We start from the raw sequence: 66,495 nt of genomic DNA, 5'->3' as shown, positions 1-66,495 counted from the left end.
AGTTAGAAACTTTAAAAGTATAAGCTTAAATTATAAGAGAAAATAACTAGAATTTACTATAAAGATAACTAGTATTTCTATAATTATAACTCTAGTTGCCTTAATAAAATATTTTAAATATAGATATAAATAATATAGTAGATAATTTAGATATAAATTCTATTTTTTTCCCTTAATTTTCTGCTATTTTACTATAATTTTCTGCTATTTCTTTATAATTATACTTATATTTTATGTATTTTCTATTATTAGTATAATTTTTTTTTATTATAAAGTAAGTTTTACTCTTCTTAAATTTATAGTCTATAACTTTAAAAATATATTAAAATAAATATTTATATAACTATTATAGTTTTATTAAATACTTATATAATAAATAGTAAATTTACTTTACTAAATTTATATATAGTTACAAGAGTTTAATGTATTAAACAATAAATTTATTTTACTAAATTTATATATAGTTATATATTAAACAATAAATTTATTTTAGCCTCTAGTCTACAGCACTACTGCACTAGCTTAAGACTGCCTTTAAAATACAAACTAACATAAGGACCTTCTCTTTTATACTTAATTGCCTCTATTTATAATGCTATACAGCAGCTGCACTAGGGGCAAGGCAGTAGAGAAGATACTAATAGTTGTTAATAGTAGCAATAAGGAGCTTACCTAGAGTTACTACTACCTAAATACAGAAAGAGAATAGTTTAATAAATAAGAACTAAGTAGCAATAAGCTGCTTATAACTTAAGATTAACTTAATAATACTTAAAAAGAAGTATATAATAAACTTATAGGCTATATTCTAGAGAGTAACACTCTTAAGAGAGCCTAGGTAATACTCTAGGCATACGCTAAGGTAGAGGTATACTAAGCTATAACTAAAGCTGTAATTAACTAAAATAATACCTCTATAACCTAGGGATAGCTATAGAAAGCTATAATAATAGCAGTAAAGAAAGCTATAAAGACAGCTAAAAGACTATAATTATAAGTAAGTATTACAGCTAGAGTGTATTTAGCTTAAGCTCTAGCCCCTTACTAAAGAGATAGTAAAGATAAATAAAGTAAGAGTTATATAGGCTACTCTATAGCAACCTTAAGGCAAGTCTGCTATAAAAGCGCTCTTAATACTAAGTATAGAAGGACTAGAAGATGCTAATAAATTGTACTAGAAAGGCCTAGTCTTTTAAGCTAAAATATTTAATACTAAACTATATAATAAGGCTTTCTACTTAAGGCAGTACTTTAACTGCTATAGCATTAAGTATATAGCTAAATACTATAAGGTAATGCTAAGATACAGCTAGTGCACTACTAGGCGCTATATAGATAGAGAATAATTATGCTTTATAATTACTAGTAGTATTAGGGAAAAGTATATTCTATATAATAAAGCGCACTTAGCTTAAAACTAAGCTTACTTTATTCTAAAGAAGCACTAGAATAAAGCTAAAGAGAAATACCTAGAATGCTTAATAAGGTTTATAGACTACTAATACTTAGACTACTACTACTAGCAGATTATAATTAACTTTAACTTAGAGTTAGGCAGAGAATAGCCTACCTAGAAGAGAGGCTATTTACTAAAGAGTAGAAATAGAACTAAGAATATAATACCTCTAGCCTAATAACTTGCTAGCATTCTACTATATATAAGCTGCTTTTTATTACTAAGAGATGCTATAATACTAAGAATTAATATTATCTCTCTCTTCTAGAATGCTTAAGATATTATACTAAAATATTAATAAGAAGAATAACTTTATTTATATAGCACTTTACTACTAGCTTAATATTAACTTAATAGTAATATAAGAATAGAAATAGACAAAATAAAGCTAGCTTTCTAGCCTAAAGCTTAGCAGCTATAAGCTAGCATACTACTAGAGCAGAAATATAGTATATATTTATACTTAGCATAAGCCTAGCTTATAGTTAGTTAAGAATAGTAGTAAAGACTAGGCTAATATAAGAATTAAGAGAATTAAAGTTATATTACTATACTTAGAGCTCTATAAAAGCAAGGAGTAGAGCATACCTCTATATAATATAGAGGCTAGAGAGGCCTAAGATAAGTATATATTAGTTAGAGACTTTAACCTTAAGCACCTGCTTTAGAATAAGCTAAAGAGGACTAGCTAAGGCTATAAAGAACTACTAGTAATAGCAGCTTAATAGCAGCTTAGCTTAGTAACACTAAAAGGAGAATTTATAAGGTAAAAACATAGAGATAGAGATAGCACTATTAACTTAGCCTAAGCTTTATAGAGCCTTAGAGTTATATACTAAGGAGCTATAGACCTAGCTAGATTTAACTATATTCTACAGCTAATCTAGGTTAATACTAAAGTAGATAATAAGCCTCTAGTGCTTATAAAGCATCTATAGAAGAAACTTAATAAGAAATTAGCTAAGGCAGAAGCTAAAGTATAGTTTTAAGGCAAGGTAGTAATACAGCTGCTTAGCACCTAGGCTAAGGTTAATAAATATATAGACTAAATAGTATAATAACTTTAGAAGATAGTAAATAAAGCTATACTAAAGAGAGCGCTAAAGCCTTCTTGCTAGAAATAATAGTAGAGCTAGCATATAATAAAAGTAGTATTAAATATAAAAAGAGCAAAATAAGTATAGTATTACAGACAAATAATAGCTAACTAGAAATACTGCTTAGAGGCTAACTTAGCATAAAGCTAGGTTACTGCTAAGAAATATAGAAGTACTTAGCATAAAGCTCTCTACTATATTAATATAAAAAATAATAAGATATAGCAGCTAGAAAGATAAGCCTACTTATATAGCTATATACTACCTAAACTTATGCAGCTCCTAGCTCTACTTTATAATAGAGAACTTAATACAGCTAACCTAGCTGTATGCCTAGAGGAGAAGGCAGACATTCTTGCTGTAAGATTCTTTCTAGAGCTAACTACTAATATTAGTAATATATTAAACCTAGCTTTTTGCTAGATTAATAGTATACTTATACTAGTAGACTAATAGTTTATAGATACTAATATATATAAAGCCCTTATAAAGATAGCAAGCTAGAAAGCCTCTAGAGATAATAAAATGCTAGCTAGCCTTTTAAAAGCCTATAAGGCCCCTCTTATAGATATTCTTACCTACCTACTAACCAAAGTAGCTAAATATACTTATTTTCTAGCTTAGTTCTAGACTACTAGAGTAATTATCCTCTATAAGCCTAAGAAAACGCTTGTAGACTTAAGGCAGGCTAGAGGGTAGTGCTTTATTTTGCTGCTTAATATTATAGGCAAGGTATTAAAGGCTGTAATAGCAGCCTAGATTATAGCTATTGCTAAGGTAGAGAGTATACTACTAGATATATAGATGAGCAATAAAGCTAATAAGTTAATAAAGGTTGCACTAAGAGTAGTTACTAAAGCAGTAAAGACAGCTTAAAGCTAGTATAGTATTGCCTTACTACTATAGCTAGATATTAGTAGAGTATTTAATATAGTTAGCTACCTAAAGCTGCTTGCTATACTGCTTAAAGTAGAAGTGCTAGAATAGCTTATAGCTTATATTTAAGCTGTTATTAACTTAAGAATAAGCTAGCTCTACTTTAATAAATAAACATTAAGAGTATACTAAATTCTAGCTAAAGTACTATAAGGCTTGCTTTTATTACTTATCTTCTTTCTTCTATATACTATACTACTATATACTTAGCTCTAGGCAGCTAGTATAACTATAGCAGTAGGCTTTACTAATAATATAAATATTTTAGTATTTAGGAGAAATATAGAGTAGACCTAGAGGCAGCTTAAGAGCGCTTAGAATATATATATAGTCTAGGCAAGAGAAGTAGAGGTTAAATTTAACTTAGCAAAAAGCAAGCTGCTATACTTTAGCTAGGCTAGAGAGCTATACTAAACCTAGATACAGCTAGGCGCTAATAAAATTATACTAAAGAAGAGCTATAAGTTCCTAGGCATCTAGATTAATAGAAAGCTAAAGTAGAACTATTTTAAAGCTTAAATAGAGAAGAAATTAGCTATATAGCAGCTTGCTCTTACTATACTCTTAGCCTTAGCTTAGAGCAGTATATACTCTAGCAGAAGAGCTCTTTATATAGCAGTAGTCTAGAGTGTTATTACTTATAGTATAGGCATATTCTATACACCTACCTAGGTCTAAGGTAAACCTAGAGGGGTTGCTAAATAACTTATAGTAGAGTAATTATAGTGCCTTTAGGCTGTTACTAAAGTATATAAAGCTATGCTAATTCTACACTTAGAGGTAGAGGCAGCAGTCTCTCTACTAGACCTCTATCTTAACTACTTAAAGCATAAGTTTAAAGATTAATTAGAGAAAATAAGTATAGCAAGTTAGATTTAGACTACCTATAGTATAGTAGCAAGAGTTCTAAAGAAAAAGAAGAAGCTCTAGTAGAAACTAAATAAGAAAGACTAGTAGTAGATATAGGCCTAGAGCCTAGCTAGAGCTGCTAAGGCTATAATGCAGTAAGAATAGCAATAGTAATAAAATAACTAGTACTAAAACACTAAGCTAGCCTGCTAATAGTACAGCTAGAAGGCAATAGAGAATATACCTCTATTAAGCACACTAAAATAGACAACCTAGCTATATAAAAGCTTATATAAGCATAAAACTACTATATTAATTTAGCTATAAATAGGCAAGATAGAGCTAAATAAGTTTCTCTACTATAGGTATATACTAAGTATAGAGTTGCCTCTATATAAGTATAGAACTAAGAAGAAAGATGCATACTATATTATTCTATTATGCTTACTCTATATAGATATAAGGCTACTAAATTAGCTGCAGAATAATAAAGAGGTTAAATAGGCTCTAGCCTGCTCTAGGCTAGCTGTAAGACTAACTTAGTAGTTTATTAATATAGGCTAAATAACTTATTACTAACTAGCAGTAAAACTAGCTAAAGAGTAGAAGGCATAACTACTTAACTAGATGCCTAGAGTAGAATTATAGTAATACTAGTAGAATGCTAGTCTATAAGTATAATAATAAAGAAGTTAAAAGTTATTAAGTTTATTACTATAGAAAAAATAAAAAATAAGGAACACTAAGCCTATAGCATTACAGCTAGTAATACTGCTAGAGGCAGCTTAATCTTAGGCTGCTCTCTACCTGCCTACCTACTTTTCCCCCCCTTAAAAATTTTCCCCTCTATCTTAAGAGGAGTTATAACCCCCCTAGCACCTCTTTATACTAAGTCTAGCTGTAAGGCTCTTCTGCTTTATTATAATAGCATAGGCACTTATAGTTTAAAGTGCAACCTTGATAACTAATAAATAGCTCTTATATTATTTTAGAATCTAGATAGCCTCTGCTCTAGACTTAGCTGTAGCAGCTACTAATATAGCAATCTCTTCTAGCTGCTCTAGAATCTCCTTATAATAGTCTATACTATTATTAAAACCTCTAGTTAGCATTAAGCTAGCCTAGGCTTAACTCTTTCTCTTTTAATTATTAGCTTTCTTTAAGGCTTTAAGATTCTTAAAAAATTAAGAAGTAAACTAAGACAGCTAGTTAGTAATATTAAGCTAGAGATAGAGCAGACTGCTTATTATAACGCAAGATAGTATTATTTTAGCAACTGCCTCTAGCTTCTTCTAGAGGTAGAGGAAAATAAAATAAGTCTTAGATATTATATTATATTATAGCTAGATTAAAGCTAGAGGAAGTTTAATATTAATATTAAGACTACTTATAGAAATATAATAATTATTATAGATATAATAGTTAAAGTATAATACTATCTTTAACTTAATAATTTCCTAGTATAAATAGGCCTAAAGCCTATTTAGCTTTAAGCTAGTAGCAGTAGCAGTAGCTAAGATCTAAGTAATATATAAGATATATATAACTTTATAGGTAGAACTAAGCTATATATAGAGTTAGAGCTAGAATAAAGGCAGAAATAGAGATATATATAGACTTACTAGTAACTTTCTAGGACTAGGACTTAGTTATTATTTTGCTCTTAAAGGCACTAGAGGTCTTTACTATAGTTAGCCTCTAGGCAGAGAATAAGCTAGCGCTAACTTAAACTTACTATAACTTTCTCTATATTATTAAATTAGAAAGTAGATATAATAATAGCTACTAATAATAATTAGCAATTTTCTAGAGTTAGGCTTAATATAAAGTAGATATAAAGTATATATATATAAATAGTAGGTTCTAACTATATTTAAAAGCAATAGCAGCAGCAGTAGAGGCAATAAGAATAGTTCTAGCAAGAAGTTAGCTAGAATCTATATAAAGACTAGCTTAAGCTTAGCTAGACAGTAGGTAAGGCTAGTATATTAGTAAGATTTAGCTTTAGTATATATTAAAGGCAAGAGGTTAAAAGAGAAAGAAAAAAGAGAAGGAAGTTAGAGAGAGTCTAGCTAGCTTTATATTTAATAGAAGCTTAAGTTTAGTATAGCAGCTGCGCTAGCTGTAGCTAGCTATAAGGCTAGGAGGTAATTTATATATAAAACAAAAGTAAAGTAAATCTAAATATATAAGCTATTATAGCTAAACACTAGATATTTATGCTAGCAGCTATATAATAGTATAGAACTAAGCTAGCCTACCTCTAAGAGAGCAATAAATATTATACTGCACTAAGATAGTCTATATCCCTAGAGAGTAGAGATAATTAGGGACTAATAGATAGAATAAAGAATTAAGTAGGCGTAGAACAGCTCTAGTATAAAGCTAGAGTTAGGCTATAGCTAGCTGTAAAGCTAAGAGGTAATTTATATATAAAATAGAAGTAAGGTAAATCTAACTATATAAGCTATTACAACTAAATACTAGATATTTATACTAATAGTTATATAACAGCCTAGAGCTAGACTAGCCTACCTTTAAGATAGCAATAAATAATATACTACATAAAGATAAGTTATATCTCTAGAGAGAGAGAACAATTAAAGGCTAGAGAATATAGCAGAAGAATAGACAGAAGCAGTATAGCTTTAGCGTAGAGCTAGAGGTAAACTTAGTTTTTTAGAATATTAGCTCCTTTAGAATATAGCTAGTAAAGCTAGCAATATTTATATATATACAGAAGACAGGCAGATCCTAGCCGGCATAGAGCTAGAGCTGCTCTAGAGAGCAAAAACAAAAGCAGGTAGAGTTTTTCTTTCTACTAAAGAGTTTTCTAGGCTTAATATAAGAAGAAGATATACTAGTTATATAGCTTTATAGCTATCTAGAGTATTTAATATATATGCATTAAACAATAAATTTATTTCACTAAATTTATTTATATATAGTTATATATTAAATAATAAATTTATTTTACTAAATTTAATTATAATTATAAGAGTTTAATTAAATATTTATACTTTAAATAAAAATTTTATTTTATTAACTAAAAAAAACTAGTAATATTCCTAGAGTATTTATTTATTCTATAATGCTAATTTTTTTTTAAAAAAAAAATTTGCTAAGTTATAAGATATTATTATAAGTACTGCTACTAAGCCTTCTATCTATATTACTAGAAGGAGAAGTATATAGATAAGTCTTATTAATAATATTTTTTAGGTTAATCTTACTCTAGGAAGATTTTACATCTAAAGATAGTTAGAATTTAGCAATAATTAATTCTAAATTAGTTTTAAATACTACTTATAATATACTATAGCCTTTTTGCCTGCCTCTAGGTAGTAGTACTAATTCTAAACTTAGCAGCCTTCCTGCTATTTTAGTAGCAAGCAAGAGCCTAACTATATATTATAATAGTTATACTTTATGCCTTATATAAGGCAAGCAGCAATCTATATAGCATTAATATTAAACTCTTTATAAAAAGCATAAACTTAGTAGTCTTTCTGCTATTTTAGTAGTAAGTAAGAGCTTAACTATATATTATAATAGTTATACTTTATGCTTTTTATAAAGTAAGTAGCAACTTATATAGCATTAATATTAAACTATTATAAAATTCTATTAAAATCTAGCTAGAATAAATTATAATTTAATTATAAATTACTTACTCTACTATTCTCTTTATAAAGCACTTTAGGCTTAACTAATGTCTAGCAATTTTAAGATAACTTTATAGATATATAGAGATTTATATTTTTACCAAGTACTAGTTTCTTTAAGTTTTAGTAGAACTCTATATATAAGTTAATTAGTATAGAGTTAAAATTTAATACAAATTAATTATTAATTAATATATAAACAGCTGCTTAGTTATTAGCAGAAGAGAGAGCACTAGCACTTAACTATAATACCTCTACTTTATATACTATAATAAGATGTTTCTTTAATAGATAAGTTAAAAAAAAGTATATATTCTATAAAGTATTAGTATTAAACCTAAATTAAATAACAATTAATTTTAATTAAATTCTAACTTATAATATAATATATATAGCTGTCCTCTATATCTATATAGCAAAAAATCTTACTAACTTTAATAATAAAATTACTCTATATATTAAATTTATAGTTAGAGAGACTAGGCTAACGCCTGCCTTTCTCTCTGCTTATATACTACTAAAATGCTTTCTAGTTTAGAATTTAATTAGAGTTAATTCTAAGTGTATTTAGAATAAATTCTAAAGGGAATACTTATAGATTCTCTATAATGTAATATTATTTTAATAGTACAGCCTTAGTTTAATAAGAGAGCAAGGTATAGAGGAAAAAAAAATTTTAGGAGAGAGCTATAGCTAATATATTAAAATTTCTAGACTTACTTCTTATAAATATTCTATATAATTTAATTACATTTTATAATAATTTTCTGCCTAATTAAAACTTATTTTGCTTTATTTTTTACTCTACTAAGAATAGATTCCTTAAAGAAAATTTAACTAATTAAAATCTATTATGCCCCCTTGTCCCTCTATAGCAATAGTTAGGTCAGGTCAACTATAGTGGTTAGGTCAGCTCAGGTAGGCGAGCAATGGTCGGGTCATCTACACTCTCTGCTGGGACAAAGAAACTGTGGAATAGCAACGTGGGCTTGTGGACGACCAGATGGAGATGCGAGATGGCGAGAGATAAAAATAAATGCAAAAAGAGGAGACCTTGTCACGCGACCTGATTTATTTTCCCCTGCTTATAGAGTACGTACTGCGCGGTCAGTGGTACGTACTCCGTACTTACGTAGCTCAGATTCGCCACCTGTTTGTGTGCTGCGGCTGCCGCCAGCACCAGGAACCAATGGCAAGTCGGGACACGCCCATGCTCCGATGTCATTGTGGACAAAAACTTGGCTGAGCTCGCTCCGCATTGTAAATACTCCACGCGCCGACAAGAAACAGTCAACCTTATTAATAATGTACCACATGGGTTGGAGTGCGACGTACGAAGTACTCCGCAGGATGTGACAACTAGAACTACTAGTATCAAACTTCTTATTAATGAAGTCGCTAGGGTAGTTTATAAAATGTACCCCAGACCGAAGCTGCCTCCATTGCCAATTATGCTGCAGGTCCCTGAGACACCAGTTGGCCTAAAGGGGCTAGCGTGGATGGGCCACGAGCCGCCAAAAAGGGGGAGGAAGGGGCACGACTGGAAGGAGGGAGGGACGGGGGATTGCAGGAATGAGACGAGAGCATTGATTGTCGAGGAAGGGTACCAGACACCGGACGCCGGACGTGCAGGTGCTAGGACTACTACTAGTCACTACTAGGCACTTAAGTAGGTAGGTACCTCTTACTCGACTAACAAGTACCTACTTACTTAACCTAGGTACTTCTTTACAGTTGACCGACCGGCGGGCTGAAAGGCGCCTCCCCATGTCCCGTCACCATCATGCAGGCGGCCTGAGCAACCAGAGTGCCAAAACAGCCCAGCCCAGTTCCTGGTCAGAGTCCAGTGGCTGAAGCGCCCGCCAGCAGGGCCGTTCAACGTTAGCTCCCAGCGACGCATTGGGGGCAGCTGGTGCTGGCCCTCGTATACGGACGGTATCGCCCTCGCGCGCCCCTGGGCCCTAGTCCAAACGTCCAAACGTCCAACGTCCAACGTCCGACGGCCAGCAGCAGAGCAGGGCCTCTTTGTCCCAACCAGCCGCCGCAGTGCCTCCTCCTCAGGCGCGAGCAATATTGTGCCTTTGCTCCCATGTCGCTCCGAGTCCCTTCCTCGATCTTCTCTTCTCCTCTTTCGCCATCACGCGTATTTGCAGCCAGCGAGCCTGGCCGACGGGACGCCAGTGTCCGTGAATAAGGGACATCTGGACTGGGTCCTCGAACAATAAATCAACATTTGACCCAGACGCCTGATCCCCCCCGGGCGACCTTCCTCTGCACGCTTCGACTGACTTTATACTTTTGCTGCGCCGCGACGACACACAGCCCGCGAGACGTCGCCATTCGTTGTCTTCTGGCCAACTCTCCTCTCCTTCTCCTTCTCGTTCTGGCGGCATTGACGACGACACGTACCGTTCCTGCCAGTTTCTCACGTCGCCGAGTACCATATGCAGCAACAACATCGCCGACGCTGCTTTTTTTTTTGTCGCACGCCCGGCTCATCACCAACGCTGCGCCTCCTTTACGCCCCCATACACTAACCAACGACGCAACACCGTGTATATCTCATTTCTCGAATGCATGTGCGATCGAATTAGATAACCACCAAGATCCTATCGGCACAGCCCCGTGGTTATGGAGTAGAACAAACAGAGCTAGCGACCGACATAGTCCCCGTTAAACGTTGGCCACCGCAAGCCTGCGACTTCAACAGAGTAGACCTCGCAACCATTCTATCCTCCACTCACTCTCGCTACCGCAGGCCGGGCCATCTAATCAGATCCTGGATGCGGGCAAAATGCACCGTTTGACGGTGCACGACGAATCCAAGATGCCCGAGCGCCTGAATTTGCTTGACCTGCGGACCGATTCGCACTCGTCTGCCATGTCGTCGAGCTCGAGGCCTTTACGATCCCCGCGCATGCACATGGTTGGTGAAGCGCCGCCAGAGCTGTCTCCTCTCGATGCATTTGCCCTTCAGAGTCGCCTGCTGGCCAAGCAGCTGCAAGAAAGCAACAGGGATGGGAACAGAATGAGCCGACTACCTCCCCTTACCATGCAATCGCCTTTAATCGTCCAAGGCCGATCAGAGTACTTTCGTTCAATGCCAGCAGACTCTGCATCAGATCCCGAATCTCCAGAACTCCCGGCTGGATTCGCTCTCAAAACTGAAATCGAGGACGCATTTTCAAGTGACAAGCGGCCGAGATCGATGCACCCGCGTATGAGCCGGATACGGCCTCCCTCCAATGTTGACGTACCAGCCTTACTCGGACCACTTCCAGATACTCCACGGGGACGACAAATGGGCCCTGTCCGGGGACGAGAAGATATTTTCGGCGCTCGCCATGAGCGTTCACCATCACCCATCCAGAGTGACAGCCAGTCACAATGCGAAAATCACTCCGAGCCATCGCCCGCTTGCAAGAACAATAGCCTACAATCCACTTCTCCACGGCCCGCCCCCGTCTCTGCAGCCTCCACGGAGAGGACGAAGCAAGACAGCTTTGATGAATTGGGCCTTGTGCCGCCGCCGTCTCTCTTCACGAGGCGCTCATCAAGCATTCTCTCCTCCCCCGTTCTCGAAGACGGCGAGAATTCGAGCAACATGGGCAGTTCGCTCCAGTCCTCGCCACGCAAAATGTCCTCTGGCAGTGCCGCCCTGGCAAGCTCTGCGCATTCACCTGCCATGAGTTTATCCTTCAAGAGGTCTCCGTCTGCTGCGTCTGATTCATCCGCTCTCCCACGACCATCTTTCAATTTCTCGCGACCTCTAAGTAGAGCTGACGCACCTGGATTTGACGTACCAACTCGCCAGGCTTCATCAGACAGCCAGCCATCATTCATTCTGGCTGATGATACTGCTCATACTCCTGTGAGCATGCACAGTGAAGCCTTCATGGACCAGCAGACGGACGAAGGTAAAGGTGCTCCATCATACATTTACTCCAAATTTTCTCTTCCAAGAGGCAAAGCGCTTCAGCGAGAAGAACCAAATGCGATCCATTGGGAACAGCCCCTGCTACCACTCAGCAATATTCAATTCAATTATAATGGTGCACCTCCGTCACCTCCGACGCGACCATCTAGTTCATCTGCTAGAACTGTTCCCGATGATGCGATTAGCACGGTTAGCTCAATGACTAGGCCGTCCGTGGACGTTGGTCGAGTAAGCATGGAGAACTCGAGACTGGGAGTCACTGGACTGTTGACTTATCCTCCACGGCCGTCAGTCGACGCGACGCGGAAGTCTGACGACGGTCCCAGGGGGCGAGCCCTGACATCAGCGCTGCACGAGCAACTCCGGGGCAGGACGCCGGCGTCTACGAACACCAGCGACTCGGCCAGCACAGTTCGGCCGCCACCTTCGGCTAGATCCCTGGCTCCAACCGCCTCCGATATCTCGGCAGAGGAACATTTGGCCAAGGGCATCGAGTGCCATGAGAAGGGCTCTTTGAAGGAGTCAACATACCATCTCAGACTAGCTGCGAGGCAGAATTTACCAACTGCCATGCTTCTTTATGCCCTTGCATGCCGACATGGCTGGGGCATGCGGGCTAATCAGCGCGAAGGTGTCGAATGGCTGAGAAAGGCAGCCGAGCATGCGAGCATCGAGATTGCGGATGATGAGGATCAACTAAAGGAGGGTCGTGCTGCCCCAGCTTCTGTGGTTGAGAGAAAGGCGCGCAAGGCCCAGTTTGCCTTGAGCATCTACGAGCTCGGTGTCTCTCACATGAATGGATGGGGTATCGAACAAGACAAATCTCTTGCCCTCCGATGCTTTGAGATTGCTGGAAGTAAGTTTCCACAAACAGAAGACGTGCTTTGCGACATGTCCTTGTTGACCCAAATTTCTTTAGATTGGGGCGATGTCGATGCCCTTGCCGAAGCCGGATTCTGCTACGCCCAAGGGATTGGATGCAAGAAGAACCTGAAGAAGAGCGCCAAGTTTTATCGCATGGCTGAGGCAAAGGGGATGAGCATGGTGGGAAATAGCTGGTAAGTTTGCCAATTTTTGTAGCAAGCGCCGCTCTTTCATTGCACTTGGATGCTGACACCTACCGCAGGATCCATAAAGCCAAGTATAACGACGATGACCAGCCGTCACCAAGCAAAGACAGGAGAAAGACACGCAGCAAATCCCGCACACGCACTATGTTTGGCCTCAAGTCTTGATCAGCATGTAGACGACAACAACCGACCTCGACCTCGACAAAAGCTAGTCGTGCAATCTCTAATGACCTTACCATGACGTTTTCCCCACGCCCATCACATATCCATCTACTCCGGAGTTCAATTTTCTCCCATATTTATGTATATTTTTTTTCTCTTGCGGATCAGCAGCTCTGTCTAGCATGTCTTTACGGGGTTATCTGTCATTGTTTCTAGAGTCGGCATTCAAGCGAGCGGATTCCTTTTCGTCTACCCCTTTTCTTTCACGTTGTACCTGGGCTCTCATGGTCGGTTCGGTGACGAACCTTGAAAGCACGCCAAGTAACTTGAATCTTCCACTCGTGGAATTTACTTCCGAAGCTTCGTGGAAATTTTTCACCACTTTTTGTCGGAATCCTTTCGAGAAATAAAAATAACATTCCCTTTGTCGTTTACATCATCGTTCTGGGAATGGATAGTCGGGACTACCGGCTTTTTTGCGAAGTCTGCCTTGTCCCTTCGTAGTTCGTGTAGGACGAGCACTGTTGCTGTCACTTTAGCGATATTGTTCCTGGGGAACGAATTTTCTTCTTCTTCATCATGTTTTGTCTGTCTTGACTCGTTCCTGGAACGTGGCTCCGGTCGGAGAAGCAAGGGCATTTGTTTATATACCCTGTGGCGGAATGCACAGTATTGGAAGATGAATTGAAAATATTGCACATTATTTAACCTTTGCCAAGATTCGCTTGATTGTCTTTTGATCCTCGCATTTGTCTCACCTACCAAACCAGGAGGACTACAGGCACTGTACCGCGAGGCGTCCGTCACCGAAGGGAAAAACAAGTCGTGTTCGTACTGTTACACGCGTCTACCTCAGATTGCTACTGCTTCTAATTTTCTAACGCACCATCGAACATAATCTTCAAGAGTCGACGTCCATCTTCTCTCCCTCGAGTGGCACTTCCGTAACGGTCACGTAGCGGCCAATCTCATTCTTCTTGATAATCTTCTCGTTGAGCACAGCCGTCGTACCCTTGGGGTACGCATAGCTCTGCAACTTGGCGCTCTTCTCGTTGGGCTTGATGTAGTTCCTCTTTAGCGTCGTCTTGTCCTTGGTAATGATGGCAACATCGACGTTGGAGCCGGAGCCCAAGTCGTTGAAGATGCCGGCCAAGATGGCGTCGCTCGCCAGCTTCACGGCGTCCTCTTGCGTCAGGCGCGGCTTCCACTGGGTCTCGAAGACACTCATGGCGGCCAGGCTACCGCTGCCCATTGTGACGTACGGAAGCTTGTCGGTGCTGCCGTGGGCGTGGACGGTGAAGAGGTGAGTGCCCGTGGGGTCGCAGCCCGCGACGACCAGGTACGCACCAATGTAGCCCTGGTAGCGGAAGAGGTGCTGCTTCAGAAGCGTCATGCAGGTGACGACGCGGGGCTTGCGTCCTGTGGAGAGCGAGTGCAGCTCCAGCTGTGACGAGATGAGGGCCGTGGTGAACTCGGTGTCGGCGGCGGTGCCGGCGCCCGCGCACCAGATCTGCGGCGAGATGTAGTGCAGTTTTTCGCAGTTTTTGTCGGCGACAATGGGACCTGATGTGGCTCGGGTGTCGGCCGCGATCTGGGGACAGATTGCCACTTGTTAGAATGGGGAGTTTGGTCTCTGCGTGTGAAGGAGGAGCTGGGGGCCGGCGTGAGAGGGGTGGTTGGTTTGGCTCCGGGCAGATACGTACGACAACGCCGCCGTCGAATATGCAGCCTACAATGGTTGTGCCCGTGCTGGTGGCCTTGGGGAGAGGCACGCCCCTGTCATGCAGGGCCGCGTTGCGGTTGTAGTTGGAGAAGTCGAAGCCCGGCATGGTGGATGGCCGTCTCCCTGTTCGGTCTGCAGTGTTTCGGCTGCTACACCGATTGACGGTTCGTATCGTGTCTCTGAAGCTGCTTTGGGGCCGGTCGAGCTGGGGAGACGGGGTTTGCCAGAGTGATGGAGGTTCGACGTCGCTGGATGTGGTTGGCGTAGAGGGAGATGGGCGATTGCGAAGGTAGAGAGAGACTTGGATGACGAGGCTAAGAGCTGCCTTCCCAGGTACCGCCAATCTCTACTCCGTAATGGGCGTGCGAGCAAGTGAGCGAACGAACGTGTGGCGCGGCGTAGCTGACTGATCCAAGCTCCTGCACTTGTCCTCCCACGATCACGTGGCTAGTGCCTACCACCCAACTTCTTCAACTTGGAGCTATCAAAAAGTTGGCTTCAAAGGTCGTCGCGACAGAGTTGCCGCCGGTGCGCTGTCCTTTCTTGCTTTTCATCCGTTGCTTTACTACCGACCATCTTCCCGCGTGCACCAACACCGCGATTGATTCTACTTTAGTGGCTGCAGACACTAGGTCAGACGGTTGGTAGGAAGTGGTCGCGTTACTTGCCGTGCCGCGGCCTCGCACCTGTGTCTCTGTGACACTGCCATGCTTTTTGCAGCCCACTTTGATGCTTTGGAGAGCGAATACATTCCCGCCCACGAGGGATTGTTCTAATACGAATTCGATATCGAAACAACGTTGCTCGTGCACATACTGGATTTGCTGAACTACGAGCACTCTCGAACAGGCTACTATCTGCGCCGCAAGCATGTCTTTTGGCTTTGGAAATACTGCAAATACTCTTGGTAGTGGTGCAGCTGGAGCAGGAGAGGTATCTCTGGGGCCCGAGTTGGAGACTATACAGACCGAGGTAAGAGCTTATTTTTTGTTTTTTTCTCTTATAACATAGGACATACCGGTCCTTGTGCAACGATCGCGAGGATGGCCGACTGATGCTTTGCGGCTGCAGGGTCTTGGATTCCTGCCTCTGGCTGGCGAGGCCAAGGTTCGCCTGACCTCACCATGGATTACTTTACCAGTTGCGACGTCGAGCCTGCTCAGTATCGCCTCCCGAAAGGGCCTTGTGGCTGCCGCCGGCCCTGACGAAGTGATTATTGCTACGACCGAGTCCGTTCGAAAGGCTTTCAGCTCCCCAAAGGAAGGCAACTCTGAAGTTCGCGCCTTCGAAGCGCAACTCAGAATCCCCATGTCTATGCGGATTTCGCATCTTGCTTTTACTGCAGACGAGAATTATTTAATATTGTCGGCAGAGACAGGTGGCGGCCTTGCGGTTTATGAGGTGCAGAGCCTGCTCCAGCGGTCACCTAATTCCGCTTTTGAGCTGTCCACGAATGGCGAGTCACTGAGGTACATGGTTCCCAATCCCGTGTCGGAGAAATCCGAGCTCTGTGCCGTCGTGACCAGCAATGGAAATTTGTACATGGCAAATTTCAAAGAGCGGAAGTTGAGTGGTCCCCTGAAAACTCAAGTCACTTGTCTCAGCTGGAGCGCCAAGGGCAAGCAGCTTTGCGCTGGTATGGCTGATGGGACAATCTCTCAGATGACTCCTGAGGGCGAAGGGAAGGGAAATATTCCCAAGCCTCCAGACATAAAGGACTCTCATGGTATGGACATGATGTTGAACGTCCTCTCTTCTACAACATATGCAACTGACATCGAATTTCCAGTATCTTCCCTCGTATGGTTGGAGAATAATTTGTTCCTTGTCATCCACACCACCACAAACGAGTCACTGGCTAGCGCTGTATATCATATTATCAGTCGCCAAGCGCCATCGTCATTTACCTTTCAGAAACTGACGGATCCCGTGGAGCCCTTTGGCAAGGCCGAAACCGCTCACCACTCCATCTTGCGATTAAGGGACTTCTTAGACCTGCAAGACCTTCTTATCGTATCCTCTACTGCCACAACAGAAGTCGGTATTTTGACAAGGTCGAAGACGCCGTTGGCCAACGACAAGCCTGCAGACTCCATCACAAATGTATTTACTACCACTGAATTCTTGGAGGATACAAGACGACCAACATTACCTATGACAAATGCCATGTATGACTCAGTGTCTGTTGGCGTAGCTTTGGATCTTTCCAGCAGGGATCAGGTTTACAAGCCTATCCCATCAAACGAAGAACTAGACCAGTCCCCAGGACCTCTACCCGGGTTCTGGGCTCTTACTAATGAAGGTGTTCTTTGTTCATGGTGGATAGTCTATAACGAAGCAGTTAAGAAGGGGAAAAACTATCCTGGTCTGGCAATCATGGATAGTACATCGCAACCTGAACTAAGCGCGACGCCTGCTGCATCAACAGCTTCTGCCTCTCCTTTTGCCGCTGCCTCAACTCCTTTTGGTTCGTCTGCGACACCAACCGCAACTTCTGCCTTCGGAACTTCCTCGCAGCTGGGACAGAAATCTTCGCCGTGGGGGGCCGCAGCGACGACACCAACAGCTCCCACAGGCGGCGCTACATTTGGCTCCAGCACTTTTGGCAGCTCGCCGTCTGGCACAGGCCCAGCATTTGGTAGAACCAGCTCCTTGGGCTTTGGTCAATCCTCGCAATTGGGCATGAGAACGTCGCCCTGGGCCTCTGGCGCTGGTTCGAAGCCTGCTTTTGGACAGTCAGGTTTCTCTAGCCTAGCCAGTGGTGGCAACAGTCAAAGTCCCTTCGGCGCTGCCATATCCACTTCCACCAACACCAATGCAGAATCATCTGCAGAACCATCCACAGCAATGTCAACCGGCGGCTTCTCAGCATTCTCTTCCCAGGGTGGCTTTTTATCATTGGGTGGCAACAACAGCAGCCCAGGCGGATTCGGGAAGGGCAGTATGTTTGGCACAGGCGCTTTTGGCACCCCAACCAAATCGAGTACCTCAGCAGACACCGCTTTTCCTGCTAAACAAGATGACAAGCCACTCGCAAACCCATTTGCGTCATCTACACCGTTCAAGCTAGAATCGTCTTTCAAGCCCGACCCGTTCCAAAAGGATTCGAACGAGATCGAGATGGCTTCTACTACCTTTGGCGGGTCGATGTTTGGAAGCGCATTCGGATCGGCTCTGGGGGATGCCGCCGCCAGCAAGCCCAGTGAAGCCACACCTTTGGCCAAGGATGAAGACATGGACACTGCTGAAACCACTGATGAGACTTCTCAGATCAAGCCACGGTCGATCTTCGCCTCCCAACAACCCCAAGAATCTACTACTCCAACAACAACTCCCGCACCTGCCAGATTTAGCTTCGCTACTACGTCAACTCCAGGAACCTCACTGTTTGGACCAGCGACTAAAACGGAAACACCCTCTACCGGCTTATTTGGCACGCCCAAAGATACACCCAAGCCTGGCGGGTTTTCTCTGTTTGGTTCGTCCACAGCTACTGATTCAACTGTGACGGAACCGAAGGTCAAAATCGAAGGGCAAGAGGAGCCCCCCCTGCCACCTGACACAACAAGCAAGGCTTCGTTTGCTATGGGCGGCTCCTCATCTTCCTCGGCAACATCTAATCCTAGCCAGCTATTTGGATCAACTGCTGCGCGTTCGAAGCCAGATATCAATCTTCCGTCATCCGGTTCTACAACCCCGAAACCCTCCTTAGCCCCAGTAGATGTTTCTGCCACGTCAACCTTTCCCAAAACGATCAAACAATCGCAACTCCGCTCCATGACTGACGTAAAGGCTACCGAGTCTGTCGAAAACCCTACAGTCGTTGAGGATGCTCCACTGCCACCCGACTTCACCAGGAAGTCTTCAACTCAGACCTCACTTCCTGCTGACTCAGCCAAGGACATTGATGCGCCTGCGGCATCAGGGTTCGTCCTGCCAAAGGCACCTTCGAAGGGGCCATCGAGTGTACCCTCTCTCCCGGAGACTACCGATGAGGACCAGAGTGAATTGGGTGAGGATGAGGCCTCGGAAGGAAGCGGCGTCGATGTTGCAAAGGATTTAAGTCCCGTCACCAGTGGTGTGGTTGTCACGCCTGGCTTCACCCCCCAAAGCTCGTTCGGCGGCATTGCAGGGGCGACTCCGGCCACTGCCCGACCAGAAGGCAGATCTCGTCCACTTTTCGGAGAAATCGGTCTCAGTCGCGGTGCGCCCGTCTTTCCCAAGCCAAGTCAGGCGAGCCCTCGCTCGCCTAGTCCTGTGCGTGGTACTGTTCCCCAGAGAGTGATTCGATCCGATGCCACACGGTCGGTTAGTGCACCGGGGATGGCATCACAGATTCTTGGACCGAAGCAGTCTCAGATGCACCCTGGCAGCTCCATAATCAGCGACAGGGAGAAACAGCCGCGAAGCCAGGATCCATTCATGCTCCAGCATAGACGCATGAGAGAGCGGCAAGAGGCGGAAGAGACTCAGCTTCTGGTCGACGATGAGGATGACGAAATGCAAAAGGTGCTCTCTTCAGATGTTGAAGGCACCTTGCAACTTGATGAATTCATTGCGCATTCGAATGTTGCCCCGCCTGCGAAAGAGAGTGTTCCTTCTCAAGTGGAAGCTGTGTATCGTGATATTAACTCTATGATTGATACACTAGGACTCAACGCGCGGGCGGTCAAGGCATTCACAAAAGGCCACACTGAGAATGCGGCGGAGGCTGGGCGGAGTAAACAAGATCTTGAGATTCCGGATGACTGGGTTCTTTGCGAGATTAATGAGCTGGGCGAGGTCCTCGACAACGAGTTGCATGCAGATCTCGAGAATGGTCGCGTGCTAGACCTGGACGACAAGTTGGACGCTTGTCAGGACTTGTTGCGAGATATGCAACGACTACGAGCCAAGCAAGAAGACCTCAAAAGAGTCATCATGACTCGAATGGACCCAGAACAAGTCGAACAAGCACGGACGTTGCCCCTAAGCTCCGAACAAGCTGCTCAGCAGAACGAATTACGGAGGGAGTTTACCAACTTTACGACGCTTCTGACAGAAGCAGAGGAGGCATTGACTCTTCTGAAGACCAGAATCACAGCTGTATCAAGCTCGTCAGGCAGGGGAATCACCAATGTGCCCACAGTCGAAGCGGTTATGCGCACCATTTGCAAAATGACCTCCATGGCAGAAAAGCGAAGCGGAGATATCGACGTGTTGGAAACGCAGCTGCGTAGGATGAGACTCGGATCAGCAAGTCGTGAGGCATCTCCAATGGTGACGCCACAAGCAAGGAAAAGCATCATAATGTCCCCAGACTCAACTCCGTCTCGCAACGTGCGTCAAAGCCTCACGATGTCATCTGGCGCTGTGTCACTGCACGCGGCGACGAAGGGCACGCCGCCAAGAAAGAAGCTAAGCGGGTTCAGCAAGGAAGAGAAGAAGGATTTAATGGAGACTCGGGCCAGGCGCCAGGCCGTATTGGCAAAGTTGAAAGACAGTATAGGCAAACGAGGCGTTAACGTATGGAACATGGAAGATATTGAATAAGCGGCCACTGAGACTTGTCGGCGAAGCTATTTTAAGGAGCATGAAGGACCACAAATGTATTTTAGGAGTATAACGATAATGTATGATACTAAGACTATTTCATTACCGCAAATACTTTGCAGAGAGGTTGAGTGAGAAACTGGTGGGATCCGCCGTGGGAAGTTGTGTCACTATTTTATGTGGGTATGCCTGCCGCCTTGTTTATACTACTAATGACAAGTTCAAGCTTGTGGGGCGGTGAATTCAGTCCCCGCCTGGTTTGGTCGGGAGGTGGGGCCCAGCGAGCTTTGGCTGCACTCACCTTTTTTTTCTCTTTAACCCGAACCCTGGCCCGACGACTAGGAGGGGATACGAAAATTTCCACACGCACGCTCAGGACGTACAACCAACATCCTCGGAAAACTTGCCATTGACGCATGATACCCAGTCATGGCTCCGGGAAAGATGGCCAGCTGGCGAAGCACGCCAAGTGCTGAGGAGAAAGAGCGACGCAACGTATGTTTTCCCTCTGTAACGTTCATCTTGGCGGCATCTAGCCGCTCTTTGAAGCTCAAGATGACGGGAACCACGTCGTTTCCAAACTCGAGCTAACCAGGCCGCCTGCCGAGATAGACCGTGGGTATCAACCTCGAGACTGTGACCGACGTGACCTCTGTCGATTACCCGGGCCACTTCCCCGGCGAGGACCACGCCTATTCTCTCGACCGCTTCCGAGCCGGCTTCTCCGTCAAGTTCCACCACAACGACGCCAACGACGCTTCCTTCTCCCTCGTGGGCCTCGACGCCTCCCTAGCCAATGCCTTTCGTCGCATCCTCATCGCCGAGATCCCTACCCTAGCCATCGAAAACGTATACATCGAGAACAACACGTCGGTGATACAGGACGAGGTGCTCGCCCATCGGCTGGGCCTGATCCCCTTCAACGGCGGCCGCGACGGCCTCAGGAACTTTCTCAGGTGGCACAAGAAGCCGGAGCCGGGAGAGGACCCCTACGCCGGCTGCTTCGACTGGAACACGGTGCGCCTGGAGCTCAACGTCGCCTGTACCGTGGATCCGGACGCCGCGCCCGACGAGCGCGACCCCCTCAGGGCGTTCCGCAACGCGCACGTCTACGCGAGGGACATTAAGTTTGTCCCCACGGGCAGGCAGGTCGAGTTCTTCGGCGGCGAGGACGCCATCGCCCCTGTCAACCCGGACGTTCTCATTGCCAAGCTGCGGCCGAGGCAGGCCATCAACTTGTCGATGCACATGCACAAGGGTATCGGCGCGGACCATGCCAAGTTCTCCCCCGTCGCCACCGCCTCGTACCGTCTCATGCCGACGATCAAGATCCTCAAGCCTATTTTGGGCGCCGACGCCGACAAGTTCGCCAGGTGCTTCCCGCAGGGGGTCATTGGCCTGGAAAAGGTCACGCAGGCAGAAGCCAAGAGGGCCGGGAGTGGCTACGAGGGCCACGCCGGTGAGAAGAAGGCCGTGGTCAAGGACGCCATGAAGGATACCGTGAGCAGGGAGTGTCTGCGACATGCCGAGTTCGAGGGCAAGGTGAAGCTCGGCAGGAGGCGGGACCACTTTATCTTTTCCATCGAGAGCACTGGTCAGTGGGATAGTGACGAGCTGTTCGTGGAGGCGGTAAAGCACATGAAGATGAAGTGTAAGAAGCTGGAGCAGCAGGTCGTTAACATGGCACGGTGAGATTTTGATTTTGTATGGGAGCAAAGGGTCCGAATGCAGGCATCATGACTGGAGTTTCTGTATATTATGGCTGGCTTTTTTTTTTTTCCTTTTTTGGTTTGTGAACTGCGCTGCAGTCTTTGGCCCTCGTGTCATGGGTAGAGAGAGTGGCAAGATACCATGGTGTTGAATTTCTGCACCTGCACCGCGTTTCCTAGGAATATATTAGCGGTCAGAAGATATTGCCAAAAAACATCGGTATACACAGTTTCATCATGTCCCATTGTGTGTGAAGCCCTGGCGCCGATATTTATAACAATGATATATCTGCACCAAATGTCTAGCGTTATGTGATCCGTGTCTGGAGCACGCGTAGTCCTGGCATATTCGACAAGTATAGACCCCGATATACTCGTTCCTTTTCCCCACTCTCTCTTGGTCACGACAATGCATTTTGTAATGATCCAAAACAGGTCTACGCCTCCTTGAACTTCAAGTAAAAGTTAAACTCGAGTGGGAAAGCCGGATCAGTGACAACGACCTGCTGCCCATCTATCAGCCCCAACTCGATGATTGACTTGCCCAGATTTGGTCGTGTCTGCTCCTCCAGCCCCGGCGGAAACTGCATGTACAACGTCCTGCCTTCGGCCCGAATAGATGGCTTCTTTAGCTGCGCCTCGGGCCTCGTGGAAAACGAGTCCAAGAGCTCGAGTAGAGTGACCTTGGGATCAACTTCCAGTGGACGGGCCTTTCTGCCACAAACAGGACAGTCCTCTTTCTTCTCGTGCTTGAATGTATATGTGTAGATGCCGTCGTTGCCAGAATACATCATGTAGTTGTTCTCGAAGCCCAGGCACGGGGCGGAGTTGGTAGCGATTTTGAACGCTTCATTGCAGCAGGACGCCGCAATGATGGCATTTGTCGATGCTATTGCGGGGATGATGTTTTTGATGGTGCCCTGCGTGAGGGAGTATGTCACGCCCGATATGCCATACTCCTCGGCGCGAGTGAGCGCCTTCTGGTACAGCCAGGTAACGTGCTCCGGGTCGTCCTTGTCCAGGCTGGGGAACGGCTTCTCCTCCTCCCACGCGATGACGTGCGCCCACTCGATGCAGTGCTCTGGCTGGCGCGGGATGGAGGCGATGGTGCAGAGGGGGACGGCGGGGCGGGGCGCGTGCATGTCGAGTTGGCATTCTATGCAGGATGTGATGGAGGGCAAAATCACGCGGGTCTGACCCTTGAATCCTTCTGTGCCGCCGTCGATGAGCGGCTTGATCGAGTCTGGGTCGGCTTCGTGTTCCTCTGCGATGGAGACAAGCATGGCGTTGATCCACCTGCGTGCTTCGATGGAGTCGAGGCCGCAGATGACGAGCTGGAATTGCTTGTAGAAGGTGTCGTCAAAGTCTTGGATCCTGTTGTTGTGGGCGGTGATGCTGACGCCCTTTACGCGGTTTTGTACGAACCTGGCCGCCACTTCGGCCTTGTACTTGCCTACGTCTGAGCTGCGGAAGAGGAATTGTCTATTCAGGTTGGAGATGTCGATTGTGTCTGGCGTGAAGGCTGGTCAGTGTGGGGGGAGTTGGAGAGTGATAAAGGCGGACGAGGAGGGAGTTGTGTGTAATACCCATGTCTATTACGTGAATGTCTTTGAATTTGGACATGGCGAGGTTTTTGAGGATTTCGCATCCTAAGCCTCCTGCGCCTCTGGGACGGTACTGGTGAGTGACAGACATGATGTGTGCTCGTGGCTGAGTAAAACGTACATGACGCTGGTGTGCGAGCAACGTTAGCTGTGACTCTTGGGTGTGTCGATGTATCAAGATTCAAAGCGCGACTCACAGGACTTTGATCTTTTCAAATTGCGCCAAGAACTCCTCCGATGTGGCCTCTGGATCAGTAAACGGCCCTGGGGTTCGTCGAATATGATCGAGGTACTTCCTATTCATGTTGTCAGGACTCGGGAGCTCTGGGACTTGAAGCTTGCTCGAAATTTACGCACCATCTTGCCTCCTCATTTACGGTACTAGCACCTGGCGTGGACTGAGCAGATACGCTCATCTTATCATTCACTTGCCATACGTCGCCTCGTAGGATTTTGGCCCTACAGGCAGGGGAGGAGAAGGAACAGAACAGAGAGACGAAGAGGAAGAGGGGAGGGAGAGAGAGTGAGAGAGAGAGAGCCGCGCTGGGTGGTGCACTGAGCAGTGAGCAGTCACTCAGAGGTACCTACGTTAAGCACGGAGTACGGAGTAGGTACCTCGGTCAGTTGGTCGTTGACTTGTCGGCGCAGGGTGGGGCACGCAACATGAACTTTCACCTCTGCACTTCCCATGCTCGCTCCGGACCATCAAGCACACCTTGAACTTTGAAAGCCATCGTAAAACGCAGCACATGACGATACACGCCTCGTACTCTCTAATGATCTCCGGCTTGTAACTTCGGACCGGACAAGCTGGTCAGCCAGCATGGCTGAGCTACTCACCCCGGTGAGGACGACGTACTTGCGCACGAGGAAGGATGGCGAGTCGCCACCAGTACAAGCTCGACCAGCTACGGAGGCACGCGCGGTTTTGAAATCCCCCAAAGCCCTCTCTGCGGACGATGCTTTGTCAGTCCTGAAGAGTCAGCCAGACTATGATTCGTTGATTGCCGTCCTTCGATTTCTCACCGAGAAGGACGTGTCTTCCGAGTTTAGTATTCACGTGCCCGGTCCCAAGAGTGCTGCCATCATCCATGTCCTGGTATCGGAAATCGTGCCGAACTACTGGACTTTACTACAGCAAGGTCCGTCAGCAAAGGAGGGGGAATCATTTGCTTCGACACCCGCTGACGCTGCGTTCCTGACTTCGAGTCTGCAGAGTGTCGCTGGCATCAACGCAGTAGTAGGACACATTAAAGCCCTGGTTCAGGAATTCAAACTCGCCAAGAGAGATATCAAGCGGCCTGATATTGACCTGAACCTTCAGCTGTTTTTGCATCTCTTGTCCGTGCTGTTGGACGGAGACGACTCGATTCGACGACTTTGGCAATCTTCAACGGCTGGTTTAGCGGATGCAGTTTCGAAGAAAGTTCAGTCCCAAACTCTGATCTCCTTGGTATCTAGTGGCAGAATCATCTCCATTTGCGCCGAGGCTTCGGATATCATTGCCGACCAAGGCAGCCCTATCCGTGGTCGATGGCTCGTAAGCGGTGTTGAGTATAGCAAATGGATAGGCCGAAACATTACAACATGGGTCAGTGTTCCATTGGACGGTGCTGAGCTCCAGGCTTGTCTTGAAGTGTTTCAAAGATCCTTGTCCTTGGGATATGCAGGCAAGAAGTCCTCTCTTCACCACGACAATGAATGTCCTGCCTAACGCTGTATAGAGACCTTGGTTGCTGTCATCATCGATGAGCTTCTGCTGTCTGAAGCCCCATCTGTTGGAGCATTCTCCCAAGTTTGTTTTCACAAACCACAGACATCCAAGAAAGTAATATACACACTCCTGGAACATCTGTCACAGAAGTTCTTGAATCAGTTGGTTCTGGAAGATACGAAACCGGTTGAGGAGATCTCTGCTGTTGCTGGCGTACTCGATGCTGTCATACAGAATGACGCCGGCCGCAAAACTCACCTCTTGACTTGGTGCTGCAGTCCGTCTGGGGCTGGGCTAGGCTATGGGATCGGTATTCGTCGAGCTGTGGTGGCTGTTTTGGCAAAGGACAAAGGGGGAATTACTTCACTTCTGGAGAAGAGCTTGAACCAGTTCGGAGACGAACTTTACATCAAACACACTGCAATTCTGCAGCAAGAGGGTGAGCCTCCCATGGCCCAAACCACGCTCAGTTCACGGTGCGCTGACTGTTACCGCAGCCCACGCCCAAGTATTGCTGCTCAGTGCTTCATATGTAGCAAAGTTCTGTCCCATAAAATTTACCAAGCTTCTCCGCTCGGGAAGCTATTTACGAACAATATCTAATCGGATTGCCTCCACCAATGCGAGAGCCCGCTTTTTGGGCATGTGCGTGGGAGAAGCCCTGTCCGCCCTGGTAGACAACAACACGAAGAAGCTCGATTTTCACATGGATGAAATGGAATCCGCAGAAGCACAATGGCTTAAAGGCCTTAGTCAAGTCTCAGACCCTGTTGGGCCTGTTCAGTCGCTCTTGTCTAGCCTGCCGCTCTCACAAAAGCCAACGAAACCGCCCCAACAGCCATTTCAGAAACAGCAATTCAAGAAGAAACAAAGACACAAACCCACTGTTAGCGAGCCAGTCCCAAAAGCCATAATTGAAGAAGTTGACTCGTCCGACGACGAAGTTGATAATCTCCCGACTGCAGCCAAGTCTTCAGATGACGAAGATTCGGACGACGATCCAACCTTGATCCAACGGAACAAGCCTAAACCTCCAGTCTATGTCCGTGACCTCATCGCTTTCCTTCGAGACTCGGAATCATACGACAAACAGAAACTCGCAGTGCAAACAGCGCCCGCGCTAATTCGCCGGAAAGCCGATTACGGCGCTGAAGTTAGCTCCCACGCTGAAGAGATTGCACGACTCCTGGTCGGCCTCCAGGATAAATTCGAAATTGCAAACTTTGAAGACCTGCGTCTTCAGAGCATGATCGCCCTGGTGATTGCTCAGCCCAAATCCATGGCACCGTGGTTCGCTCGCACTTTCTTCGAAGGCGACTATTCCCTCTCACAACGAAGCTCAGTTCTTGTCACACTGGGACTATCGGCACGCGAACTGGCTGGTCTCGAAACCTCGGAGTATAAGTCGTCATCGTCATTCCCCTCAAAACGACTCCCCGAAAAGCTTGAACAACTTTACCTAGAGTCCGCAACTCCCTCTGGTCAGCCGTCCTCATCCAATATCAAAGCGCTCCCCCTCAATGCCATCAACAGGATTGCCCAGTCCCTCACAGCCACTTTCCTCGCCCCCCTTGCCGCCGAAGCCGCCGACGCGAACACTGGACCCGACGCTCTGAAGCTTGAAACCTGCGCCGCGCGGTACAAGTCCAGGTCCCGGAACAGACCTCGCATTCGTGCGATACCAAATACCACCGCCGCTATTCTAGCGACGTACTTCTTCTCCCCGCTTACGGCACACTTTCAATTTGCGCTGCGCTACTCCAAACCCGTCGTTCTCAATCCCTCCATGCTTGCGCTCTATCTCCAGACTCTGGGTATTATCGTGAATGCCGCCGGTCCGTCGACACTGCCCCTGCCGCAGCTTACCTCTGAACTATGGGACTTGCTATTGCGGACAAGAGTCCATGTGTTAGGGGACCTGGGCGCCCTTAAGGGCTGGCTGCTAGCCTTGTCGGTACTGCTGGAGGTAAATGCGGACAATATGCGGCGAATATGCGAGGAGCAAGGCAGGGAGGTTGTAGAGTCGCGTGAATGGGTATCAGGCGTATTTGAGCAGACGCACGGAGATGATGGTGGCGAGGAGAATGACGTCAAGATGCTGGCGGCGGGGGTCTTGATCAAGCTGAGCGAGGCTATTGAGCAGTATCAGGCCCTACTGCTGGGGGACCTTCTTGGATACGGCTGAACCAATCTCGGTTACACACTGCGATAAAGTAGCAGACAAAAGGAGATGGGCAAGATTTTGTTCATGCCATGAAGAAGTGCTCCCAGAGCTACGCTCATCACAATGGAAAACGCCTAGCTACACCCCAAGTACAATCCTTCCGAGGAAGACATCAGACTCCGTGCGAAAGCATATAAAATAGCAAAGTGTACTCGCCCCCTCCCGGCAATCTCATGCATCGTGCTACATGGTCCATGCTGTTCCAGCCCCGTGACCCCTTTTACCGCTCAAGAAGAGTCATTCAGCCCCAGCCCCGTAACCCCTTTTACCGCTCAAGAAGAGTCATTCAGCTTCCGTCGCTGACAGACTCCATACGCGCCATGCCACCCCGCCCGACGGGCAAGCTGTCCAAATAGGCATTGGCGTAACTCAGGTGGTCCCCCAGGCTCATTGCCAGTCGACGCAGCTCATTCTTGACAATCTCTGCCGATGCCTGCCCCTGCATGACATATGGTGAAGGAGCCGCAGGTAAGGGGGGTAGGGCCGTATCTGGATGGTCTGTTTCGCGCGGTTGACCTGGGGCTGGTTCTGGGTGAGGGGGGTGAGCTTGATAGGTAGAGGGAAAAATGGAAGCGCCGGGTCCGACTGTTTGCTGAGGAGTGATGTCTTCTGGGTCCATGTCTGCAAACTCGCTGAGAGAATATGGCCTTGAAGAGGAAGAGCTTTGCTGCGGGCCTTGATCATCCTGATGGGGCTGCTCGCTGTCCGAGGGGGGGTCGGAATAGTCGGTGAGGGCGTTGGAAAACTCGGATTCGTCCGACACGTAGATGGAGGGTTCTCGAACTGTAGTTGGCAGCTCATAGAGTGATGCGTGCTTTTCAAGCTCGAAGGGGTTTGCGCCGCCAATTTCTGAGCCGCTCATGGAAGCCACATCCGAGTGAGACGTCGAGGGTCGGGCATAGTCGGTTGAGTCTGCGAGACCCATGTCCAGGTCGATCAAGCTCCCAACAGAGGCGCGGTTGTCCACTGTGCCTGCGTTGGAGGGCGCAAGCTCGCAGAAGCCCGTGGATGCCTGATACGGCTCTGTCGGGTGATGCACCAACGTTGGTCTTACCGAGTTGGGGGCCGGTCCTTCCTCGGTAAGAGGGAACCGAAACATTTCCGGGTTCGCGGACGCAGGCGGTGCCATGGTGGGAAACTTCCAGTCCTGGGTACGTCGGTTGTTGCTCAAGTCAGCAGGGTCACTCAACGGTGGTCTTGGGTAGGGCGAGTCGCCGAGGTCGTAGTCTATCGAGACCTGAGAGTCGCCAGCTTTCATGGTTCCCAGATCGACGAATTGGGATATATCGCCGCCATGCAGTGACGCATCGAGGTCGATTAGGGACTCCCGAACGTCGGCCGGTGCGGAGGACTCATCTCGGAGTGGCAGGTCTGAAGCGGGAGTGGGAGCCGGAGCCGGAGTCGGGAATGGTCTCCCGTAGTATGCTCTTGAATTGTCTTCGTAGTTGGACATGGTATTTGGGTCAAATACCTTTTCCAGAGGTGCCTTGACAGAGGGCAAATGCGGAGGTGGCCGTCGCCTGGACTTGCCCTTCTGCGGCTTTGACGTCTCCTCAAACGCTTGCTGGCTAAAATCAACCTCTGTACCGTAAACATCGTACACGTCCTGGGCATCCCCATGGTCAAAGACTTGCTGGTCAAAGGCAGCCGTGGTGCTAAAGTTCCACTCATCACTGTCCATTGCGGTGGAGGAAAGGTCCGAAAAGCCCTGTGCGCCGCCTAGTGAAAACAGAGAGCGCCGATCTCCTCCTTGTGCCTCCCAGAACTTGAACGCGCGTACGAGGTGAGCTAGTGACGAGGAAGGATAGACATCTTCCGTTTTGAATATGTACTTGTGGTGCTGGACCTGCTCAATGGTTGGACGTTTTGCGGCCTCGTGCTGCATGCAGTAGGCGGCCAGATCCTTTAAGCCGGTAGAGTACCTATCCCCTTCAAGACGCGGCGTGTGCTGCTTCAGATGGGTGCCCAGTCTGGAAAAGTCGATGCCGTCCGTTACATTGGGCGGCAGTCCCGAGGCAATCTCATAGACCAAGGAGCCAAAGGCCCAGATGTCGACCTCAGTACCGTACGAAGTTGACTGGTCAAAAAGCTCGGGGGCCATCCAGTGCGGGGTGCCGATGAATGTGCTTCGCTTGTCGAATTTGGTCTCAATGACGCCAGCAACGCCAAAATCGCAGAGCTGCACGTTGCCGACCTCGGTGATGAGGACGTTGGCGCACTTGATGTCTCGATGGATGATGCCCTGGCCGTGAACCCAGCGCAGAGCCTCTGCGACTTCGCGCAGGATGGGAATGATCCATTTCTCCTGCAGTCCACCGGGGGCGGTCGGCCTCATGAGAGTTGCGACGCTGCCGCCGGCGCAGTACTCGGTGATCATCCACATGGACTGACCGACGGGCAGTGCCTCGATGACATGGTTGATATTCCTGGCGCCGCTTTCGCTTAGCAGCTGCAGGGCATTGATCTCCTTGAGGAGGTCGCTGTAGGTGTCGGCCAGCTTGGGGTTGACAGTGTCGCTCTCCTCGATGTCGATGATCTTGACGGCAACGAGCTTGCCAGTAGTCTGAGACGTTGCCTTGTAGACGCGGCCAAAGCTTCCCTTGCCAATCAGTTCCGAGAGCTGGTACCGGGGAATGTCCCTTCCGGACTTTGTGCACGTCTCGACGACGGCTTTCTGCATCTTCTTGGCATCCTCAAAGGCCTTTTGCCTGGTGGCGGACATGTCCGTCAGACGCGGTTGGAGGGACGCCATTTTGACGACATGGACAAGGGCATGGACATGAAGATGAACATGGACGGCAGGTCAGCCGGGAGCGACGGTGGTGGGCTGGCCGGACGAAAAAGGGAAGGGCCTTGGCCTACGCCTATGCATGCTCCGACCGACCGCGTACAAAGATGAAGCTGGCGATGTGTACGCGAAGAGGATGTTGTGTAGCTGCTGAGCGATGGACGCGGTTGGACCCAAGGGACTTGGTGATACGTCGCAGCTGGTTGACATGTGTAGAACCTTTTAAGGAGAAGAAGTGGAGACCTGGAGGCGTCGTCAATTGGCGGGCGTGTCTCGGGCGGCTGAGCCAGGGTGACCAGACCAGGGGAGAGGAGGAAAGGGGAACGGGCAAATAAGAAGTCGGGCACTGGGAAACTGGCTGGTTATGCGTTTGTTTTATTTCGTTTTGCGATGCCATGCAGTTGAATGGAATTTGGCATGCCACGTGCTTCCCATCCCCCATCGCTGCTGTTCTGTTGTCCAACAGTAATTACTCTGTCTGGATGTTGGCTCGACTGCGTTTCAACCTGCTAACTACCTAGGCAGTTACAAGGTCCCAGCCCGGAGGATCCAGACGTGACACGATGCTCATCATGATTCCTTTCGGATCTCTGCCACCATCTTCTCGTGGATGGCTCGCCAGGTACCTTCGCATGTGTTCCTGATGACGCCGACCAGGAGCCGGGAGCATTTCATCACCACGTCCTCGGTCAACTCATAGCCGCCGCCCTCTTTTCCTTGAACAGTCCAGACAGTCTCCAGAACAGTATTCAGCGGACTCCGTATTCTCACAAATACACCCTTGTCAAGGTTGATGAATTCATACGTGCTCACTACATCGGAGTCCCACAGTCCCGCTGGAAGGGCGTGAACCCTGTCCGTGACTTGATAACACTTGGGTGCCGCGATGCCAGTGAGGCCACGATCGGTTGGAAGCTGTGGCTCTGGGTCCGTTGGTCTGTCGATTGCTTCGTACTTGATCATGTGCGGGTTGAACCGAATGAAGAAGACGTGCCCCTGGAGCAGTTCCACGGCTTTGGCCGCACTGGCGCCGTCGGGCAGAGACGTCGTATGCTTGAGAGACTCGGTAGCATTGAACAAGGCTGCTCGAAAAGCATCGTTATTACTCGAAGCGTCCAGATTCCACGTTGATCAAGAGTCAGCGTATGGTATGGGCGAGGGACGGGCGGCATCTTACAAGACATATTATTGCTTGCTGAAAGCTCCTGGATAGGAAACGTGAAAGCCGCCGAGAAGAATAGAAAGAAAGAAAGAAAGAAAGAAAGAAAGAAAGAGAGACCAAAAAAAAAGCAGAAAAAAAAACAGACACATACCCCAACGAAGCAGAGTTTCAATACAAACGACCGGCTACTCTGCCTGAGTCGTACATGCGCACACGCAATGGTAGAGTACGGAAGGGCTGCTAGCGTCGAAGCTAGTGCTATTTTCCAGTCGTCACCACCTGGGCCCAGCTGGGCCTGGGCCTGGGCCAGCGTCTACCCCGCCAAATAATTCCCGACAGACGTCTGCCGATGTCGACTCCACGGCCTGGTCCAGTTGCTCCTTGCCTGGCCCCATCAGTGAGCATGTGACCTCGCGATTGGCCACCGGGCCGGTAACCGCGACCGGCGTGTCTGGATTTTGCAAGCCAGTCACCGTGAATTTCTCACGCTTCTTCTTCAACTCATGCTGCCTCTGAGCCGAAGTCCTAGTCTGGTCGTTCCCAGAGGATTTGAGGACCGATTAAAAGCTACAAGCACTGCAAATAATATAATGCACATTACCCCGTGCCGGGCCACCAACTGTCACCATGGTCGCCACGGCGAGATCGAGCCGATCCTTCACCCCAAGAAAAAATGTCGCGGCCACGGCCATGGCGATCCCCCAATTCAAGAAAGTTACAAGACCGAATGCGAGCATACTTAGTTTTTTTCAGAAGACCCAACGACCAGAGGACTCTCTCCGCGTTGGAGCCACACCCGACGCTGCAACCCATGACGAGCACACATACAGCCGTGATGATGAACACCGCCTCAATGAGTCGACATTGGCCAATAAAAAGAGACGATTGAGTGACGAGGCTCTTGCATCGGGAGAAAATGGTAGTGCCATTTCTGTCGTGGTCCATACCAATGAACCCGCAGACAACGGCAAAGCGATCAAAAGCGCTAATTCTCGACATGACCTCCCTTTCATCGTGGATTCCGATGGTGAAGATGAGCACGACAGCTGCGACAAGGATGACGGCAGCGACAAAAACGGAGTTTCTTCTCGTGTTTCTTTGCAGCCGGGGAAATCTCAGCAAGACACTCATACACTCCCAAGCCCAGGTCGGCCAAAGCCCCCAGACGGCCCAGATGTACGATGCCAAAGTCCCGAGAAGAAGTTGGGCTCTAACCGACAAGGCCAAACGCACCACCTATTTACAGGGCTCGAGGGCCTTGGCGAATTAGATGACTTGGAATTTGCCGAGTTTGAAGGCGAGGAAATGCGGGAAATGAGATTTATGCATGAGCAAGCCCGACTAGAAGCTCTAGAAGACGGAACTTCTATACCCGAAGACTTCGGCCTAGATCCCCTTCAAGACGACTCCGCAGCTCAGTCGTGTCCGATTTGCAGTGCAAGACTTCATGGCGTTTCAGTGGATGAAGCGACGAAACACGTCAACTCGTGTCTAGACGGCCATCCGACACCCCTATCCGAAGATAAGCCCCCCAAAGCTGCGTCACCACCGCCCGAGGTTGAAGCTACGGTAATAAGCAAACGATTTGCACGTGCTGCAATCCCACGACCGGGACAGGCAAACCCTCTCGAGCCAGACAATGATGGAAACGGGACCAAGTCTGCTTTTTCTAAGCTCATGTCAAACAAAGCCGAAGACTCAGCCTGGGCGGCCGCAGCCGCGGCCGAGAACGCTTCAAGGGGACGCCCAGCCTACGAAAGAACATGTCCGTTTTATAAAATTATTCCCGGGTTTAATATTTGTGTGGATGCTTTCCGATATGGCGCTGTCAAGGGATGTGAGGCGTACTTCCTCAGTCACTTTCATAGTGACCACTACATTGGTCTAACAGCAAGCTGGGTGCATGGGCCGATATATTGCAGCAAGGTGACCGGGAGCCTAGTGAAGCAGCAACTTCGAACTGCTGCAAAGTGGGTCGTGGAGTTGGACTTTGAGAAACCCTACGATATTCCAGGAACAGGCGGCGCCACGGTCGTCATGATACCAGCCAACCACTGCCCTGGCAGCTCGTTATTCCTCTTTGAGAAGCCCGCCGAGAGAGGGAGCAATCGTCGAGGCAAGCGGATCCTTCATTGTGGCGACTTTCGAGCTTGCCCAGCTCACGTAACCCATCCACTCATGAAGCCAGACCTCCGAGATGCAACCACTGGGAAGTTGAGCCAGCAAATCATCGACATATGCTACTTGGATACCACGTACCTCGACCCGAGATATTCATTTCCACCACAGCGCGACGTCATCAAAGCGTGTGCCGACCTATGTGCATCGCTGTCCCCAGATCCTACTTGTAAGGAAGACTTTTGGGAAAAGGGTGGCAGAGAAGAAGATACACAAGCAGTCAGCAAGTATTTCCAAAGCAACAAGCAAAGTAACGATTTCACTGAGACCAAGGCTCCAGCAAAGTTGGGTCAACGGCTTCTCGTAGTCTGCGGCACCTATTCCATCGGAAAGGAGCGAATATGCGTCGCTATTGCCAACGCGCTTAACAGCAAGATATTTGCCGCTCCAGGTAAAATGAAGATCTGCAACCAGCTCGGCGACCCGGAATTGACCCGACTCCTCACCTCCAACCCTGTGGAGGCTCAAGTCCACATGCAACCACTTATGGAAATCCGAGCAGAAACTCTGCAAGAATATCTGGATGGTTACAGCGGTCATTTCAGTCGCATCGTGGGTTTTCGCCCCAGTGGCTGGACCTACCGGCCTCCAAGTAGCAAACAAATATCAGTCAACACTTCGCCGACGAGTATCCAAACGCAGCAGATTCTTCATGGCAAGGGTTGGAGATCAAGATTTGGCTACAAGGACTTTGTCGCGCAGCGGGGCAGCACCAAGTTGGCCATGTGTTTTGGTGTTCCTTACTCGGAACACAGCAGTTTTCGAGAACTCGCCATGTTCATAATGAGCTTGAGAATAGAAAAAGTCATCCCTACAGTGAATGTAGGCAGTGAGAAGTCGAGAAGGAGAATGAAGGCATGGCTGGACCGGTGGGCGTCTGAAAGACGGCGAGGTGGCCTCGTCTGCCCCTTGGTAGAAGGGGAAGACGACACCCAAGACAAGGACATATGCCTGTGGGAGGATAAATCTGGTAAGGGAGGAGGCGCCTGGTGGTAAAATCGCCACACGGTATGAGCCATGGCAAGATCAGGATAATGCTTGTACACATACACATGTCATAGACACATATTCAAGTGGATCAAATGAACCAATCCAGTGCATTACATATCTCACACTCAACGCCGTTGCCGTGGTTGTCACAAAGTCAGCCATAACCCTCGCCGGCGTGCCCGCCGCGAAACCCAACCGAAATGTCGACCCTCCCTTTCCTCCCCCAGTAAGCGTCGGCAGCCTCTCCAGTCACACCTGTTCACTTAGCCTTGGCCTGTTGAGCAGCGGCCTCTGGAGAGCAGTCAGCGAATACGCCGTCACAGGACCGCAACCCACCGAAGCAGACGGGCTCACCTCTCCGCGTCGCATCCTCCAGCAGCTGCGTGTCCACCGACCCAGCGGGCAAATGGACATAGCGCACCACCGAGCCTCGAATAAACACGTTCTTGACCGAGCTCTTGACCTCCGTCAGTCCAGCACCACACGGGCCCGCCTCCTCCCCCTCGACTGGGCCAGCAATGGGCAGCGGGAAAAAGGGTCGGGAGCCAAGCCGCACACAGCACACACCAGCCGCGGCGGACGGATGGGACGACGCACCAGATGAGGATACTTCAGTTCCTCCACGACAGAAATACCGTCCAGCTTGATGTTGAGGTACTGGTCCACGCTCTTGAGCGTCCCCTTGAGCTGGATGTCGTTTTTGAGCTCCACCGTGACTTCATGGTCAATCAGGGTCTTGAAAAAACTGCCCTCTCGTCAGGACTGCTCCCTCGCGCCCCGCTCGGAGACTCGTGAAATGTTGCCGGGGATGGAGATTGAGCAGCGAGGTCTGGCGGCTGCACGCCTGTACTGAAGGGGCGGTACCTGAAGAAGAGCATCGTCGGACGTCTGGTGCAGAGTCGCGTGTGCTTTGTTTGCGGGAGGGAGGACGGCTCTAGGCCCCCCGTGCTTGGTGTGGAGGTTGCCGAGATTCCGGAAACGTTTCAAAAAAATGAAAAAAAAAAAATAAAGATAAAAAATAAGACACGACGGGAGCGGAATGGTGTTTTGGCTTGAGATTTGCTGGGAATTGTTGTGGTTGATATCCTTTTACTTTCCTTGGTCGGGACCGCTTGGGAGGTTCGTGGAGATCCTATGTCTGCGTCACGTGATTGCCGTGAGAGCTTGGCTATTGGCATGGGCGCTGGACAGAATTGGCGGTGAGGAGGGCCGTTTCTTTTCCCTCTTGTCCTGGGACTAGGATGGATGTGTTCTATTTAGGGGAGTTATATACGGCTCCCCGTGGTGTTCTATTTTACGCTACGTGCACAAAGGCCCGCTTCTTCGCGCTGCTCTCTGCGCGCTCATCCTCCCATGTCTCGTCGACGTAATTCTTGATGCTCTTGTCACGGAGCCGCATGTCCACGACCTTGAGCGCGGCAAGGTTGAATCCCATCTCGTCCTTTTGCTTCTTCAGTGCTGCTCGCAGGTTTGTGCGCATCCCGTCCAGCATGGGCTTCAATGTGCGACTTGCCACAATTTGCTTGTGGTGAGACTTGAGCATGAAGAAGAGGACGCGGCACGTCAGGGGAATGTTGATGGACCGCGTGGCGAAGATGTCGAGAAAGGTGAACAGGACTGGGACGGTGGCGAATGGCAAGACGAGCAGTGCGTCGTGCAAGGCCGATGCCTTGATGCGTTGCAGGACCGACATGACGTGGTCTTCGGCGCTGATGTTGCCGAGAGCGACGAAGACGGGATTGCGCTGCGGCGGGGGGGCATGGGGGTTGGTGAGTTTTGCTTCCTCGTATTCACTCATGAGGTTCAGGTCGGCCATGCCCATTTCTAGGGCCTCTTGTATTCTTTCGCCCGCCATCAGGGTCTCTGTCGTCTGTTTGGTTGCCGCGGCCAGTTCGACATTCTCGTCCTCGGCGTCGGGGTCGTTCTCCAGGGAAGCTGTCAATGTGCTTTCGTAGAGTTCCTCCATTTCCTTCTCTCGCTCCTCTTCGAGGAAGATTTGCTCGTCGGTTTCCCGCCAAACCCGGATGCTCTTGTCGTGACCAGCACTGACGAGAAAGTTTCCAGAGTGGCCGATGGCAATCGTCCAAATTTCGCCGTGGTGACCGTCCAGTCTCTGGATCTGCTCAAACTTGTCTCCGTCCCAGTATCGGATAGTCCTGTCTTTGCTGCTGCTAAAGAAGTGGTGGCCGTTTCCGTCGGAATTGTGTGGGACAAAGGCAACCTGTAAGATGCTGTCCTGGTGACCAAACAAGGCTTTGTGACAATCGCCGAAATCCAGCCCCCATATTCGGATATTCTTATCTGCTGAACTCGTAACTATAAGCTTGCTGTCGTAAGAGATGTCCATGCTTAGGACGGGAAGCTTGTGGCCGTACAGGTTGAGGTACAGCTTTAGCGAGTCGACAAAGAACACCTTGACCGTGTTGTCCAGCAAAGCCACCGCAAGTAGTTTCGCATCAGGGGAAAACTTCAAACTAAGAATATCATCAGGCACCTTGAGAGTACGAGACTGGACAAGCTTCAGCTTGGGCGTAGTCCTCTTCGTGCCAAGAACCTCCTCTTGGACGATCTTGAACCCCCAGAACTTTGCCGTCTTATCGGCACTGCCAGAAACAGCGGATCGTCCGTCAGGGTGGACGTTGAGACTCCAAATGGCGCCTTCGTGCGCCTGCACATTGTCTATCAGTGATGCTGATGCGACATCAAATAGTTGCAGTTCACCGCTCTTGGTGCCGACAACTACCACCTTGTCTCCGGGCAGGAACGCGCAGCAAAGTGCGTAGCCACACTCGAACGAACGAATACACGCTTGAGTCTTGATGTTCCAAATCTTCAATGAACCATTGGCCGCCGAAGCAAGCATTTTGTCATCAGAGCTCAGGCACAAGGCTCTTATGTCAGCTCGATGTCCCGGAATTTCCACCGTCAAGCCGCGAGCATAGTCGGGGATGTCGTCTTTCTTCTTGCGCTCAATCTTCTCTTTGTGGGAAATACTATAATACTCCAGTTGATTGTTTGTCGTGCTCACCAGTAGATGCAGGTCTTTTTCTTTCCCGGATGCCGCCCAATCGACTGAGCGGGCTTTGCCACCAGTTCTGACAATGACGTACTGAACAAAAACATCGCCAACGTCTGCTTTGGAAGCATCCTCGTTGGCCTCGCCACCATTTTCAGCATCATGGTCTTGAACCTTGTCCTCCTTCTGCTTTTGCCTCCTACGCTGTCGCTTTCGTGCTAGGCTCCTTTTTATTTCTGCCTCGCATTTAATTCGCCACACGTCAACGCTCTTCTCGGAGCCATGTACGGCAAAGTAGTCCCGCTGCGGGTGGAAAACAATCTCAATTGCTCGATCTTTGCTTTGCCTGTGAAGTATCCCACGGTCATGTATGTAGTGGTTGGCCGGAGAAGCGTCGACACGTCGAGTGCTGGCGGCTAGACCTTCAACATTAATGGACCAGACTTTCATCTCGCCGTCATTTCCTGCAGTAATGCATCCACTTAGATCGGGAGAAACGCCCAAGGCCCAGCATTCGCCATTCGTTTGAGAAATGTGTGTTTCGACGCAGTGTCTTGAGGAGAGATCCCAAAGTTTGAGTAAAGAGTCCTTGCCGGTGGTTAGAAGGAACCCATCCGAGGGCTTCTCATCGTCCAATACCATCGGTTCTGACCCATCACCATTCTCCAAAAACAGTCTAGGCTCGATGAAATGAAGTCCGGTGACTTTGTCCTTGTGTCCGCGAAGTCTGAATTGGCCAACTTCAGCAACCAGATCCCAAATGATGACGTCGGTGTCCTTGGAACCACTGGCAAGTCGTACACCAGATTTATCAAAGGCCAGATTCGTAATTGCGGACTTATGGCCATTGAAACTCACAATGACTGTCGAGATCTTACTATCCCAGAGTCGAATACTGCCATCCTCATATCCAACCGCGTAGACGTCTTTGTCTGCCTTGCTCTGCGCGATTGCAGTCACTGGAAATGCACATCGTTCGTCCCGCCATCTACCGATGAGCTCTCCCTTTTTGATATCCCAGCAGAAAACTTCTTCATTCGCGGCGACGACGGCTTGTCCTGCGCCACTGCCGGACCTGTCTTTGGCGGCCCAGACAATGTTGGAAGTGTTGGTCGTGATCACACCAAACGATCTGGCGTGTTCGTACTTTCTGGCAAAAGAAGGTTATATTCATATGACCTCATAGATTGGAGCGTATAAGCAACCACTTACAGGTACGATTTGACCATTTTTGCAAGATTGCCGACGCACTCGATGCTACCACTGTCGCACAGCTCCGAAATGCCACCCTCAATCGCAGAGGCATTTGGGCGTTGATATTTTTTTCTTATCGATAGCGCAAGGTGGGATTGCCTCGAGACGCTGTCCCGTCACGTGTCCGCTCATCTCCAGGCTCGCGACGGCTTGGTCGCATCCAGTAACTTACTAACCACTTGCTCGGCCCCACCTTGTGTCGTCAACAGCTCCAGGCGCTGGGAGGAGCAGCAGGCAGACCTCGCGAACCGCAAACACATCGCAACGATGCTTCTCCTTGATTACCAAAACGTACTAATCCAATCGGTTCTTACCGAAAGGTTCTCTGGGTTTGTCAGGGCCTGCACCGTCCATTCGCTTTCGTACATACTACTAACAATGTTCACCAGAGCCCCTCCGGCTTCCATCGACCAGACCGTCTCCGACTTTGATGGCGTCACCTTTCACATATCGACTCCCGAAGCAAAGGCCAAAATTCTCCTTTCTATTCAAATAAGATGCTTCCAGGATTTGATTCAATACGGAGCGGAGGAGGTTCTTCAGCGAGAATACGGCCAGTATGTCGCGCCGGTGGAGCCTGGTTACGACTTCACTGTGCTCATTGACCTCGAGAACTTACCTGAGGAGAAAGGTGCGATTTGCTACTAGCCCACCCGAAAATAATATGGATATTTTAGTAAACCTCTAACAGTACGCACTCAGAGGAACGCGATGCACTCGCCGTGAAGTTTGCCCTTTTAAAGCGAAATGCGATGGCAGCTCCTTTTGAGCAGGCTTACCAGGAACACTACGAGCTGAAAGAACAGGCGTCAAAGTTTACTTCTGAAGAGGCTCCTCAGGGTGTACGAGAAGGCGGCCAGGTGAAGGCGATCCGCTACCGGGAAGAAGAAGCCATCTACGTGAAGGCCAGTCACGACAGAGTGACCGTCATCTTCAGCACGGTCTTTCGAGAAGAAACAGACAGGGTTTTTGGTAAGGTATTCATTCAGGAATTCGTCGACGCTCGAAGGAGAGCTATTCAGAATGCCCCGCAAGTCTTATTCCGAAACGATCCGCCGCTGGAACTGCAAGGAGTTCCAGGAGTACAGAGCACCGGCACCGGGGAGATCGGCTACGTCACATTCGGTACGTAGAGTCTGTCTCCTTTGCACATTATACGATGCTGACGGGCACAGTACTTTTTCCAAGACACTTGACCCCCCAACGGATGCCAATCGTCATCTCGCACATCCAGACGTTCCGAGATTATTTCCATTATCACATCAAAGCATCAAAGGCCTATATTCACTCACGTATGCGAAAGCGAACGGCTGACTTCCTCCAAGGTTTGTATTCCCGAGGCGAACTGGCTAGAATCAATGCTTACTTTTGCCCATAGTGCTGCGCCGTGCGCGCCCCGACAGCGAGGAAAAGGAGAGAAAGACTGCAAGCGGACGGTCGTTCAAGATCCAAGGAAGCTAGGGAGAATTGCGTGTGGAAGCACACGAAATATCGATGTCTGGCGTAGTAGACAGCATCTGTCAAGTGTAGAGAGCAGCAGCTGTAGGCGAAATATGAAAACAGCCACCGGAAGGTCGCCGCGTCGTGCCTGGTGACATAAGTACTCGTCGCCGCGTGACAAATTTAAGTACAGGTACCGGTCGTAGAAGGAAACAGGGGGTGAAGTGGGGTTGATTGACCCTCTGATAATAAAGCCTTAGGCATTCAAACCGTAGCTGCCCACCCACCTTCACAGACTCGCAGTGCTTGAGCAACTCAACGAGTTGATGGCCAGTCGGCCTCCGGGTCGAAATTCAGGATGGTGTGGCCATTTGGATCGCGAACCTCGACGTCACAAGACCGCAAGGGCGAAGTTGAACCCTCAAACTCTCGATGGTCATGGTCTGAATCTCTGGGACGAGCCGAGGCTGACCCCTTGGGCGCGGCCAAAGAATGGGCACCGGTGGTAGGGTTCTCGCTTGTTGGACTAGGCGCTTTGCAACTCTACGCAAATTACCTTCGTCGGATCCCGGGTGCAGCCTTTATTCGCCCATCATTCTTCCGCAGCCGTAGCCTGTTTGGGAGGGTTACGGCCGTTGGCGATGGTGACGGCTTCCACCTCTTCCATACGCCAGGCGGTAAGATTGTGGGCTGGGGATGGCTCAGAAACGTTCCTGAAACCAAGAAGGAACTCAAGGACCGGACGGTAGGCTCACTAGGAGGCAATTTGCCTAGATGTGTGGGAACTAACAGTCTTGTGTGCAGATATCGGTCCGCATTGCAGGCGTTGATGCGCCGGAGGGAGCACACTTTGGACGAGCGGCGCAGCCGTTTGCTGCCGAGGCCCAGAAGTGGCTCTCTGACTATATCCTACACCGAAATGTGCGGGCATATATCTACAAGCGCGACCAGTACAACCGCATCGTTGCGACGGTCTTTGTCCGACGGTTTCTCATACGCAGAAATGTTGGCCTAGAATTGGTTAAACGCGGCCTGGCTACAACATACGAGGCAAAATCTGGTGGCGAATACGGCGGACTGAAAGCTGTCTACGAAAGGGCCGAAGCCAAGGCGAGGAGGAAGCGGAAGGGCATGTGGTCTGGAACTGCGAGCGAATATGAAAGTCCCAGGGAATACAAGTCTCGAAATCAGGGGCAGCAAAGCCCAGATTAGTAGACCGCCAACGGAATACTATCCCTAGACACCAACCAGCTTTGGGCGCGATCGTTGAAAGCAGCGCAAGCCATACATTTGTTGCATGACATCAAGAAGTGGTCTGCCCCAGCAGCTCCCGACGGAAGGATTAGCAAGTCGCCACATTTGGGTTCGACTAGGTGGGCAGAATGCGTCAGACGACTACTTGTACCTGCCGGAGAACGGGTCACATCTGTGGATATTAAAGCTGTAAATTCTTCGATCTGAAGTTTGGCCCAGCAGCACCGTCTTTCAAACCCGGCCACTGGACGTTTGTGCGCCAACAGGTCAACCCTGCAATATGGGACACGAGTCCAAAGCCTGGGGTGGTATTGTATTGCGTGCTACAGGGCACAGATAAACAGGAAGTTATGGCTGTTAAGAAATGGTTCTGAAAATTATTGCGAAGCTTTCATGGCGCAGGACCCATTTACCCATTTACAGTATGCCGCTAGTGGCATGACATGCTGGCATGGGGACAAAGCCATGGCATTGAGTATATGGCATTATCTCCCGGCCTGGGCTGAGGTGGCTCCTGTACCTACTCCAGAGTACCCGCCGCTATGTGTCTCTACGCTTGATTTATCCTGAATATCACTTGATAATGATCCTGAGAACAAGTCAACAACAATACATATACTATGACACTGAGTACCTGGGTGCCTACGTCGATGGTTAGGTGTGTGCCTCCTCGTCGATTCGATGTCATTGGCTATTCTTCCTGTAAGAGGCTTTGCTGGCGCGTCAGCAAAGGTAATATTCAGGACTGGACTTACAGGCTGCCGCACACAAGCGTTACCAGTACTAACTATGAACTTGAAGGGGGGAAGAAGAGAAAAGAAATGCCTGCCCCTTTTACCTCTCGTATAGCTATATACCCTACCTATCGCGACGTGCATCCGATGTGGCCCTGACATAGCCCCAGAACGGGACCTGCATTTAGCAAGATATAGACCCGAGCTCATACGGAGCAGCTCAAGTCCATAACAGGTGAAAGAATATGACTTTGCGAGTACGTAGACTAGGATCAGAGACAAGTCGTCAGATGGCCATGTGCATTACAGGCCAGTCTTTGTGTGCTCATTCGGTCCTCGAGTCTATCGAAGTACGTCGACGTGGCTGGCGCAAGGGGCGCAGGATTGCTGAGACAAAAACGGTCAGGTAATAGGATCCCCTCCGGCCAGCGAAGTATGTAACTAGGTATGCCTTCCGTCGGTATACAGTACGTCGTCGCCTCGGCACTTGAATCTCACGATGCCGTTGGAGAGCCGCTCTGTCACAGGCCACTTTCGAGACGCTCGAGCGAGTGGACTGAGACTGATGGCCTGCGAAGGAGTCCGACAAAAAGGAAATACTAGTATGTACATACGGCAATGGAGCAGTGGTAGGAGCCTTTGGTGAAACCCCTCTCGATACGAGCCTGTCGGCAGTCGAGGCTCGTTGAACGTTGCCCCTTGACCCACATGGCAACTTGCTCCCCTCGTTTCCGCGCAGGAAGGCTGACGAAAAGGTGAGTGAATACTCAGTACTTTTGTCGACATTGCCGTGTGCGGGTGGGTCGCGCCTGCGACGCCGCCCCTGACAAGTTAGACTAGGGCAAGTTTGCCAATAGGCATCGACGTACGGAGCGGTGCCCCGTAGTACAAGGCACCCAAGTTCAACGAATGCTCAGGCACCGCAACTCAAATCCCAACGCATGCGACAACTGATTTACTGCATTACAGCGAGCCACGAGGAAGAAAAGAGGGGGGGAAGAAGAAGGAGGGATTGAGAATGGAAGCAACGATGGCAACTTGGAGAAACAGAAAAGTCTACTTACCGTAGGCAGTCGACACGGAAGCTCCTTCTCTCTGTCCCCGTGAAACCGTCAAAGCGCATCCTTGCCGGTCAGTCTCTTTGTCACATTGGCGGCTCAAGAGCCCTACAGTGCTCGGTCCTCTTCGGACCGCACTCGTCGTTGTGCAAGGCTCTGAAGACTTGTCGGGAAAAGTCTGTGCAAGCATCTTCGGCCACCAATTTTCGAGAATACCGAGGGTATCCTTTGGGCTGTTGGGCGACCGTGTCGTACACAGTGTACTCTGTACTACTCCGTACCGCACTCCACAACAACTCCTGTCTACTTCTTAAGTAAGTACTCTACTGCTCTTTGTTTGCATAAACAGCTCCATCGGCGAGACCGTTCAATGTTTCCTCGCGCGTAATCATTGTTGTTTGCGCGGTACGAGTAAGTAGATTGCAGGACCTCCGGCACTATCCCTCTTGTTTCTTTTTTCCTCTGCAGTATTACTGCCTTCCGGCGCCGGCTGCAATAAGTCGGTGTTTTTCGTGTGAAATCGAGGTCGCACGATAGTAAGGTCTCCAGGAGGTAAACAACTTCCTAAGTACTCATCCGTACCTAGGTACGAGTACGGAGCACGGAGTACGTACTTCGTGGGCAAGTACTTTACTGGGTCTTCTCTACTCTGTGTTGGGACGGTACGACTGGTACGACACGGCCGTCTCGAAACCTCTAGCATGGTTCACAATCTTAAGTACTGAGCAGATGCTGGTGCAGTCCTCTGTGGTGCATTTGCATTGAAGCCTTAATACGGAGTAATTATAACGTGTTGTTCTGCACCGCCCCCGGCTCCTCCCTAGTTACAATGTACGAGTACTCCGTACTCCGTAGCAGCACTAGCAGTACTGCGGACGTCCAGGCGCTAGTCCTCTTTTGGTCTACTCCCGCCAAGCCTTGGCGTCACAACCTCTGCAATTTCCCACATTCTTCGTGTCCACCTCCCAAACTCATCCACGGCGACCAGACGACCCGGCGACAGGCGACAGCGACAGCGAGCGACAGATTCCTTCTGCCGCTCCCAGGCTTGCTCGACTTGTGTCACCGACCCATTTCCTTCGCTATTCCTACCAATTCTCTCGTTAATTTTTCGTCAACACAATTCTCCTATTCGTTTCTGTTGGTATCTCGCCCTGGGTTTTCACACGTCTCGGTGTGATTGACAGGTCGCGTTCTCGCCGCCGTGTCACGACTTTCCCAGGATTTAGGGGTCACGGCGAAAAATTTGCTATGCCCGGCTCTGCGTCAAAATTATCGACTCGATCGAGCTGTCCCCTGCAACTCTGACTTTTCCTCGCACTCATTCTCGTCCTGAACCTCGACTCTGACCGACTTTTTGGCTCCGTCTTGTTGACACCGATCCCGTGCCCGACCGTGCAGGCGGGTCAACATCGCCATGCGGCTGTCCTTTCGCCAGCACCGCCCAAGGCGTCCGCCTGCCTTGACCCTCTCTTCAGCGTTTTTTACCCTGGCGGCATTTGGATCAACGTTTTCAGAGGCGATTCATTTCAATCCAGCGCCGCCCGCCAATCTCGACTTTGCCAATCTCGGACGAATAGCAATTGCCGGTGATTTCAACGGCATCTCCCTTTACGAGTACGAGGGCCAAATATCAAAACCTCTTCCCACGAATGGCAGCCAAGCCCTCCTCACCCGACTTCCCAATGGTGCCTTGGCACCCATTGTGTCGACTGACGCGTCTATTCGAGCAATGTGCTCATTAAATGACGACAGCGGCAAATTAAAAGGAGTTGTTTTTGGTGGTAACTTCACGAGTATTGACGGGATACGGACGACAGCGATCGCGCTCTTCAACCCCAACACAAGCGAGATTACGCCTCTGAAGGGCCTCGAGGGTGAAGTCAGTGCTTTGTATTGCGATGACAGTCGCAAAACCGTTTACGTCGGTGGCAATTTCAAAGCATCCAATTCCACAAATGCAATCGCTTGGACAGACACGGACGGCTGGTCAAATTTACCATTTGCAGGCTTCAACGGTCAGGTGAATGCCATTTCCAAGACCTCAAATGGCCACATTGTATTCGGAGGCAGTTTCACCGGCCTAGGAAACACGTCTGCTCCGAACCAACCAGATTCTCAAATGATCAACCTATCCGGCGGCAAGATTACCGCTACGAATGGTGCGACAACCAGTGGATTCAGTGATCCCAAAAACATCGTGTGCTCCTCAGGCAGTGACGGGCCTGGCAGCACTTGGCTCGCAGCTGACAACGTGCCCGCCACCTGGGAAGCCGACTTCGGGTTCACATTTCAGCCTACCAAGCTGCGGCTGTACAACACTCGCCAGGACGGGCGCGGCACCAAGACGTTCAGATTCCTTGCATTCCCATTAAACGGTATTCTCAACTTCACCTATGTCGACCCATCGACTGGGAATAATGCTTCCTGCACGAGTGAATGCCCGCTCAGCAATGATCCCAATGTCAAGTTCCAGGACTTTCACTTCGTGAATCGGGTCGGCATGGATAGTTTCCAGGTTGCCATATCCGACTGGTACGGACCTGGTGCCGGGCTTTCTGGCATTGAACTGTTCCAGGACGACATGTTTGCGTACGCCATTGACACTTTCAACGAACCCAACTGCAAGGGCATCGTCTTTCCATCGACTGCCACCTCTACCGGCCCCTGGAGAGAGTCACCATCGACTCAGAGCAGCTCTGATTACCTCGTGGCAACATTGAGAGGCGGCGACATCGACGGCAATTCCGCTTCGGTTGTGTTTATTCCCAACATCGTAGAATCTGGCAATTACTCCGTCAACATGTACACTCCGGGGTGCATCCCGGACGCGAGTTGTTCCACGCGAGGCCAGGTAAACGTGACGGGCGTTATGTCAACCGGCACGATCAACGCCGGTTTCAGCACAACGCTCTATCAGACAAATTACTACGACAAGTTCGATCAAGTTTACTATGGCTACATTGAGAAAAGCTCCGAAAGCTTCAGACCTACCGTCACCCTTACGCCTCTGGCTGGTCAAAACGCTCTGTACCTCACAGTTGTCGCTCAGAGACTAGGATTCACCCTCACCAAGTCAACCGGGGGTCTCAACAGTCTGTTCGATTTTGACCCAGAACAACGAACGGTGGATACATCCAGCCTGGAAAAGTCGCCAATCAACAAACTAGGCTCCGAATTTGGACAAAATTCAGCCGTCAAATCTTTGGTCGCGGCTGGTGACACACTCTTCATTGGCGGAAACTTCACTAGCAATGATTTTGTCAATGCTGTCGCCATTGGCGGCGATATGGAGCGCACGACCAGCCCACTGGACGGTGGCCTCAATGGCCAAGTCCTCAGTATGCACCTTGAAGGAACCCAGTTGTATGTTGGTGGGAGCTTTAATAGCACTCTCAACGGCGACAAGAAAGAACTGGGCTACGCCGCCGTGTATGATATAAAGTCTCATTCGTGGAGCGCTCTTGGCGGCGGCGTTGACGGTCCCGTGGAACATGTCGTCCCCATGCAAATCAATACCACATCCGATGAATTAGAAACCGTCATCAGCTTGAGCGGGAGATTTTCACAGTGCAACGCTTTCAACAATAATAGTGTTTCTCCCGCAGACGGCTTCGCCATCTGGGTTCCGTCCCTGCAGAATTGGCTACAGAACATCAACCGACCTTTACCTACGTACAATGGTGTACTTGCCGCCGGCCTTCAGAATGTTTCGGATCTCGGTGACCTCTTTGCTGGTTCATTGACATCAGCAAGGCTTCGCGCAAATGGGGTTGCCACTCTTAGTACACAAGGCTTGGGACCTTTCCCGTTGAACATCGAAGCCGCCTCCAAGTCCCAGTCGAAGCTGCACCGTCGTGAGAGTATTTCGAACGATACGCTTCGAGGTGTCATAACAGGCGCTTTTCATAACACGGAGAGCTCCAATATTACCGTGCTTGCCGGTCACTTCACGGCTAAATCAGCCAACGGGTCGACCGTCAACAACTTGATAATTCTTGATGGCAAGGACAACGGGGCCATCACCGGCTTGGGCTCAGATATCTCCTCAGACTCTACATTCATCACTGTTGCTCTTAAAGGCAACGTCTTGTATGCTGGAGGAATGGTCTCTGGCACGATCGCTGGCAACCAGATTCACGGCCTTTTGGCTTATGACCTTTCATCAAGGTCATTCCCCAGCCAGCCTGCGCCAATCTCGGGAAGGAATAGTACCGTTGCTGCCATAGCTGTGCGACCGGATACGTCTGACGTGTACGTTGGTGGTTCTTTCAACAAAGCAGGCGCCCTGGGCTGCGAGGGTCTTTGTATTTACAACTCCGACTCGGGGCAATGGTTCCAGCCTGGTAACGGCCTGTCAGGTGAAGTCTTGGGGCTCATGTGGTCAAGCAAGTCAACCCTCGTCGTAGCGGGCGACCTGGAGGCCAATAGCACAGATATGCGATACTTGGCTACTTACGACGCGAAGCAGCAGACATGGTCAGCCTTTCCGGGAGCTGAGAATATACCTGGGCCAGTTCAGGTCATGACGGCTGGATCAAGCGACGGAAAACAGGTGTGGGTTGCGGGCAAGTCAATCAAGGACGGATCGGTCTTTCTCATGAAATACGACGGTAATCAGTGGCTGTCTGCTAATGAGAGCCTCCCCGCAAGGACGATTCTTCGAAGCCTCCAGGTTTTCTCGCTCACCAAGAACCACGCCGGCACGCAACTGTTGGGGGAAAACCAGGCACTTATGATGACCGGGTCGATCGTGATCCCCAACGTCGGCATCGCATCGGCGGCAATTTTCAACGGCACCCACTACCTGCCCTACGCACTGACAACAAACTCTGGTAACGCACCTGGAACCATTGCCAGAATCTTTACTCAAAACGATGATTTTTTCTCAACGGGAGGCGGCAGCATGCCGTTAGGCTTTGTTGTCCTGATTGGGCTTGCCATTTCTCTCGGGCTCATCCTTCTTATGGTTGTGGCTGGCATTGTTTTGGACCGGCTTAGGAAGAAGCGAGAGGGATATATGCCGGCCCCGACGTCAATGTATGACAAGGGCAGCGGCATCCAAAGAATACCACCTCATCAACTGCTAGAATCACTGGGCAGAAATCGGCCCGGAGCGGCGCCTCACGTCTAGAAAGTCGACCTCGTTGGTTTCGTTGCAGATTACATTTCTACAGCCTGCTCTGTTTTTTCGCCCGGCGTTGATCTGGCGTGTGAAGTCGATCTAATTCTGGTTTTCCCTTTTCATCATGACTGAGGATGGTCAAGCGCCGAAAGGGATGCCCATCTCAATCCTCACTTGAATGAAATGGAGGAGGAAGTTAATCCTTACACAGCAAATATTTTCCATTGTGCATATCCGAGGCGGCCAACCAGCTGCTTGTCTCTTCCATACACTGTCTGCATTTGCCCGTCATTTTCACGAGGTTACGACTACTGGCTAATGTGTTACCATTTTTATCTCTCTCACCGACCACAAAGCGAATAATGTTCGTGTGGTAGGGTGTTTTTCTGTCTCCATGATATGTCTCTTTTTTTTTTTGTTTCTGCTTCTTCAAACTTCCATATTCAACCCTAGTACCTGGCCTTCTTTATTTTCCCCTTTCTCCAGCTCTTTGTTTTCTTATCTACCGTTGCAAAATGTACACTACTTTCAGCGCGGTCTCCGTCCCAAAGACTGCCAACTTATTGTATTTACCTGTCGTCCCCCTGTGCCGTGGGGGGAAAGGGATGGGTGGTGATGAGATGAGTGCAGAATGATCAAGGCACTCTAGCAGTGGAAGGAATTCTGCCATGCTGGCTCTGACGGTAGCAAAGGAGAGTGGTTGATTCCTCGTGTAGATTCATGGCAAATTAATCTGAATGCGGAACTACGAACAAAGCACTCTTCAAACATATGTGACGGCGGTGGAGTGTAAAAATAAGGCACACAAAACAGGTCGACGCATCTAATCGCCCGTCAGACCGGCAATGCAGGACATGATTTGTCGTTCCACCATCTACGTGTACGTTTAAGCAGATGGCCAGCTGGATTTTGCATCGAACCTCACAGAAGAACAGGGTGGAATCCACATTCTCGTACGTCCTCGAGCCGCGGAGATGACCACAGGGGGCTGTTAGGAGGCAGCATCAAAATACAGGCTGCCCTACATATTCACTGACTGTCATCGACAATCGAGACGTTGCATTGGCGTCGTCTCGGACGACTGGGACCGGGCCTGGCCTGCGAACAGGGATATACAACTTGACTAAGTAATTACCAGGGCACGCATCGCGGTGACTAGTTTGGCCGCCAAGAGATCAGCTTCTTTGTTTTCGGAACGGCCCCTTGATGCTATTTAAGGGGCGCGGCGCTATATATATACTCTTTCGCCAAGAATCGTGATACGGTGGTGCCCTTGACCCTGACATTTTGCCATTCCCCCCCCCCCCTTTTTTTTTTTTTTTTTTCAGGACCGATCCTCCAGGCAATCACGCCCGTCAAATCGCACACAGGACATCTGGAGCTCTTCGGCCCTCCGTAAAAGGGGTACAAAACGAGGGCGACGGCGCGCCCTTTGCGACATGAATTTGGCGTCTCCCCCAGCCTTCCATCCATTCGGCATGAACGTTGCGACGAGCGTAAAACACGACCTGAAACGGCGCCCGATGGGGAAGGTAGATGTTGTTTGTGGGTTAATACGATCCCATCGGTGGAGATGAACCGGTTCCTCTCTCTCTCTCTCTGTTTTTTTCATCCCTTCTCCCGTCACAGGGATCTAGCTTTGAATTTTGGACTGCCGGGTTTTTCTCAAATACTACGGCGCACGGGGGCCGTCTCCTCCATGGGTAGCCCTGGATATTTTCAAGGGTCCCCTCGTCCCTCCCCAAACTGTGTCGTGCTTTGCAACTATCAGAAGCTGGAAGGGAGAATGCCTACCCGGGGACTTCGTACCCAGGGGGTCAAGTTGCGAGAGAGTAGTATCTGTCGGCAGGCCCAGATAAGCAGAGTTTGGGAGTTGGCGTCTCGGGCACTTGTTCGGCGGTGCGTCAAATGCCGACGCCCACCATCATATCAAGACCCTGCCTGCCTGTATTGGAAGCTGGTTTCTGGGCGGTAGTATAGCTTTCGAGGCCTTGCGTTATTACCATCCAGGCAGGGTTCCGCGGCGTGTGGGGGGCGAGAGGCGGACTTTACCGCTTGCTTTTCCTCTTGTATGAGAGATTCTTTTTTTTCTCCCTCAGCACCTTCCTTGTCTTGTTATCCATCCGGCTGTCGTTGACAAAGAGGACTTGGCAGCTGGGAATGGAGGAACTTTCAAGAATGCAACGCGGGGCAGTCCTGGGTTTGAGACCGATGGGGATGGGACATGGTGCGGCTGTGTCGTTGACGTTTTCTGTGAGCACCAGACGGCGAAAACGTCTGATGGAACACGACTGAAGAGCGACGACGACGATGGCCATGAGGGAATCGGGTGTCGAGGGCTCAGCCAGTCAGTCGGGGTCACGTGTTGTTGCCGTCGGCATCGAGGCAGGCTTCGCCTCATGAAACCTAAATGGCTTCTTCATCCTTCGACGCACCTCCTAACCAGCTCGTTTCGATGCACTGATGCCTGTTCCGGTGGATCGAATCTTTCTGCTCTGCCGTGATCCATTGCAAGCAGTTCTTGGGAAAAGTGGCTCGCGGTTTGTAACGAAGAAGTTGGTGCGGACATTGCGCGGACCAACAAGACATTGACGCTCGATCTCTCAGTGAAGTTGAACAAGTCTAGTTGATCCATTTCACATCTACATGCTAATAGAGGCGGGGAAAGCGGACTCCCTGATAATGGTCATCAAGTCCTTCCGCCACGAGCCCCTCGCTCACCATTTCGACGTCAATAATATGCTCCGTGAGTTTTGCTACCTCGAACTTGGTGCGCATAAATTTTACCGGAGTGCCGTTCAAATTCGACGTCTCCTGATGAAACCAGTCTAGTTTCAGCTATCCGAAGCCATGTCGGCAATCGACATCGCCAGGGCCTGGCAATGGCGTCGTCCAAACCATGTATAGCCAGGCTCGTGCTGTGTTTGGAAATCTTCAACTTCCAGTACATGTGGCAACGAGATCCTGAAACTGCCTTGGTCCTTGCCGTCTGGGTACTCTGCATAAACATCACCATCCCCCCGCTAACTGTATGCAACTTGGTTGATCAACAGGGCTGAGGTGCAAAACTATCGCCTGGGGCAATCCATTGCACAATAATTCCCCGACGTGCGCGGCGCCAAAGCCTAGAATCGAGAAGGAGCTTCCGGAGACACTCATGTACACGGGAACAGCTCGAAACCCTTCCTTGTCGTGATGTATCAGGCGATATCCCAGGTCTCAACAGGCGACCAGTAGCCATGCTAGTGGTAAAAACGACGACGGGTCGACGGTGGTGTAGGCAAATGGCTCTGCCATCACTGCCGTGGACCCGGTTACCATCCCACGTACTTGGGCAATAAGGTTACGCATAGACATGGCATACCCTACGTAACTCTCTACGCGTCTCTGTGCCGTATCGCTTGCCACACACAAGCAAGCGGGAACAATCAAGCGTCTCTATCACCACACCCTCCATCTCGTTATCCACCCACCCGTCCTCGGTCTCCACGCGCACGCCTCCCCCTTCACCCCCCTGGAAAATGATATGGGCCGCCTGGCTTATCGCCTGGGACCAACCGGCATGCCGGGAAATGACGCGGTATGGATACCGAGAAGCGGGGGTGGGAGGAAGGGCGCCGCTGAGGACCTGAAGCTGCCGCCGCTGACGTCAAAGTCGTCGACAAATTCAACGACCACTTGGAATTTCGACACAAGAAAACAAAGACAAACCCGCAATGCCCGTACTGATTCGGCATCTTCTTTTTTCTTTGCCACAGCGCCACTACGTCATACCTACCGGGCGGGATGTGCGTGGCCTGGTATCACGTTCAGTACATTTCGTTCTCAGCAATTCATCCAGCCGAAGCACCACGGTGATGATCCTTGCGCGCCAGGACCCGAATTTTCACATGTTCTATGGGTGTTATCAGACTCGCACAATGTCGTTCTCGCACACACACCCTCTTTGACGTGGTCGGCCCCATTCTCCCCGAAAGCACACAGCCCTTTTTAGGCACAAACCAAGATGCATTTTACTTGATAGTTACCACCGAAAGCCATCCAGTCGCTCCGTTACACGATTGCGAATGCCCGTCCCGTTCTTGCTTTTTCTCTGCCATCAAATGCGTAATACGGCGCAACCCATTGCAGATGAGTGAATAATCGGGCATACCTTTATTTTATCGATGTCTAATGAGGTCACCCGCGTCGAGAGAAGATGAAGCGGTTTTACGAGTGGAGCCGCGGGGTTAAACTTGGTGATACATAGTCCCCAGCGTTGCCGAGCTGAGACGATCCATAGTGCCTCGACGGGAGCACATTGTGCAGTTCCAAAGGGCGCGGGCGCGGGGGAAAGCTTGGCTTCGACTCCTCCTGCCCGTCTTGTCGTGCGATGGTGGAATAACGCGTGGCTGCTGGGGAGTTTTGGCCGGGCGGCAAGGCACCTGGGCCAAGCCAAGCTTTTCAAACTGCCACGTCCCTACCAAGAACCACATGGACGCGCTTAGACGTTTGAATCTAATTGAGTGATCGGCCGCGGCACCGAACATCACGCCTGCCAAATACACCGTTGATAGTCAGGAAAGGGGCCACATTTGGATAGCGGCTTAAACTATTATGTTCCGTACCATAACGCTGGGTCTCGTGGTCTCTGGGGGACCTGCCACCTTCGGGAGATCCTCGTCTTCCTTGCCCCCTTTCTCTCCGCAGAGTGCTCGTACCAAGTTAGCCAAAGCTTGACCCTGGAGAACCCGTGACTCTCCATTCGTCAGGGTGGAGAGAAATTACACGTACTGGAGTCGTCGTACTAATTCGAGGTTGCAAGTTGGTTCGTTCCCTGTCAGAGCCTCCGAATGGCGAACGCCCAAGGGCCACTTACATACTTCCTGCAGCATGGCTGGTAGGCTGTGCGGCATGTCGTCGGCAATCCCTGGATATCACGGCGGTAGCTCCGGAGCTAAACAGGCACGGACCTCCGACATGCCTGGCCGCGCGGGTGGCGAAATAACCCGCAGACTGACGAGGGCCAATCCATACGAATGGCTGAGCGGGTTACTTTGCTGCCCGCCTTGCTGGCCTGGGTCGGCCGCCAGCGAAAACTCAGACGAGGGACGGGGGTTGGCCCTGAACAGGGAAGCTACCCCCGACGTGAACATGGCACGTCGAGACGGCCAACGACGGAGGACGGGCGAAGATGAAGAAGCACGTGCTGGGGACATGTGGTGTCCATCTACGACGCCCATGGTCCATGGATGGATGGCATCTGGAAAGGGGCCCAATCTGGTCTTTCGAGTCCCTCCCTATTGTGCGGAGATGAGCACTCTGGCTTCTCCGTACTTGACGACGGTGGCATCTTAAGCCATGCGCCCATCTCGGCCTCCATGCAGGCGTTGCATCGTGCGGTGCGGTGCGTTGCCGCGAGGTTTGAGCAGATCCAGCCATGTCTCTTGGGCCGCAAAGTAAAGTAAACGCAACTCGGTCGCGGTGTGGAGGACAGACGGAGGACGCAGCACGAGGCACGGAGGAGCACCGTGTCGCGCATTGGCAGCCTCACTGTACGGATATGCCAGGGAAACGCACCCCCCTGTCGCGGCTACCCATGATCACAGTGCGGCTCACGGGCAGCCACACGGGCTCCACCCATGCGATCTTGCTTGTCCCACACACACACACTTCACACTTTGACGACTGCCCTCGAGAACTCGAGAGCTTCCTCTTCCTCTTCCTTCAACCTTGAATCATCATCATCAATCTCATCACCACTCACCCATTTCCCTTGTTTTTCCTGCGCCCCCCGTCACCTTGCACCCCGACCCCACACAGCCTGTCCAGTCCCGACAGGAACACCGCCATGTCGGGGTGTTGATGGTCGTCTTTGAAACGCCAGGCTATTCCCGCCAGAGTATGTGATCTACCAACCAGTCTTTCAAAGGCCTTCTGGCCTCCCCAAGCGCACTGCTCAACGTTTACGTACTAGGTAACTGCAGCTTGGTGCGTGCATTGCAGAATTTCAAGACACGGCCGTACTCGTCCTTGTTTTGTATCTGGATAATTGCCCATTGCCCATGATGCCGTTGACAGCAAAGGACGAAGGGCTGCGGACGTTTCTCTCCGCGCTGCATCCCCCGCGCCGCCAACAGCACAACTACTAACCCTCTCCTTCGAATCCAACTCGCTCGCGACGCAAGTCGAGGAATGAATGTCCCCTCGCACGTCCCGAGGTTTGACGTCGATCCACCGACGGTTAGCCCTGTCGTCAAATCTTTTGGCCCAGAAAGGAAAGAAAGCTTAGCCGCCGCGCCGGCAGTCTGGGTGCCATTGCCATGTCATGTTCCTTTTGCCCACCCCGTCTCATCCCATCTCTTCTGCCTTCTTCCTTGGCCCTCCCGCAATCGTCGGTTTCTCCATCGTCTCTCTGCTAACGCCGGGTGAGCCACGCGGCCGCCACCTCATCGCCAAAAAAGGGGATGCAGCAAGCCCCCTAGGTAATAAGCGGAAGAGGCGCTTGAGCGGACGGTCACTTGCCACACCCACACCCCTTCCGAGTCGCTTCGCTTGGCTTTGGACCGACTCGTCGCGTTAACTCACTTTGGGGCTAGACGTGTCAAGGGACGGTGGGAAAAGTCACCCCAATGCCTGTTTAACTATGATGAATCCCTGGCGCCAGACAGTTGGTATCATGGTGCGGTGATGCATGCCAAGAGCCGTTCTATCATTTATTCACCATAATTATGCCACGCAAGAGCTTGGGTTCCTGTTGCCGTATCAGACGCCTCAGCGCCTCACACGTAATCAACGAGGAGAAGTGGACCGGAAGGAAGAAGACGAGCTCGGCGGTAACACCGGCAGGCAAATTTGAGAAAAGGTCACTTGCAAAAAAAAAAAAAAAAAAAAAAAAAAAAAAAGACCCGACCGGACTTTTACATTGAGTAACATCCGTTTGAAAGGTGTGGAGAAGGCGACGCAATGCACCGGCGTCGCAAGGAGGAATCGATAGAAACAGGCGGTTTCGTCACGCTTGCATTGCAGCTCCAGTGTTGACTTGTGTGTTATGTGTGACCTGGTTGCCTGGGTTGTGACGCTACCCTTCTGTTCTGCCCCTGGTGGTGGTGGCTGCTGCTGCTTGCTGTTCATTCATTCATTCAATCCTTGGCCATGAGACGGAGCCCCGTCGGCGCGGCAGTGTGGATGGGTGGCAGACGACTCCGTACAGACGTCGACGCGGGAGCTGGGGACGTTCGTTGCCCATTCGGATGGCACTTGGGTCCAGGGAACAACGGGCACGGCATCCGATCCTGACCGTGTGCCAGCCGTGGCAGCTCGGTTGACTGCTCAATGTTGTTTGAAATTTCTCTCAACTTCGTGTATATTTGCGTGTTGGGTATATATCACTGTTCAGGTAGAAACTATTCATACAATGGGTCGCCTGACCAGTGTCCAGTCTGGCCAACAAGAGAAGCACACCCCAAGTCTTTCTTGGTGGCCATTCACCCCCTTTCTTTCCAAGACTTTCGTCGCCATTCGTTCCGTATTTTCTTCATCGTTCTTGAGAGCGGGACTCGTCTTTGACCCACCCGTCATATTCGAAAAAAAAAAAATTGTGTTGTGCATAACATGAACGCTGCCAAATGAGCCGTAAAACGCAACAAGTCAGATCAGATGCCTTCCCCAGCAGCAGACCAGCTCAACCGAGCAGCCTGGGGAGCCAATAAAGAAGAAGAAAGAATACATCCCAAGACCCAAAAACTCCTGACAGGTGGTCTCAATCGTAAAAAGCCAGTCAACCCGGGTTCGACTGCTCTCGTGACCCTTCAAGTACCCAATGTCTCAACGTCTTGGGGGGGGGAGATGGGAAATATATCATGTACAGCGAAAGGACTTGGCTGACCGCCTCTTCCCAGCAAGAGACAACCAGTCCCGGAACGGACGCAGATGCACCGAATCCCCCCGCTTGAAATCAAGAAGGTTGAAGCAACCTCGTCCACCATTTACACGGTCGCATCCCCGTCCAAGTCGTGTCCTGGATTGGGAGACCAAGAGAACCATTTAATTCTGGCCGCCTGCTCTATTTGCTCATCATCGTAGGTTGTTCTTTCATCTCCGGTTGATGTGAAACATGACGGGAGAACGTTCGTTAGGTTCGATTATCGTCGCAAGCCAAGCCTTACAGAGCTTCTATGCCCTGGTTCGTCGTGGTGCTGACAGATAAAACCGACACTCAAAGTGCAAAGTAGTCAAATGTTAGTCCGACTGGTGATCTTCAGATCCAGCTTCTGAGCGTGCATCGCCTCGGTGGACTTTCCGATGTCGGCGGAGGTTGGAAACGACAGAAAAGTGACGCCCACACCCTTCGACCTCGCAGGCAAAAGCTGATTACCAAAGATTTAGCACCCCGGCAGACTAACGCCTCGAGTTGTACGAGAGACCAAGAAAGGGGGGGTAGAACGTACGCTTCTCGCCGGTATGACTGTACATGTGCGTCTGGAGTGAGCTTGGTCGGGTGAATCTCTTGTCGCAAACCTTGCACTTGTGCTTCTTTTGTGTGCTTGAAGAAACCTTTGAGCTGAATTGACCCATCATGGATTGAGGAGCTGGAGGGATTTGTGAGCCCATGAGGCCTTGAGGCCGGGGCAGCGTTCGCGAGTTGACGGATTCAATATCGGAACCAGCAGCTGAGGAGTAATCTGATACAGAATCGCCGTAGTAGGAGCTGAAGTTGCCACTGGAGGAAATTGAGGAGCTGGTAGAGTGTGTAGAAGGAAACCCGTAAGAGTCCACTGAAGAACGGTCGTTTCGGGCACCGTATATATTCCGGGGAGTCTCCTGGCTCATGGCAAGCATGCCATGGCTTGCGTCGAGAGCATCAGCAAAGCTCCTTCGCTCATCGGCTTGAGACGGCATCCTGAACAGCAAGATTAGTATACGACGTACAAGGTCAAGTAGTCCGAGATTCATGGCGGGTCTGGGTCGAACACTGACGGCTGGGCAAACCCTCGTCTGGAAGAGTCGGTCTCGTGAGCCATGTTGAAGTGAGACTGTCGAATAGGAGCCGGCGCATAGCCGATAGCGTCATAGGGAGCAGTGGACCCGGGCACGAAGTGGCCGTTAACAGGAGAGGCGGAGGTCGCATAGGTGGTATCACCGTAGGTAGCAGATGTAGTCTGCATACGGTTCATGGTCAACAGGTCTAGACAGTTGTGTTAGAGACGCCATAGGATAGATGCGTTGGCGTGTATAAAGACGCAAGTGATGGCCATACCTGCCCCAGTGGTGGCAACGGGTAATGATGCATACGACGCCATTGACGAAGCACTGCTGGTGCTGGCTCTGCCTGCAGGTCCCTTGCCGGCCATGATATTGGCATGCAATCCAGGTTGCGGACTGCCAACAAACAACGGATTCCCAGGGGCAGCTGCTGACTGCGAAGGAGACGTCGAGGACCACGGGTTCGAAAATGTTGGTGGCGCATGGTGAGGGTAGTCGAAGTTCAACGGAGGCGCAAAGCGCTGCTGTTGAGAGGCGTCTAGGGTCATGGTCATGTTGATACCAAGGATAAAAGGATGAGCAATAGTGCTATGATGTCGCACTTGGTGTTGTAACTGCGAGAGAGGAAAAAAAAAAGGGCTACAGCAGCTCTCAGGAACTGTGAGGCCTTGCGTATAGGACGGGGTGCAGGACCAACGCTCAATCCAAGGACTTGCGAGTAACACACGGCAAGCGTAGATGGAAAGAAGGTCTGGTCAAATACAGGATGCTGACTAGAAAAAAAAGAGCCAGCCGGTAACACAGATCAGAGACAAGAAGATCCGACCTGGAGATTGAACGTGTTTGACGGAAGCCAAGGTGGGATCAGCGAAGTCTTAAGTGCCCACGGCTCTCGAGTTGACGTGCGTCAGTCACTTCAGGCCCCAAAGCAACTGTACAGCGGGAGCACCAGACCAGTAGAGTTGCTCGTGTGCTTAGCAGAAGCAGGGTGTACGACGACTCTGGTCTAAGTGATCAGCAGCACCATGTCCCTTTCCAAATGGCCGAGGCGACAGGGTTAGGACGATGAGGTAGGGTAGCAGCAACAAGAACCGACCGGCGGGGAGGGGGGGGGGGCGTGCTTTCGGACGCTGGGGCCAGGCTAAGCGTGGGTTCCAGGGGGGGAAACAGTGTGAAGGGGGGGTTTTGCCGGACGCTCGGCTGGATGACGATGGATGGGTTCGAAGAAAGAGGTCTGGGACTCAGCCCCACCGAGCCAGGGATGCCCCAAGGGCACTGTGCATGCTGGCTTGGCTGTGTTGTGTGGTCGCCCAATCGTGGACCGACGGTGAAAAGATCAGCGAAGTGTGCGTGCGTGGTGCCAAGATCCGTGCCGTGCTGTCAACCGGGGCGACGAGCTCTGCCATGCTGGAGGCTGACGATACTTTGATGGCATGGATGCGGACGGACGACTCTTGAGTAAGGAGTAGGTAGTCGAAATGTGCGTGTATGAACTTTGTCCGTCCTTGTTTGGGGTGAAGATGCATGTGTGTCTGTCTATGATTTTAAAAAAAAAAAAAAAAAACCTACACTAGACTTGGGAAAAACAAGAAGATGCTGCACCGTCCCGACCAAGTACGTACCTACGGATGGCACAGACCTGCAAGCTCTTCTGGCACCGATGGATACAGAACGCTCGGTCAACAACAAACAACCGCAGCTAGCCTCTACCAGATGGGTCGCTGACGCAAATGGCAGCAGACAACGCTCAAGATGGCAAGTAAACGGCGCCGTTGGCTTCTGTCAAGCAAAATGATGTTGACGACTTGACGGCCATGCGTCGGGGAAGCCAACGCAAGGCTTGGGCTTGGGCTTGGGCTTGGGCTTGGGCTTGGGCTTGGGCTTGGACATGCTGGCATTGTGCCAATGAAACGCAGCAGAGAATACCAAACAAGGGAACTCGAAAGTTGAACCTGGCAGTGAGATGATGCAGCCGCGAGATCAAGACGGTCTGCAGTTGGCGGGGAGGGGTCGATTTGGGTGGATACCGACGTGTAGGACGGGTCAAGTTTGCAGAGTTGTTGGTGCCAATCGAAGGGGGACGTCGTCGGAGCCGGAGCTGGAGCTGGAGCTGGGAGCTGGAGCCTGCTACGGAGCAGCGTAACTTACTTACACAGGGCACTTAAGTTAGGTACGGAGCACAGACATCTGGACTCGTATCGTGCGTGCCTGGTCTCGTACGGAGCACGGGGCGAGCACGGGGCACATACGGAGTGCGCCTACAGGCTACTGTACATATCACAGCACAGTACGGAGCACGGGGTACACGGAGTGGGCAACCCTTTGGATTGACCCTACGGAGTACGGAGTACGTACATGCTGGCACGGAAGTAGTCCGGGTGCAAATGAGGCCAACGGGCTGGACTGTGGCCAGTGGCCTGTGGCCTGTGGCCTGTGGCCTGTGGCCTGTAGCTTTTGCGTCTTCCTTGTGCGTGGGCAAATGACTGCCAGAGACAACCGAGTGAGCCATGTCGGGTGGTAAATGGCCATGTTTCTCTTCAAGATTAGCCCACGGGCAAGTCCACGGCACTTTTCTACCGGGGCGTTGCCCCAAGTACCAACTTGCCAGCCAAAGAACCAGCCTGCCCAGGGGCACCCCCATAGACGACCCAGCATGGGAAGGCTTGAAAAACGGAGACTGGAGAATGGAGCACGAGACGCCATCGCAGCCGATGTGGAGGGAGTGAACGCCAAGTGGTCCCTCCAAACATGGAACAGGTGCGCGAATGGCCCTGGCGACGAACTCCAGAGGCCCGTGAGCCGAACGGTCAGTACGTCCGTTACTCCGGAATAAGTGCTAACTAATCCAAAGGCTCGGTACTCCGTGATACGGAGCAGGAGCAGTAACGAGGTCCATCCGCAAGACTGCCGACTTTCAGTGGGCCTGCCTCGATGCTGGGACTCGGGAGACACATGTGTGTTGGCGCATGCCCGCAGTCGAGGGAGGGAGGCTGCAAGAAGTAGCGCATGATGAGAGGCAGCGCACCTTGCCATACGCCATCCTGCACAGAGACAACAAGTGCATCTCGAAAGGAAGCGCCTGAGCTCGAGAAAGATGGAAGTGTGAGTGGGTACATGCGGTGGTGGTGGTGGTGGTGCTGCTGCTGCTGCTGCTGGTGATGCTGGCGATTCTGTTGATGCCGCCGCTGCTGCTGCTGCTGCTCAGCGGGATCATGCAGGGTCTGGGAATTATCGTCGGGGACATCGCGGGCACACCCACCCAAGCACCCAAGCAACCATCCAGGCCAGGCAGCCCAGTTCTACGGAGTAAAGAGTAGTAGTAGGTAGTATCTTGAACAGGGCCGTTTCAGCAATCGATTGATTGCAATCACTCATCATGAGCTCGGGCGTGGATGGGGTCGACGGGGGTGGCGGCGTGGAGGCGTGGAGGCGTGGAGGCGTTGCGGCATGACGGAGACGGGCAAAACGAGCACTGGCGGGACCAAGAAAGTGGGGACTGTGGCACCTTGTCAAACCCGGCAGAGAATGTGAGTGCGTGTGCGTGTGCGTGTGGTGTGCTTGTGTGCGCATGCGTTGCAGCTAGCCGGGCGGGCTAGCCTCTATGAATGAGTGTATGTATATTCTGCCGTGCCTTCCAGCACTTGAGCGCCCCCGTCCCGCCTTCCAGCCTTCCCGCCTGCCACCACCGCACTTGCCGTTCCTGCTGTCCTTTGTCAATGCGTGTCTGCAGCACCAGCACGCAGAGGAAGATGCTGGCTGGCTGCCCCGTGAAACGCGAAACGACGACGTTCCATGCGCACCATCATCTCATCTTCACGTTGCCAATTACTTACAAGCAAGGTCCGCGGCATTCCGGGCAACATTCGCATGCTGCAATACCAATACCCCGTGCCTACACCGCACCGCAAATGAGCAGGAGAAAGACAGTCTCAAAAGTTCATGTGGCATCTGGTCAACACAAACAATAGGCGGACGGGAACGACGAGCGCCTTGGCTTCGCTGGCCTGAACGCCCGGCTTTGGAACGACTATAGAGCACCCTCCCGCCGCCATTTTCGAACAACGTCTTTGTGAAGGAAACTAGATAGGGAAGCCAACGTATCCAAACACCGCCCATAAGCCACACGGAACCAAGACGGCCAAGTGCAACGCAACAGCCGTGTTCATTACCCAAGACCAGGCTGGCAGTGGGAGAGCCCCATACGTCCTTGCTTCACACCGGTGCGCCAGGTGCGGCAAACTAGACCTAGCAACCAAGCCAAGTCCAAGCCAAGTTGTCCCCAAGTTGGACTTCTAGGATGGTCTTGGACCCTTGGTCATGGTGGTTTCTTTTTGCTCGTACTCTGCCCCTTTTCCGTTGCTAAAGGCCTGGCAACACAGATTTTGTCGAACAGTACTGGTTATCGTTGTGCTTTTCTACATGCCCACATCCAATAAGCATCGACCAGCACGTCATGCGGGGCGCTCCGGACAGTGATGCAAATAGTCACCGAGTCGATACCACGGCGCTCTCATGCGACTTATGCCCATAAGCGTGCGACGAGTCAAAGTGGCGGACGTTGGAGCTGCAAAAATGTCTTCTTTCCAGAGCGTGTCCTAGTAAAGTAGGGCGTTGCAACGGGGCAAAGGACAGGGGATGCCCGGGCATCGGGGATGAGGAAAAGGAAGCCCGCTGTGGACTGGTAGGCATTGTTAATTTGCTAGCTGGCGAGGGCTGGCGTGGGCTGGCTGGCGTGGCGCGGCATTGCTGACTGGCAGGGGACGAGGTTGCCGACGAGGTGCTACGGACTTCACTCCGCAGCTGAATAGACGCCGGCCTAAGCATTGCCTTGCCATGTGACCAGAGACAAGAAAACCAAGGAGCCGGTACTGGCGAGCCAGGTAGAAAGACGGTGTTGGTGTTGTTGGGTGCTCCTTGTAAGTTATTAGCATGCCGGGCTGCACCACCCGAGTCTCGCTACCATTCAGGTCGGGCAAGTCGTGTTCATGGCTCACAAACTTGGTGGCAGGCCTGACATGACGGGAATGGCGCCAATTTCCATGGTGCCACAAGGCTTCTTCGAGTGACGTAGGTGCACGTTCTGTCCCCTGGTGTAGCACAATTCGGCCGCAAAAAGCGAGTCCACCCACTCGTGGGCCGAGACGAATATCTTGGATTGGAAGACTTGCGGCAACAGTAGCGGAAGGGAAATGCAGACGGCTTCTCCAATCCGACGACGGTGTTGAACCGTCATTCACCTCATTCACGCACCAGCTGCGCCAGTCTGCCGGATCCGATGCGGCGAGAATTTGCGACGAATGCGATCCCGGGGGTGCACATGCTGCTGGTTGGTCCGCAAGACCTTAAACTCAAACTCAAACAGGGAACTCGCAACAGTACTGGCGGTTGTGATGCTCCGATGTGGAACTAATATCTCCCAGGCAGCTCGAAGGAGGAGGGGGTTCGAGCGGGAGGCAGCACGTACTCGGTACGGAGCACGACAAACACATGGCGTCACTGGGAACCCGCGGGTGCAGAGCAAGGCGCCGGCGTTCAATTTCATCGGTGGGAACGAAAAGCCTGGGTTTTGATGGTCTCCGTCTCTGATGGTCGCGTCAAGGCGAAGAAGCTGACGGTGGCCAGCTTGAGAAGAGCAACTGCCGCGAAAAAGAGCCGAAGCCGTCTTCTCCAATCACAACACCCACCACACAGACACATACGAACCACCGGCGTACGGAGTATTGTGGTGACTAGAGGCATGCGTATTTGACGTGACGTGCGAAACACGTCTATTCAAACGTCAACTGGGTTCAATTCAATGCTCGCCGACCTCGATGAGCCCCAGCACGCTAGCTCCGCAGCCCGCCAACCGCTGCGCACTGGTCGCCCCGGCCTTCTGTCTGCCGCCGGTCAACGGCGCTGGTCGCTGGTCTAGCATGCAAGTGCCGCCTTGGCCGTGGTGTGGGCACTGGGCACTGGGCACTGGGCACTGGGCAGTCGGGCGCAGCCAGCTCCGTAACGGACTGGCATTGATTGCGGTCGGCTGGGACCAGACGACCGAGCGCTGCCCATGCAGCCTTGCGCCGCTGGCCCTGGCTCAAGAACCTAAGGTGCTCCAGTATCCAAGGTTACAAGCAAGTTTATTTCACAGGGCAACTGCTCCGTAAAGCCAGACCCCACGGAGCCACAGTGCAAGTTGACGTTGGGAGCCTCCGCCCCCATCCATCCTCCATTGTGCTCCGTAATGCCACTTCATTTGGCCAGCCCTTCTCCAGCTTTTCCCGCCGGCTTTAGCCAGAACCTCGCCTAGTCGAATTTTGCCCACCAGGGCAAATCCTCCTTCAAATCCCATCCTTGAAAGCGGTATCTGATTCGGGGCCGAAACACCGCAACACAACAGCAGCAGCAGCTTGCTCGCGCACGGCACCCACCCACCCATGAGAGCTTTTGTTTGGTACACCAAACAACGCCGCAGCCAAGGCCTCGCTCCAGAGAGATTTAGCTTCAACCTCAGCCCGGCGAAGCTACGTTCTCTGCAGCTCGTTTCCCGGTGCGTAGGAGCATCATGTCCGTCGGCATTGGCACTACTGACATCTTCCAACTACGTAGTGGGTATAATGACAAACATGCCAACATGCCAATAAAATGTCTACGTAAGTTTTCTCTGCAGTCCGTATATGCGTGTCATGGTAAGTGCCTGCCCAGGTTGCAGGCCCGCAACTTGCAGGCCACCAACCTCCCCTGTCCCGGTGGGCCCTCTACAGTCGACATTGACGGAAAAGGATGATAAGAAATACGGTTCGCTCCTACTCCGTACAACGCATGAATCAAGCCGGATACACTCCGTACGGTCTACCCGGCTGGGCCGTTTCTCTGCAAGCCTCACGGAACGTTGATTGATTAGACTGAGAGACGGGCGACTTGCCACACGCGTACCCATCTCAATCTATCTCAATCTATCTCAATCGAGCCAGCAGGCTAAGCTATAGTTGGCATCGTGGCTGGGCATCTAGTCTTGGTTGGGGTCTCTGAAACGCGCTACTCCGGGGTTCGAGGATCCACTTCGCTACATGGCGTCGATGAGCACACTCCTTGGCGCGCTAAATACACATCCCGACTGGCGTCGAAGCCGGCAGTGGCACAGCGTTGCGGGCTTCCCTACCTGGGCCGTGCCTTGACCTGGCCTGCTAGGAAGGCGACACCAAGGGCAGGCAGCTGTGATTCAGTCGAAACCGCGGTCCCGGCAGACTCAATGCTGCATTATCATCTTGGGTTGGAAAGGGCGAACCGGTCACGCCTTCCTGAGCCTACGGTACACAAATGCGGCATTCAATCATTCGCTCTGCCCCGGCCGCTGTCGGTGGACGCGGACAAACAATGTCGAGAGACTCGAGACTCGAGAACCCGATATTGCTGCTGGTCAGGTCTCGTTAGATCTTTGGCTCTTTTCGGCCGTGTAACAAAGATGCAACTCCACCACGACCATTTCTCAAGGGACGACAACAGATGACACTACGGCCAGCACGGTCGCTTTCTCCAAAGTAGTAGACTGTGGTATCGCCAACGCTCTGTTCTCTGCTGCACTGATCCGGCCAGAAGTCGGCCTTGGAAGTCGGCCGAAACGAAGAAGAGCCCCGGCCAGCGACGACTCCACGTCCGCAACGACCACGTACAACCAACCTCAGCCTGGAGTACGGGGTCTACACGCACAGCACTTGCCTGTGCGTTCGGAGACCATGACTACTTAGACAAGGCTTTGCTTGTTTGGTTCCGACTGGTGCTTGGCCCGTTAAATGCCGTGCGCACATGCTGTCCAACGAAAATGACATCCGTGATAATACCATCTCACGTCGGCCATGTTTTCATCACGTTTGCTCCGTACCCATGTGGGGGGCTGGTGTCAGTCAACAAGGTGGCAACTCACGGCAGTTGAGCTGTTGTGAAATAACCTTGTCGCAGGTGGAAACGGCGGCACCAATCAGGCTTCGCTCCCAATCCTTGGGTCTTCATTTCTTTTGTTTCCCTTGTCTCTTTCGATTCTCGCGTGGCTTTTGCCAAGCTGGGTTTGTTCAGTCAGCCAGCTCGGGCGTGTCGTCACAAACTGGCACGTATGGGCTCGGTGCATGCGCGTTGAAATTACGACGAGAAGAAGCCATCCAGCATGGGTCGAGAAGCTGATGCAGACAGAGGGGGCGGACACAAGACACCCTGCCCAGGCAATCTGCGGGACTGAGGCTTGGTGTCGTGAGCGTCCACGTATCACCAACCTTATTAGCTGACGGCACGGGCACGGCCTTGCCAACCGACTCGCGCCTTCTACAATGTCTGGCCAGCGCGGCGGGATGGGCTGCACACGATTTGTCCCCGGATAAGCCACCATCGGCTTGGCACTGTATCTGAGGATCTAGAGGTCGCCGTACCGGACGCAATGTCGACAAGAGGCCACAGAGGAGCAGCTATCGCCCTGCCCTATACTGCTGCCACTGCTGCTACGGCTGCTGCCTCGTTCGCCTTTTCAGTTCACATGTGTGCGGCTCGCAGACGATGCTCCGTATGTTCGGCCCAATATCGCGCATTTCTGGAAGTGACCATCAACCCGGCCACATTCAAGGCACGTGTCTCTTGGGATCAGCAGGATCTTCGCCATCGCTTGCATTTGGAAGTTTCTTCGGGCACTGGCGATCAAAGCTTGGCTGTGATAGATCCCCCGTGACAGGTGCGCCCTCGATCGGATCTTCCCCGCCGTCTATTTCGGGCAATGAAGTGCAAGGGAAATTCCACACGTGTGAAGAAAACCACAGCATCGCGGTCAACCGCGTATTTCCATCGACATACAGCTTTCAATGACGGCTGGCTGGGTGTCAGAACCAGACAC

At 50.5% G+C, this 66,495-nt stretch overlaps 15 protein-coding genes across 15 annotated transcripts; 9 read left to right on the top strand and 6 right to left on the bottom strand.

The window, feature by feature from the left end:
* Positions 1 to 10,797: 10,797 nt before the first annotated feature.
* Positions 10,798 to 13,175, top strand: MAM_05773 (Tetratricopeptide-like helical; the record flags this gene model as incomplete). The annotated part of the gene is made up of 3 exons (XM_040824571.1): positions 10,798 to 12,796; positions 12,860 to 12,998; positions 13,067 to 13,175. 3 exons carry the CDS (start codon positions 10,798 to 10,800, stop codon positions 13,173 to 13,175), a joined length of 2,247 nt encoding a protein of 748 aa, XP_040677550.1.
* An 898-nt stretch (positions 13,176 to 14,073) lies between these two features.
* Positions 14,074 to 15,001, bottom strand: MAM_05772 (proteasome subunit beta type 7 precursor; the record flags this gene model as incomplete). The annotated part of the gene is made up of 2 exons (XM_040824570.1): positions 14,074 to 14,763; positions 14,876 to 15,001. 2 exons carry the CDS (start codon positions 14,999 to 15,001, stop codon positions 14,074 to 14,076), a joined length of 816 nt encoding a protein of 271 aa, XP_040677549.1.
* A 764-nt stretch (positions 15,002 to 15,765) lies between these two features.
* MAM_05771 (nuclear pore complex subunit Nup159) lies at positions 15,766 to 20,427 on the top strand (the record flags this gene model as incomplete). The annotated part of the gene is made up of 2 exons (XM_040824569.1): positions 15,766 to 15,867; positions 15,907 to 20,427. 2 exons carry the CDS (start codon positions 15,766 to 15,768, stop codon positions 20,425 to 20,427), a joined length of 4,623 nt encoding a protein of 1,540 aa, XP_040677548.1.
* Positions 20,428 to 20,856: 429 nt separating this feature from the next.
* On the top strand, positions 20,857 to 22,119 carry MAM_05770 (DNA-directed RNA polymerases I and III 40 kDa polypeptide; the record flags this gene model as incomplete). Its single annotated transcript, XM_040824568.1, has 2 exons — positions 20,857 to 20,922; positions 21,040 to 22,119. The coding sequence occupies 2 exons, from the start codon at positions 20,857 to 20,859 to the stop codon at positions 22,117 to 22,119; spliced, it is 1,146 nt and encodes a 381-aa protein (XP_040677547.1).
* Positions 22,120 to 22,573: 454 nt separating this feature from the next.
* Positions 22,574 to 24,156, bottom strand: MAM_05769 (Molybdenum cofactor biosynthesis, MoeB; the record flags this gene model as incomplete). The annotated part of the gene is made up of 3 exons (XM_040824567.1): positions 22,574 to 23,618; positions 23,938 to 24,036; positions 24,098 to 24,156. The coding sequence occupies 3 exons, from the start codon at positions 24,154 to 24,156 to the stop codon at positions 22,574 to 22,576; spliced, it is 1,203 nt and encodes a 400-aa protein (XP_040677546.1).
* A 407-nt stretch (positions 24,157 to 24,563) lies between these two features.
* On the top strand, positions 24,564 to 27,639 carry MAM_05768 (uncharacterized protein; the record flags this gene model as incomplete). The annotated part of the gene is made up of 3 exons (XM_040824566.1): positions 24,564 to 25,331; positions 25,467 to 25,893; positions 25,952 to 27,639. 3 exons carry the CDS (start codon positions 24,564 to 24,566, stop codon positions 27,637 to 27,639), a joined length of 2,883 nt encoding a protein of 960 aa, XP_040677545.1.
* A 325-nt stretch (positions 27,640 to 27,964) lies between these two features.
* MAM_05767 (Protein kinase-like domain protein) lies at positions 27,965 to 30,430 on the bottom strand (the record flags this gene model as incomplete). Its single annotated transcript, XM_040824565.1, has 1 exon — positions 27,965 to 30,430. One exon carries the CDS (start codon positions 30,428 to 30,430, stop codon positions 27,965 to 27,967), a length of 2,466 nt encoding a protein of 821 aa, XP_040677544.1.
* A 606-nt stretch (positions 30,431 to 31,036) lies between these two features.
* On the bottom strand, positions 31,037 to 31,650 carry MAM_05766 (uncharacterized protein; the record flags this gene model as incomplete). Its single annotated transcript, XM_040824564.1, has 2 exons — positions 31,037 to 31,548; positions 31,644 to 31,650. The coding sequence occupies 2 exons, from the start codon at positions 31,648 to 31,650 to the stop codon at positions 31,037 to 31,039; spliced, it is 519 nt and encodes a 172-aa protein (XP_040677543.1).
* Positions 31,651 to 32,255: 605 nt separating this feature from the next.
* MAM_05765 (DNA repair metallo-beta-lactamase) lies at positions 32,256 to 35,400 on the top strand (the record flags this gene model as incomplete). The annotated part of the gene is made up of 2 exons (XM_040824563.1): positions 32,256 to 34,776; positions 34,868 to 35,400. The coding sequence occupies 2 exons, from the start codon at positions 32,256 to 32,258 to the stop codon at positions 35,398 to 35,400; spliced, it is 3,054 nt and encodes a 1,017-aa protein (XP_040677542.1).
* A 690-nt stretch (positions 35,401 to 36,090) lies between these two features.
* Positions 36,091 to 39,041, bottom strand: MAM_05764 (WD domain-containing protein; the record flags this gene model as incomplete). The annotated part of the gene is made up of 2 exons (XM_040824562.1): positions 36,091 to 38,962; positions 39,025 to 39,041. 2 exons carry the CDS (start codon positions 39,039 to 39,041, stop codon positions 36,091 to 36,093), a joined length of 2,889 nt encoding a protein of 962 aa, XP_040677541.1.
* Positions 39,042 to 39,444: 403 nt separating this feature from the next.
* Positions 39,445 to 40,527, top strand: MAM_05763 (ARP2/3 complex 34 kDa subunit; the record flags this gene model as incomplete). The annotated part of the gene is made up of 4 exons (XM_040824561.1): positions 39,445 to 39,697; positions 39,769 to 40,191; positions 40,242 to 40,391; positions 40,445 to 40,527. 4 exons carry the CDS (start codon positions 39,445 to 39,447, stop codon positions 40,525 to 40,527), a joined length of 909 nt encoding a protein of 302 aa, XP_040677540.1.
* A 337-nt stretch (positions 40,528 to 40,864) lies between these two features.
* MAM_05762 (nuclease domain containing protein) lies at positions 40,865 to 41,718 on the top strand (the record flags this gene model as incomplete). Its single annotated transcript, XM_040824560.1, has 2 exons — positions 40,865 to 41,251; positions 41,311 to 41,718. The coding sequence occupies 2 exons, from the start codon at positions 40,865 to 40,867 to the stop codon at positions 41,716 to 41,718; spliced, it is 795 nt and encodes a 264-aa protein (XP_040677539.1).
* A 3,251-nt stretch (positions 41,719 to 44,969) lies between these two features.
* MAM_05761 (cellular morphogenesis protein) lies at positions 44,970 to 48,686 on the top strand (the record flags this gene model as incomplete). Its single annotated transcript, XM_040824559.1, has 1 exon — positions 44,970 to 48,686. The coding sequence occupies one exon, from the start codon at positions 44,970 to 44,972 to the stop codon at positions 48,684 to 48,686; it is 3,717 nt and encodes a 1,238-aa protein (XP_040677538.1).
* An 8,211-nt stretch (positions 48,687 to 56,897) lies between these two features.
* MAM_05760 (C2H2 finger domain protein FlbC) lies at positions 56,898 to 58,195 on the bottom strand (the record flags this gene model as incomplete). The annotated part of the gene is made up of 4 exons (XM_040824558.1): positions 56,898 to 57,025; positions 57,107 to 57,558; positions 57,636 to 57,843; positions 57,916 to 58,195. The coding sequence occupies 4 exons, from the start codon at positions 58,193 to 58,195 to the stop codon at positions 56,898 to 56,900; spliced, it is 1,068 nt and encodes a 355-aa protein (XP_040677537.1).
* A 2,099-nt stretch (positions 58,196 to 60,294) lies between these two features.
* On the top strand, positions 60,295 to 60,527 carry MAM_05759 (uncharacterized protein; the record flags this gene model as incomplete). The annotated part of the gene is made up of 2 exons (XM_040824557.1): positions 60,295 to 60,451; positions 60,493 to 60,527. 2 exons carry the CDS (start codon positions 60,295 to 60,297, stop codon positions 60,525 to 60,527), a joined length of 192 nt encoding a protein of 63 aa, XP_040677536.1.
* Between the last annotated feature and the right edge of the window lie 5,968 nt (positions 60,528 to 66,495).

This window comes from Metarhizium album (assembly GCF_000804445.1).
Source record: "Metarhizium album ARSEF 1941 chromosome Unknown scaffold_15, whole genome shotgun sequence".
NCBI lineage: Eukaryota > Fungi > Ascomycota > Sordariomycetes > Hypocreales > Clavicipitaceae > Metarhizium > Metarhizium album.
The sequence above is the reverse complement of the archived record's forward strand: the minus strand, read 5'-3'. Positions and strand labels throughout refer to the sequence as shown.